The following is a 72,089-nucleotide window of genomic DNA, read 5'->3' as shown; positions in this document are numbered from 1 at the left end:
ATTAATGTATGAAGCCACGCTGCACTCGTTAATTTTTTCCTGCTACACGTGTTATTAGAAGACAGACGGTACTGCGCCGGGTTTCAGTCGAGCTGACTTTGTTGACATGCGCAATGAACACATCATCGATAGGCTCTCGTGATAGGCTGTGCGCTAAAAAGACGTTCACAGGAAAAAGGATAGAGACGACAGAAAAGAAGCGAAAGTGCGCTTCTTTCCTGTCGTCTCTATCCTTTTACTTGTGAACGTCTTTTTAGAGCACAGCCTTTCAAATAGGAATATGTACCAGCTAGCCCGTCAAAAAGCCTTACTTATGCTCTCGTGATAGTCTTCCTCACGAAAGTGGTCAGAGCATAGCACTGTTGTCTTTGGCGGCTTGAAATCCCTTCGCTTCACAGCAGCGACCCACTTCGCGGAAAGTTTCTTATATTGCGGGAAATAATGAAGTACCACATCGTCGGGGCCATGGTGTTCGTGCAGCCGAAGGCTCCGCAGAACACCGGCATGATGGGTCCACCGCTTCACTCGATGCTGCACACGTTTCTGTACCCCATCCCAAACATAAAAAACGCACAAATACAGGAACACGCGGCAGCTCGAAGCAGCTTGTGATAGCAAGAATGCAGAAACAAGCACGGTCGCGGAGGCTGCGAAGCGTCGGATCACCAGTGTTTACGTCACCACTCCGCGGTTTCCGGTTTCGGCTCGCATCGTCAGGGTCATCAGCAGCGCTCGGCGGAGCTACCGCGCAATTTTAAACGGCGATTAATTCGCTCCTAAGAAATGAATCTGTAAACAAATTTCACCCGCATGATTCATAAGATTCCCTCATCCATACGTGAGCGTCTTAATGAATTCGAAAGCTTCCCTTTAAGCGCAATCTCGACTTAACCCTGAAATTGTCCTACCCAGGGTTGTCCGGGTCTGCGCAAGTAGTGGCCTGCCGATCAGCAGTGTTGTGTGAATTATTACTATTAACAGTTATTTATTTTATGAGCAGTAGAAGTAATCGAGTTCACATGCAACGTTCTGTTAGTTCAAGACCTTGATTCATTCATAAACAACAGAAATAAAGCACTTACTAAGCGCCCTTTTTTATCAGCGCATATACGAATCCTCCGAAGCAGTTATGCCTGGTAGAGCATATTGCACTAGTAGCACTTCTTTCTGTACAAGAAAATGACTTTGAGCGGATTACGAGAATTTTAACAGTCTCTGCATGCGTTCTTAAAATGTATAATGTGATAAAGTAAAATCGCCACTCGTGGCGCTGCTACTGTCGTGTATGTTTCTCCTTTGTCCCCGTATTTCGCGCCATTTTCTTTGTGCATGAATCAAGAGTAGCAGCGGATTTCTAGCATAGACTTACATTTTCCTGTCAGAACAGCTCATAAAGTCGCTCACAGTGCCACGGATGGTTGCAAAGCACTTACTGTTCATTTTTCTGGTGGGTGCTCAAAGAAAAACAACAGAAATTCAGCTGAAATTATGCATCATATTTGTGTTGGATTTTTGGGCGCAGAAATTCTGTTGAGTGAGTGTTGCGCAAACTCAACACAAGTTGAATTTCCATTGAATTTCTGTTGGCTCAACACATGCTCAACATTGCGTCAACAGAAATTCAAAACTCATTTTTTTAAGGGATGCGTCAACGTTTTTGCGCCCATGCGTCCACTTCTTTTTTAAAGCGAAAGCTTTACTAGTTGCACTTTCAGCGTTTGCCGTGGCGCGGCGGTGCCACCACCACCGGCACCTAACGCCTGCGCTCTCCGCTAGGAGCGCAACAGGTGCTTTGTGACTTCACGCCGAAGAGAAGGGCGACCGACTCGCGCCGTCGCAAGCCGCGGCGGTGCCACCACGGCGTGGCCTCCGCGATCGAAGCGCGCTTTTGAGCAATTGCGCGCGCCGCCGCCGGAGCAGATCGCGGCGGCCACGACCACGGGCGCCTAACTCCTGGGCTCTCCGCTAGGAGCGCGATTGTGGCGTTACGCTGAAGAGATTTAGGCTCGACTCACGTCGCTGGAAAGCAGAAGCTGTGCCAACCACCAGCGCCTTAACATTGCTTGGCGGCGATGCCGCCTACCACTAGGGAGGCTCGTCGTAATGCGCGTAAAAGAGAGCGGCGAGCTACAGAGACATAGGAAGAGCGTGAAACAAGACTCGCTAAGCGACGTGCCCAGTATGCGGCTCGGAGAGAACGTGGGAGCTCTTCAGTGGATGATGGGACTGATTCGCTCAGTGTTGTCGACAGTGACCAAGTATATCCTCACAGCCGCAGCGATTATAGTTTCACTACTAGTTGTACATAGAATAGCCAAGTGATCACCACAGCACCACCAAGGTATACAACAAGTTTCACACAAGCACCACAACAGCACGACTATCATGTGAGCGAGGGCGTAGCCATGGGTATTGCTTTCGCGATTTCCCGGCTTAACCAAGTTGAGCCACAGACATTTTTTTTCGAGCTGGCGTTCTGAAAAGCGGCATTTTCTCTATCAAAGTTTTCCTTAAAAGACTACAATTTGCTGGACGATAGAGTCTGAAAGGCTGTGAGCGCTATTGAAGATAGATGGCACCATACGTGACCGTGCGCATCCCAGAGATGATTTTACTTTTGGCAACACATTGACGCAGCGGAGTTTGAACTCGTAATTTTCTCTTTAATGACTAATTTCTTCAACATTTTATCACAGCACGTGAAACAAAGATAAGTTCAAAATGAATCGGCATCTTTCAATAAATTAGGAGAAGTTTTTTCAGGCTAGTGTATTAGTGACGGGCGAACACTCCACCGGCCTCCACGACATTGTGTGCCCGTGCGGGCAGTGAGGCATAGAGGGCGCTCAACAAACCAGGGAGGCCATAGAATCGCCTCCATTCATCTTGCACAGCCTCCCAAAGCAGATCTGGTGACGCTCCGTGTAGTTGCCGTCTTGCAACTTGCAGCTTCATGAGGCCCCACACATTTTTAATAAATTAAAGTTTCTCCTTTCGGGGGCCTTGGATGCCCCTGAATGTAGTGCTCGTCAAGCTTCTGCCGCACTATCCATAAAAAGGGAAGAAAATGTTTGAAATAATAAAGCTTGTTCGTGTAGCCCGAACAAAAGAAGAGAAGGAATGAGTTGTGAGGGTGCAATAAATGAAAGCTAACGCAATTGTGTGTAAGCATCGTGGTGCATTACTTTCTGAAATATCGAACGAAAGCAATCGCTGTTCAAAAATAACAGCCTGGAGGGCGTGAAATTTTAAAAACAAAGAAAAAATGATAACCACAACTTTTTTGAAGGATCAGCCGGAAAAGAACGTTGTAAGCGGGTGAAAGTAAAAAAAAAGAGTGAATTGACAACAATCACATGTTCATTAGCCCACATCATCTAAACCTCAATGCATAATATTATTTAAAAAAGAGGGTTTTAGTCCTGCGTTTCAATGCACTCATATCAATTCATAGGATCCATTTAAACATTGTGAGTAAAAAGTTACCTAGATCTCTGAATTCTCATGCATGGCATTGACTGGCTCGCCATGTGGGAAAGAGAGCTGGAAAGTGGCAGCATTACAAAGGACATGTTCTTCACAAAGAGCACCTGCGAGGGACATCGAGTCACATTGAAGTCTACGACGGATCTTTCTGAGGTGCTCCTTGATTGCTACAATTTCCACATAGGTCCTAACAAACAAAATGAATCAAGACCATATTGAACGGTTCTTTGACAAAATACGGTTGGCAGAAAGCCAGAACGATCACCCTTCGATGCCCACCTTTATGCAACTTTACCAGACGTCGATCTACAGTATCCTTAGACCACCGAAACCACTGTTGGACGCGTAGTTTTTCAGAGCCCTCATCAGAACAGACGACACAGTGGCATAAGGTCTTGGCTTCATCAATCAGGTTAAAGAAAAGCTGGATGACCTCGTTTCAGTGGAAGATTAGGACTGTGAACACATATCATTCGCAAAGACAAATCAGACGGAGGGCAAGTTACGGACTGCATTCTTTACTATGTCACCGGTTTTTTGTGCAGAAAAATGCCAAAAGTAACCAGTTGCTCCACTTGCTTATCGGCCTTCAGCGTAAAAAATAACTCTTTTGCTGAAGCAGCTCTCACAAATGTGAAGAGCAGAGGAGGCCTTACCCATCCTAACATGAACATATTTTATGTTCTGAAGCAAACAGAGGGGCTTTTTGTTGAATATGCAGACTGCCACACAGTGTACTGGGACACCATAGACGTGGTGATTGATACATACGCGGTGACTTTCCCATGTACTGATCACAAGGAAGAAGTAATCGCACACCTTCTCCACTATTACGGTCAGCATGAGCATGAGGCAGCATCGCAAGCACTCGAATGCAAACATGACGAAACAGACTCATGAAAAGAAGAAACAGGCCAAGCTGTGTTCAACCTAGATGGTGGAGGTTGCATCACTCAGTGCATCGTCCAAATAGACGGTTGCAGTGATCAAGATTTCTGTCATGGTTTTGCTTCTAGACTACACAAAAGTAGCCCAGCAAGTTGTGATTAATTGTATTTTGGGCATAATATAATGAAAATACGAAATCATATCTCTAAGAAAGGGCATACTTGTAGAAATAAGTTTGTTTGTTCCAGAGAATGGCAATTCAGGCGTCAACTGAACAAAAATGCCAATTCTGCCGTTTAATGTGTGGAAGCGACACATGGGTATTAATGGATGCCACATTGGAGGGCTCCACATTTAGACCACATCGAATTCATCACACCACACAGCACACGGACACCTTTCGCTTTGTTTCGCGTCCATCGCAGCCGGCATTAAACCCTAGTTTTCCGGCTCAGTAGTTGAGCTTCGTGGTCATTAATGTGTACTCGAGCTTCAAATTCTAGAGGCCACGATGAAGCCAATGAAATGATTGAAGCTACTAATGGCGGTCTGGGCTCTCTGTTTCTGTGCGGCGGAAGCCCCTTTTTGAAGAAGCATGTATGCATAGACACACTAGATGCGACTTGCTGTGGCAGCGGAGCAATTAATTTCCTTCGGCAATCTCGTGGCCAGTTTCCACCCGCTGTGCATTTTGGTGCCACAAAGCATGGTGGCATGAAAGGCAGAAGACATGCCGGTAACGAAGATATGCCGGTAATATTTATAACAAATATGCAGCTGCACATTTGCAGGACCCTAGAATGCTCGATGGAGGATTTCGTGACCCAACATTATTGAGGTCAGCAAGTCGCTGCACTTATTTTCAACTGACATCCGCCAATCCCAGTTTATAGTCGCGTAAGTATTTTACCCCTGCGCGTGCACGCCAGTCTCTCCTTGAGGGAGACAACAGCTCAGCATCATCGGTGTCGGCGTAAAATGATTAGCTTTCGGGAGTAACGCTAGGGGAATTTCCACTAGCTCTTTCCGCGTAGCGTAGCTAAACGTGCGCTGCACTAGCCATTAAAACGTCGTAAATGCATAACTGGTTTCCTTTCGGTACCTGCGCCCATTCGTGTAACAGTGTAAGTGTTCTACAACGGAACGCAAGAGCGCGGGTTATATCCCTTTCTGCGGAGACAATCTATCGGGCGGAATGCGGAAACGCGGTTGAAGTTTCTCTGCACATTAAAGAACCCCAGTTGGGCGAAGCTAAGCATGTTTTCGACACGACGGACATCATGTCACAGCGTCGGTGCATTGGATGGTATCCTTGATTCGGTACATATTAAACATACAGGCCCTGTTTTAATAACAAGAGACTTTAACATGGATACTTATACAGTATTTACTATCTCTGCAGTCTTACAGTGTTGTTAACTTTACGAGGGCGTACCCAAAAGAAACCGGACTAAATTTTTTGGTCGGCAAAGCTTCTGTGGTACGGCGTTTTGCCACTAGGAGCGCATAGAACGAACATTCCAGAGTCATTAAGCCGTGTGCCGTCGTTGAAGGAGGTCAGACTAGTTTAGGCAGAGTTTTAGAGTGACGACTGTTTTGTGTGAATGTCGTTTTTGCAATGGCTGATTTTCGTGAAAAGCGTGCGCCGGTGAAATTCTGATTTTTGCTCGGAAAAAGTTGAATGGAAACTCTTGAAATATTAAGAAAGACGTACAAAGACGATGCTATGGGGACAACTCAAGTGTTTCTGAATCGAAGCCTGAATCAAAGAAACAATCATCCCAACGGAAAACTTCAAATTCACCTCGCCTCAAGAAAGCTCGTCAGGTGAAACCAAACCTCAAAACAATGCTGATTTGTTTTTTCAACGTGAGAGGAGTCGTCCATTGAGAATTTGTTCCGCAGGGTCAGACAGTTAGCCAGGCTTTCTACTTGGATGTTTTGAAAAGATTGGGCAACAGTGTGCGGTGGAAGCGGCAAGATTCGTGGCGGTCGGGTGACTGGTTTTTCCACCATGGCAATGCCCCTGCTCAGACAGCCCTGGCTCTAATACAATTTTGGACCAAAAATGGCATGACCCGTATTCCTCCACCCTCATGCTCTCCCGACCTTGCCCCGTGCTACTTTCTTTGTTTCCTAGAATGAAAAACTAGGTGAATGGAAAGCGTTTCGCTGATGTTGCTGAGGTGAAGAAAAAAAACGACGGAGGCACTGTCAAGCATCACAAAAGATGAATTTAAACAATGTTTTGAAAAATGGAATGAAAGATTCGACAAGCGTATCATTGCAAGTGGGGAATTCTTTGAAGGAGATTGAAGGTCTGTGCTTAAAATGGGAACAAATAAGTTCAAACAAAAATAAGTCCGGTTTCTTTTGGGTACCCCCTCGTATATCTGAACTATCTCGAGTTACGCCTACATCAGCCACAATTTTAGATCATGTTTTGTGCAACATTACCGATATATCTTTGGGAGTCTACAAGTGCCTATATGTGACCATTTACCAGTATTTGCATTCCTTCGCTTCGGAGCCACTGGTGACAACCGTGAAAGGTCTCCACGAAAACCCAGAATCGAGTACAACTTATTATGTAATGAACTCCTACGCATAAGATACAGCTGTGCCTTTAGCGATGGTGCTAATGCGGTATTTTCTAAGTTTATTACAAATTTAACTGATCTAATAACTCAATGTGATACGTGTTCTAACCACAGATATAGTGAGGCAATATGCCTCTGGATGACTACTACACTTATCCTTAATGCTGTTAACGAGAAAGACACGTGGTACCAAAAATGGAAGGCGCAAAAAAAAAACAGCAAAAGTTTCACGCTAGTCGGAACAATGTTGTTGTGATAAGGAAAAGGAAAAAAAAAGACTATAACACTTCACTCATACAAACAGCCCAAGGGAATAAGAGAAAAATATGGGAGGTTGTTAATAAAGTAATTGGGAAACCGGTTGAGAAAACCATAGCTCCTGATTTTGGAGGTGCTAGTTCAGTAGAGAATTTTAACAGCGACTTTGTGAATATCGGAACTCAACTAGCGAGCCCTCTGGTCTTAGATAGGGGCGTCCCATTTACTGATACAGTAGCATACAATTTTGAGCTTGATGCCACAATTGCTTTAGAGATCACCGCAATAGTTTCTAGCTTGGACAATCGTAAAGCTCCATGATCTGCTGGCATAAGCGTAAAGGCTCTCAAGGACAGTGTGGACGTTCTGGCACCGATAATGGCGGAGATGTTCAATTTTGCTATGGAACAGGGTCCGGGTGTTTTAAATTTAACGAATGTTACCGCAGTTTATAAAGATGGAGATTATGGGGACCCATGCAGCTACCGAACCATATCGGTGTTAAGCATTGTAAACACTGTATTTGAGAAAGTAAAATCAGTGCGGTACAAAAGTTCCGGCATGAAAATAACTTAATTACGGTTTTCACAACGGGGTTTCCGAGCTCAAAGTTCAACGGTGACTGCGGTGATGGAACTTACGCAGACTATACATAGCAGTAGTTATATTTTTGGACCTTATGAGGCTTTCGATACCATAGCGCATTAAACTTTTTTAGACAAATTGCAGCAGTACGGGTTTAGAGGAAGAACTCTTGGATTTTTCACTCGCTATATAAAGAACTGTCAACAGTATGTTCGTATAAAAGAACTTTCATCTTCACTGTTAAAGAATGCAGCGCTGCATTCCTTAACCATGATCACTGACCAACAAGGCCAAACAGCCACTTTGTTTCATCTTCACGCCTGACAGTTCCAACAGGAGTACCTCAGGGTTCTATTCGAGGGCCAAGTCTGTTTTCTATTTAAGTTAATGAGTTACCCTCAATTATTAGGGAATCTAAAACAGTCATGTATGCTGACGAAACCACACTCGTTTTTTACGGGAAAGCACTTGGACAGATAGGCAACACCGTAAACAACGAGCTAGTAAACTTGTCAATGTGATTAGGGGTAGATAGCTTAACACCTCTAAAACAAAATACATAATGTTTCGCTCTGCGTACAGGAATACTGGCACGCATTCTCTAGAAATTTATTTCTACAATTTCCTGTTGGAAGAAGTTGACACTATAAAATATCTAGGCGTTGTTTTGGACTACAACCTGAACTGGAAACCGCATATTGCGCATGTGTATTCCTAATTATCATCATCATGTTATGCTCTACTCAGATTTAGAGTGCAATTTGACACAGCTGTCCTGAAAATCATTTACTACTCCATATTTCATTGTCACCTCGCTTATTGTTGCAACTCATCGGCCTCTGCCTTTAAAACCTGCTTGGATCCCGTTATACGCGTTCAAAAACGGGAGATACGCAATATGGCATTCTCCAACCGACACCAACCAAGCCGTCCGCTTCATCAAGAACTCTAAATACTTCAGTTCATGCTTGTGTTTCAGGTCAAAGTGCCAAGTACAGTGCACAACATTGTATCCAACAAATACCCACTCCCAACCCATACTTTTGCTATGCCTACCAGTAACACCAGGAATGCTAGCGATATCAACTTGAATCTTCCTGTAACACACAGCATTTATGGTCAACGACAGCTGCAGTTCTATGGTGCAAAAATTTGGAATGTTATCCCGCTTGAGGAGAAAATATCAATGAACATTGAATACTCAATAAAAAGATTTCTTGTTAGTAGTATGTAGTAATTACCTGTGTAGGGGTGCGTTTATTAGGCGTCCTCAAGAGACCGAACCGCCGGGCAGGATCTGGCAGCGTAGACGGGCGTAGCCAGCACCAAGAGAGCGGGGCAACTTCGTCGTCGTCAGGCGCAGCGTAGTGTCGGCGCATAACTTCGTCGTCGTCAGGCGCAGCGCAGTGTCGGCGCATGGCGGTAGCGGAACCTGTCACAGTTGGCACACTACACCTGCAGTTTTTCCAATTTTCTGTTTGTTTCTTTTTCTTTTTTGTGTTATGTCTGGGATGCATTTGCACTATTTGCATTTATGATGCTAAGTGTGCGTAACTATGGGCCCAAACTAGCTATGGCTATGGGCCCAGCAGATTCTGATGTATGACTTATATGTTTTGTTGAATAAATGAAAAGAAAACGTTTTAGCAGTTTTGAGACAAAAAAGACTTCCCACTGTGAAGGTCAGCTTCCTAAAATCTCATTGGCTCGAGCAATATCACACTCAATCACGTGATATGCAAGCATTATTCGTTGATGTCAAAATGACAGTTCATGACAAAGTGTGCAGTCATTCCCGAAAATGCCAGATTTGGCTTTTGAGATGCGCAGTGCCCTGTACCGGCAACACTTCCTCCTGACGAAGGACTTGGTGAGGTGGCTTTGTGGGGAGCTGCGCGATGATCTGGAGAGGCAGCGCGTGAGCAACGGAATTGTTTTTACTGTGGAGCAGCAGATGCTGTGCGTGCTGTGCTTTAAGGCCACAGGTAGTTTTCAGGGGGTGACTGGAAGCGACGATCATTTGGCAATTACTCAGCCAAGCGTGCATCGCTGCATCCACACAGTCACCGACGTGGTTTTGAACTGACTGGGCACGATATCGTTCCCATGCTCGCCGGCTGCACTGGCGACTGCACGCGTGGGCTTCGAGCCGCTTGGCAGTAGATTTCCGGGATTAGTAGGTGCCATTGATGGAAAATCTGACGTGGGCCACACACCGGCGTTCTTCTGCCGCAAAGGATACTACGCCTTGAACGTCATGGATGTAATAGCGACAACAACTAGCCTTTTATTGGTGCTCTCGGTATATGTCCTCTGGACTCCTGTATCCACAAGCATGCCATCGTTGGCACTCTTTTGCGCCGTGCTTGCTTGTACAATACATTAGACTAAAGAGAAAACGGCCTGCTGGAGGCAACGGGGTATCATTTGGGCCCATAATAGAAACCCCAATAAATGGCGCCTCCATGCCTTAAAAAACAACAAAAAATAAACTGTGCTTGGAGCCTCCAAAGTGACTGGAGTGCAGTCTTTGTGATTTTCTGTTTTGTGTTGCCTCTCAAATAATATTTTCTGGCACCAAGGCACCGACCGAGAGAACAAACACGAGGTAGTAGCTTGGCAATGGTCGTACGCATATATCGATGTTATCCCAAGTATTTTCTCGCGTTACATTGCAGCGCTACGTTACTGGCAGAACAGTGTACAGGTGCCCACAAAAGTTTTCGGAATGCGAAATCACAAAAAGCATCGATTTTATCGCGACGTAGAGGCACAGCCAGGCATTAAGAATTTCATCGTGTTGTGCGCGGAGGAAAGTACAAATTCATCCGTCAGTTCGTGGATGCAAACTGAAATTGCTCCGAAATTAAGTTTTGTTGTAATTTTTGTGTTCCGAAAACTTTGGTGGCCAGCTGTACATTGCTGGAGTAGAAAAAGATCTCGGGCGAGGAATGCACATAAGAGCTTGTTTGCACAGTTTACGTAGATCATTTAATGTGAAATCTATATAGAAAAGTATATTTTTTTTACATTTAAATGAAAGAGTTAAGTTGACCACCTTTACTGCGGTCGATGAATCTGGATTTCGTAAAATTGCCGGTGAGATGCACAACACCTGCTACTCGTCCCGGCATAGAGTCGTCGAGTGCAGGGACAGGGTCAGTTTGCGCTTGCAGTTCCTCCAACTTTGTATTAATTACAGTCCAGAGGAAATCGGTACTCTAGTTTCCCAGGTGGCGAGCCACTAAAGGGCTCTCGATAAGGTCCCAAACGTTTTCTCTGGACTCTGGAATTGTAGCCAGATCGGCACCCACTGGTGGCCATTCCAGAGCTGAGATGCAGAGTTCCTCCAGCAGGGAAGTAACTGAGCGTGCTCTGCGCACAGGGCTCCTATCACGTTGCAACAGAAACCAAACTTCTTGAAATGATCCATCGGTCAAATGAGGCGGTATCGCGGAGCATCGCTCGATACGACTCGGCCAGAAACCTTCCTTCAATGGGCACGAGTGGGCCCAAACCACCTTTATTTATTGCGCCCCATATGCTTACTGCGTAACGTCCACTTGAATGCACGTCGCGTATCCACGAAGGCAGATGCCTCTTAAATAAATAATAAACAAGGGAGGCCACCAAGTTCCATAGAATTTTGTAGTAATATAGCAATACGGAGTTGTGAGGAACATTTTTACTAAGGCCCCGCCGCGGTGGCTCAGTGGTTACGGCGCTCGGCTGCTGACCCGAAAGACGCGGGTTCGATCCCGGTCGCGGCGGCTGAATTTCTTGAAGGCGAAATTCTAGAGGCCCGCGTGCTGTGCGATGTCAGTGCACGTTAAAGAACCCCAGGTGGTCGAAATTTCCGGAGCCCTTCACTACGGCGTCTCTCATAGCCTCAGTCGCTTTGGGACGTTAAACCCAATAAACCAAACCAAACCATTTTACTAAGCCCATGTGGAACCCTGCTGTAAACGTTGTAAAGGTAATGTGTTTCCGTTGAATGATTTTGATTGGCTAAAGCTTTCAGAAGTTTTTCGTAGTGCTTCCGGATAAGAATGCGTAATTTCGGTGTAAGTGATGGCCGTTAAACAAGTTGGCAATTATCCGTTACGTAGCCTCACAATGTCTTCTGCAGTAGCAATGCTGGCAATTGATAAGCATGTCGCGAATCTTGATATTCAGCCGGTGTCGTACGTATTTATTGCGCGAGGCGTTTGCCAACACAACAACATATTATTTGCGATTGATTAAATCTCCTTAACATTCTGCTAATCGCAAACCTGTCTGCGTAAAATATAACGCAAAAATGTGGCTATCATAATTTATCATTTATCAGAAATCTCTCAAATATTGGACTCAGGTACCAATAGAAATCACCTATGCATCTCATCATTACATAAGCTGAAAGATATTAAAATTACAGTCACCTTTGACCATATCTTGTGCCTGCGTGCAGTTGTTAAGATAACACAAAATGTTCGTTGTGTACCTGCAGCGGATGGGGAGCGGCGCACGTTGCTGCTGGTCACATCGGCTTGAAAATGTGCATTCATCCATGAAGACGACTTCTTGCCAATCCTGTGCAGCCCAGGTTTTCACTGTCCGTGCGAACTTGAGTCCTTGATTTATTTTTCTGCCAGTTAAACGAGGCTTCTGTACATCCACGCAGCTACTGAGCCCCGACTCACTCAGCCAACTTCGAATTCTCTGGCACGACATGCCCAAACCTATGGAATCTCTAACATCTTTCACACAGCTCAAACGATCCACCAGCGCAGCACAGAAAATCAGCCAGTCTGTCTCTTCGTCGCTACATCTAGGCCGTCCACACCGCTCCACATCCTCTAGTCGACCTTGTTCGTCCCTGTAGGCCCTTATTATTCGGCCTACTGCGTTTCGACTTCTCTTTGTGAGGTGACAAATCATCCGTTGCGGCATTCCTTGAATGCTCACCTCGGCATTGTGCCTCCGCTCGTTAATTGCCACAACCGGAGCCTTTTTATTTGTGTACAAAAGCGAACGGAGAAGGGAGACTGATGAGTCGTTTTTGTTATTAAATTGCTCCTGCCAAAAGGTTGAGCCCAGATTGTAATCATGCAAGCGATTGCGGTCGACATGAATACCGTTGAAGATATTATCTACTTCCACAAGCAGATTTTGCGTTCGAGCGCATGGAATGCGCCGGCCGGAGCAAATATGTTATCTCGGACGCAGAATGAAAAAATAGAAAAAATGAAATAAAACGAGGTCCCCTGGATCACTACTACTGCTGCTGCGCTCGGCATTTCGGCGCTCTGCAGTTGGTTGCTATCTGACGACTCAAGCGACATGCCTGCATGTTAGAAAGGGTTCACCATCGGCTGTCTAACCCAGACGTCCCCTTTTCTCTTTTCTCGAGTGTCAAGCATTTACTGCGACTTAAGCCGGGAATAACACTGTTTTAGAATAATAAACCGGAATAGCCTCACGAATATCTTGAGGGGGGCCTTTTTTATAAGCATGAAAGTCGGATGCGAAGCTAGTAAGGTTGCTCGTAAGTAAAACGAAAGCAAACAGAGGCAACGAATTTCGCACCTCTGTGCCTTGAACTGGTTACTAGTCGCTTGACGTTCCAATGGCACCTTCGGCTTGAAAGATCACCTTTACAAGCCAGGAACCACGGCCAGCCCTGAAACCTGGCTCACACAAGAAATTATTTACTGTAAAATCTCAGTTTTAAGGGAGAAGGAAAAGGACGGGAGAAGAATTATTTGCTTGAAATCGCATGTCGCAACAGAGATACTAAAACGAAATACTCTATGCTTACGTACTAAATTCTATGAGCGAAAAAAACTGTCGTCAAATTTTTATTGCCTCACGTATTGAGATTTATCTTGATGCCTTTCCTACGAGAGACCAAAGATGTCGGTCTACAGGCTTTTTTACTTAGCAAGTGCTCCTTGCTAAATCATTTCAACCTACTGATTGCTTACTCAGACGAAGACTTTGTAACTGTATTAAAAAAAAACATTGTTTAGTGCCCAGTGGTGCTTGAAAAGCTCTCAAATAGATTTATTTTGAAAAGTAAAGAAATGGTTCCTTCGTATCAAACGTTTTGGACATGAAAGGTTTACGAAGACACTGAGGCCGCGCTTTGTGGCCGGGACGCGATGTGCAAGGGCTGCTCCACGTTTACGACCATGTGAGCGCGCCGTCAGCTTCGACGGCGTCTCGAAGCCGCCTAGGTATGCTAGGTATGGATGCGTACATTCGTGGCACGTGATCGGGAAGCAGTCTCAACCTCTCCCATTCTTCTGCAATGGCTGCCAGGTTTTTTTCTTTTTAATTAGGCCCCAGATGTGTTCAATGATGCTGAAGTAGGCTCCTTTTGAAGCCATGCCAATACCTTGACTCCGAAGTCTTGAAGCCGGATGATTACATTCCTATACAGTAACGAAAAAGATAAATATCAAAGAAAGATGTTTTCGTATTTTAAGAAGGCCAATAGATATGTGCACCCTCATTTTAGATATTAAAGCAACAGAGCCAGCTGCTGGCGGGTTTATTTCTCCACATTGCAGAAGCATTATCTCCAACAATTCGCCTTGATGCTTTCTTGTGATGCTCATAGTAAGACGCAACCCTCCGCTAATCTTCGATGAGTGCCTTTTTTGTAATAGGCATATATGTAAACAGAGTGTTCTTTGACAACATCCTCAAATGTAGGTAAGCTTTCTTTATTTGGTTTGCTGCAGTATTAGGGGCACAATTTATCGACGCTTTGTCCGAAGACATATAAACAGCTCACCAGGCAAATAACAATAATGCTGAAATGATTCTCGGGTGCATTAAATAAGACGTAAATGGAGAACAAAAATTTTATCATCTTTTCAAGTCTCGTGTGCAAGTTCTCCGCATTCTGTGCTGTGGGAGGAAGCCTACATATGCCTTATTCTGAAGTGCGCAATGAAAGCTTTTCTCCTGCCGGTTAGAAAATGCTGTTGTCATGTAAAATGCCTACCGGCATTTTCAGTCAGGCTTTTATAGCATTTTCAGCATTGTGATATACCTTCTGCCCATTCCAAACACACTCTCCTCGTTACTGTCTTAAACTTGACGGGTCATATACCGGATGTTTTTTTCAGAAGGTCAAAAATGTTTAAAGAAAGGTAAATTCCTTTAGATTTATTTTAACCGTAGGGCTATACTGAGGGCTGCGGCGGACGCCAGGTAAGAAGCAAACTACTTCAATTAGTTCACTGATTAACTGAATACGTTAACTAACTTTTATAATTTTTATTTTAGGGGATATGTTGTATTAGCAGAATTGGAGATCGTTTTCCAAACAGTCCAGCCAAGACAAAAAATTTTCATGAGAAAATTTTTTGCGCGCGTTACAAAGCGAGGAAAAGTCACCCTGGTAGGCAGCTTCACACTGCAACACAGCGTCTGTGAGCGCCTGTGACGTAGTTCGCTCCGCCCTGCGCTTTGTGTCACACGGTTGACGTTGCCTGAAGCACAGATGGGCGGCTGGTGGTATCGCTGCCCGTTTCGCTTCGCTCAGTGGCCTCACAGAATGCGGCGTGGGAACACAAAACGCCCTGTCATTGCGCTTGCGATCCGACCTTAGAGGGACAGCGGGCCGTTCCGTTTGCGGAAGCGGCAAAAATAAAGGCTCGAGTCATTTGCGCTTGTGGCGTGTGGCAGCAACGACCTCGAAATGCCGTCGCAGAGTGAGGGAAGGTTATACACGGAATAAAAAATACACATGGTTGTCGCATATGTAATAATGGCCAAGCACAAGCGTCTGCCGGCGAAGTTCTATGCTTCCAAGCACCCGGGGCGCCGCCTTCCAGCGGAGACACCATTTAAGAGGATTTTCAACAAATTTGCTTGTACAGGTTCTGTGTCATCAGCAAGGAGGTCTAAAACGTATGTTCCTGATGAAGAGTTTGAAATCGGTGTGTTGCGTTCGTAAGAGCGATGCTAGAATAAAGCATTCGACAGATTGCCCAGTGCGCAGGTTCAAGCATGACGTCAGTATGGAGAGTTCTTGTCAAGCACTGTATGTATCCTTTTCATGTGAGTCTTCACCAGCAGCTGAGTACGACAGACTCTGAAGGAAGGCAGGATTACTGCAACTGGGCCCTGATTCAGTTAGACAGAGATCCTTACTTTTTACACAAGGTGATCTGGACGGAAGAAGCACAGTTCTGTCGCAATTGGTCTGTGAACCTGCACAATGCCCTTTACTGGGCTGATGTGAACCCTCACTGGCTTCGTGCCCACAAACACCAACTTGGGTGGGCAGTGAACGTTTGGTGCGGCATTTTCAATGGACAAATAATCGGCCCATACTTTTATGAAGAGTCACTGTCTGGGAAAAAGTACTGCGAAGAAATCCTCGAAGGAGAAGTAGAAGATTTCATTGAAGACCTGCCTCTCAAAGTTCTCAAGAAAGCTTGGTATCAGCACGATGGAGCTCCGGCACATTCTTCAGGATGTGCTGTAAAGCTTCTCGATGAAATGTTTGCACTGCAGTAGATAGAATGTAACGGCCCCATTCTATGGTCCCCAAGGTCTCCAGACTTGACCCTTTTAGACTTCTTCCTCTGGGGGTACATAAAAAACCAAGTTTTCATAGATGAGCCTGCCAGTGTAGAAGAGCTTAAGACGAGGATCATAACAGCATGGGCTGCAGTTGAGCCTGCAATGCTGATGCGGGTACTTGATTCTTTACGCGAGCGATACATGATGTGTGTTGCTGGCGAGGGATAGCATTAAGAGCATTTCTTGTAAAGGTTTTGTGTGCTTCTAGCACCGCTTCCCAGTTTACCCGTGAGTCCACAAACTGTAATTTTGCCACTAATACAATACTTCAATAAAGTGTTTCCGTTAAATCTGGACTCGTTGCTTAACTGCTGGAAGGTAACCAATCAATTTCTTGTTTTGTCTGTTCAACTTCAAAGTTCTCTGTTTTCAATGCCAGAAGATTGCTGCCAATCAACCATGATATGGACGTTCGCTTGCGTTAAGTAGGTTTTACAAATAGGCAAGTTCACTGTGGAGACCGATTAGCAAGGCTTATTTCAGTAGTGAAATTTATCAGACACTGAACGTTGCATGTGCTGTCAGCAAGTTAATTGTGAGGCACCAAAGCGTCACTTTGATCACCATCTAGAACGTTAAGATTGGGCGACAGCTCAATTATCGAGAGACATCGTATTCTGCCTAGATCGCAACAAGTGCCTTGAAGAGAAAATGAAATTAAATCCCCCCGGAGATGTGGCCAACCACAGTTTGCAATAGTTCTTCGCAAAGGGGGCTTCACGCGGAAGGTGTTTCCAATCAGGGCGTCAGGGCAGATAATTCATCTAATGCGCTTGGGCAGAGTTAGCGAAAAAAAAGCTTTTCCGCAGCTGTGCACTTCGCGCACACAGCAGTTGCAAGTGTCTCGAACCTTTATTTTTGCCGGTTCCACCAGCGACAACGTTCCCGCAGTCACCCTGAGGTCGGATCCCAAGCGCAATGACAGTGCGTTTTTGTTCCAATGCGGCGTTCCGCGAGGCCGCGGAGCGAAGGGAAACAAGCAGCGATAGCGCAGGCCGCCCGTCTGGGCTTCAGGTGACGTCAGTCGTGTGACGCAACGCGCAGAGCGCAGCGAATAACGCCAGAGGCGCTCACCGCCGCAGAGTTACGCTGTGAAGATGCCTACCAGGGTCACTTTTTCGTGCCTCGTAACGTGCGTGAAAAATTTTTAAGATTGTTTTTTCTCGGTTGGACTGTTTGGAGGACGATCTCCAATTCTGCGAATACAACATACCCACTAAAATAAAAATTACAAAAGTTTATTAACATATTTATTTAATCTGCGAACTAATTAAAGCAGTTTTCCTCTTGCCTGGCGCCCGCCGCAGCCTCCAGTATAGCCCCAGTGCTAAAATAAATCTAAAGCAATTTACCTTTTTTTTAAATCTTGGACCTTCTAAAAAAACCCCCGGCATGCTTCCTTAGTAGAGAAGGCATGTAATGAATCACCAAACATCGTTCCGGTACTGCCACACTGAGATGGATTCCTCTGCACGCTTGGATCTCAGGCAATAAGTTGGTGCACCACCTCGCGCGCTTGTTGCCATAGATAGAAAATCTTACTACTACTACGGGCGACATACATTCGGGGGGGGGGGGGGGGGGGGGGGGGGTCAGTCGACAAGCCATCCGATTGTTGGTTTGAGACTTCGAGAGCATCTTAACCAGACGATTCAAAATGGGAGGAAAAGGCTTGGTTTTCGCCACGATTTTGAGTTGCAGGGAACGGTTGTCCTGTAAAGTCTTGCTGAAGCCTTGGTGCGTCAATGAGCCTCGAAGCGATCAACAGGGTAGTCAGCTAAAAGCGGGCAACACAAAAGCAGGTGTTAGTTCTGACTGCGTGAACTCGGGTTATTCGTCTCTGGGACAAATGTGCTAGCTTTGCGAGACAGTGTTGCCCAGAAATAAAAGGTCGTGCGTCTTGAGAAAATTTATCACGTGTGCCTGATGGCTGAGCGCGTGGAGGGATTCATTATAGTTTGTTAGACAAAAATTTGCCCAGAATCAAATGCAAGAAATTATTACAATCAAACATTGCACTGATTTATACACAACGTTAGCAAGGCGTTAACAAAAACGGTTTGCAAATATAGAATAGAGACAGAGGGTTTAAAGGGCTCACAAGCTTCCTTATATTTTTCTACTGGAACCGCATAAAGTGGCAGTAGGCAAGACAACGCGGAAAAAGCGTATTGAAATTTGGAGCCCCTTTGCGCCGCTTTAACTTACAGACACACCAAACATGCAGAAAGTGCTATTTTGCTGACCCCTTTCAGAAGCGGTGTGCAGAATGTAAGCACGCATAATTACATAGGAGAAAACGCGGCTTCTACCCGCTTCAGGGCAGTTGCCCTAAATGAGCGAACAGCACCGTTCCTATACTGAGCGGCCTAGCTCGGCACAACCGTACTCAGAACACATAAAGGCGCAGCCCGCGCATCATACGCGCCTGGTTTTTATTGTCCAAAGAAGTAGAGTGGGGCTGCAAAGTTACGTCTGCTGCTGTACCCTCGGAGCTCACGAGCGCCTGCAAGCGCCAGCGAAAGCTGCACCGCTGCTTGGCCACGCGCCGGCTCCCGCAGCTTTCACGGAAGCATGGTTGCTTTTGGCAAAGGCGGTACAGCACGATTTCAAGTGTCTGATATGTTAGCTATCCTCTGTGCATTTCAATTTAAAATAATCAGTCGGCCAGGAACAGGGCCGCTGTAAACGATTTGTCAATCTGAAGTCGCAGAAGATGGGAGTAGCTTAACACGTTTCTTTGCTGAGTACTCTGAGACAAATGTTTATTTACTTTCAGTTTGTCATTAAATATTGCTTGATGTCTGTTCGCCCTCCCTTCTGCGGTGGAATCCTAATTCAGTTTTAGCTTTTGCAATGTCTCCTGCGCGTAGTCAAGTTGGATGTAAACATCGGAAGCCTCGAGCTTCGGTACACTGGAAAAGATATATTTCTTTTTATTGAAATTCGAAAACAGAGAATTATGGGCCTCTTCTTGCCATCACTTTTCATTACTTTCTTTGTAAGTCGGTGAATACTAGCTACGAAAGCAACTGACGCCCCAAGACTTTTCTGGAGTACCCCGACAAGGACGTTGTCCCTGAAATCTTTTGCTGTTTCAGAATCAGCTTCTTCTTTGGCATAGACAACAAATTTAGATCGACGGCTGTGATCTTCAAGGTCAGTTAATGTGCAATGCTGTGTGCCAGCGGATTGTTGAAGTAATCGCATGTGCTGTTCGATCGGATCTATTGGATTAAGACTGATGAGAAAGTCCGTGAACACATTTGTGAATATTGTCCAATCTAGTAGACAATGACTCAATAGATGCACTAAGTTTGTGTTGCATAACCATCACGGTAGAAATATCTTGTTGGATTGCTTTTTCGTTTCAATCATACTTTAAAACATGTGCTGGACTGCGAGACCAGGATTACACCCAATGTAGCCACACAAGAGCCGTTTAAATGCGTGGTAACACTCATAGCATTGCCAAAAAACAAAACAAAAAACGCCGTCGGCCCAGCCGGACCAGTAACATAGGATTGTTGCTTCTGGAACAAGTGTGGTCATCAGCCTTGATCAGTGGTCATCAGCACAAAAAGGAGGCTTTTTCAGAGCAAGGCGCTCCCACGGTCCGCCGTTCCCACTGAAGCAATGCCGGGGATCCTGTTCTATAGTTGCAGTGATAGATGGCGCCACAGCCCAACAGCAGTGGCCAATAGGCGGAGGGGTGAACGTTGATGTGTCATTCCCAGAAAGAGATTGCTGTTGCTAGAGGCGTCGAGTGGTTTCCGTTGCACGTGTCGTAGTTCGCTTTGCGAAGTCAAAGAATCACCTGAATCATCACAAAAGGGGGCGGACGCAGAGCCAGGTGCTTCCACGGTCCGCCGTGGACAGTACGAACGCTCCAGAGCAGATGAAAAGCAAGTGCGTACGCTGTGGCAGTGCACCACGGGCAGTGTACTTCATTGAGAAAAAATTGTCAGAGAACATCGACATGTTTTATTCTACATGAGGGCAAAATATGACAAGATTGAAAAACCAAAAGAAAATGAAGAGACGTTCAGAAGTAGGCTTTTATTCAGCCAGGCGTTTAGAAAAAAATATGAACAAAACAGGGCTCAACAGCCTGGACGAAAAAGAACATAGCCATTTATTTCTCAAATATTGAGTGTCGCGCTGCCCGTTCTGTCAACCTGAGCAAACCAACCAGACATAACTTCACCAGCGAAAGAACGAGACACCAGGAGAAGAATAACACAGGACAACGCTGTTGTCCTGTGTTCTTTTTCTGGTGTCTCGTTCTTTCGCTGGTGAAGTTATGTCTGATGTACACCAGCTAGCCCACATGGGTACCTTGTTACAAACCAACCAGTCTTGCTCTGCTCCTTGAACATTAGAATGCGTGAGAAGAAAAGGCAGAAAGAAATCACTGCGCGAAACTGCCAGTAAAAGTAATCAACGCTGCTCTGACAACGCAAGAGCGATGTCCTAAGTCCGACTATGGATAGCCTGGAAGCTGGTGGCATCACCGCCAGCTTCAATCCCGGCTCTTATCCTATCCCGAAGAGATGCGTAAAGTCCGTCGCACAACTGAACGTTCGCTCCGAGTATCTCCAAGCGTTCTTGCACTGAAGATCACAGGATGTATGCCGACAAGCCGTGTAGGCTACAGGAGAACAGCGCTTCTTTGATATGGCCTCACAAGTTCTCTACAATATTAAAGTCTGGGGACTGCGGTGGCCATCGCAGCACGGCGACTCCGCGCTATTGCATGACAGAGGAAGCCAGCTTCGACGTGTGTATAGGTGAGCGGTCTCCCTACAGGATGAAATCCTGTTGTGGGAAAACTTCACCCTTATTAAATAGCGACTGCATATCGTCAAGGATGGAGCGATGCTGTCGGCCGGGAATTGGGTTTGTATCCTGACCAGAGGCGTGAGGCCATTCTTTGTTTCTGCTCCCCAGACAGTCACCGAACTTCCCCCACTTTAGGTTACTCTTTCAATGTATTGCGGACATACCTGCGGAAAAGGATGAAGTACAGAAGATTTCTTTGTTTAGCTTGGTCACATTATGACTATGCACTCATTGTGACTCATTATGACTATGCATTGCACTGAGCCACCCCGCCGCGGTGGCTCAGTGGTTACGGCGCTCGGCTGCTGACCCGAAAGTCGCGGGTTCGATCCCGGCCGCGGCGGCTGAATTTCGATGAAGGAGAAATTTTAGAGGCCCGTGTACTGTGCGATGTCAGTGCACGTTTAAGAACCCCGGGTGGTCGAAATTTCCGGAGCCCTTCACTACGGCGTCCCTCATAGCCTCTGTCGCTTTGGGACGTTAAACCCCAATAAACCAAACCAATAAACCAAGCACTCATTGTAACTAATCAGTATTTCCATTGCGTCATAGGTATCGTGGTTTGTTAGAGGGACACTAGGGTCAAAATGTAGGGTGTTTTTATTGAGAAAAATGCGTTCTCTTCGAAAAGACAATACCCTCCGCGAAAACAGAGCTGTTCTATTCTTGAGAGCACCTAGCAACGAAATACAGGCGCTGCCATCACTGGCCAGTCGGTAGTTAGGCAGCGTGTTGTCGACAACACGAATTAAAGAAGGGAAATTTTTGGCAATATTTATGCCACAAATTTACGATGGCCGAAGCATATTGATTTTATTTGGAGCAGGGCACTCATGAATTATGATTAAGACCAACTTCAACTTAAGCCCCAAGAGATGATAAGTTATTAATATACGAGCTCGTATGTCAGCAACTCGTCCCATGGTTGAATGTGTTTGCGTTATATGGAACCCCTATAAATTAACAGATGTTAGGAGCATAAGGAATCAATGAATGAATAACTCCTTTATTGCAAAGGAGGGGTGGCTTTCGGCCGTTGTTTGGGAATTAGCAGGGATGGCGGCGTAGGCGCACAGGCAACAAATAGTCGGTGTTTTTTATAGCGTTCAAAGCTGCGCGCTGTAAGTCATTCAACCTCTCTTACCCTAATCGAAACATGCCACTCTCATTACCGTATGCCGCGATGTCGTGTTGTGCTGTGGATCTTGGTCTTCTCTGGTCTGCTAGAGGGTGGCCGTACCGTCATGTGTTATGTGCTAAATTTTGGGTCTCCCTGGCCAGAAATACATACAATTGCGTATAAGATGTTGTAGATATGCTCTACAGCGTTCTTGACAGTCGGTGCATCCGTTGTGTGTAGGAGTGTTATATCTGGTAAAAGACCACTTGTGGAGTATGTGCGGGGTGTACGTCGCGTTTGCAATATCTTTGGTTGAGAAGATCTCTTGTGGCCGAATGAGCTCTCCCTTAGTGTGGACAACCGGCGCTCGCGCTCTTCCCGATAACCGAGTCCCCATGTGTGGTTTTATTTTGGTGCGAACGTTGTGCATAAGTGCTCTGCCTCGGAAGCTACCATTGCACAGTACCGGCTTCAGCAGGAAGTTGAGGTGTTGTCGATTGTAGGTTTGATCAAGCCCACCACCTTGCGCAGCTGCCTTACCACCGTCCGTGCCAGTGGGACCGTGTGTCCATATAATTTGTTTTTTTACCGCATCTCACTCCCGTTTCATTCTCTCCGTGATGTCGTTGACCAGTGCGTAATCTGTCGTTCGTGAGAGTTCAGAAGAAATCCATTCGTGTAATTTGTCACCACTATGGACGAAATCTTTCGCCAACTTCCGCCTTTCCATCTCTGCGGCTAGCAACAGAGTTACATCACCCCGACTCCACCCTCGACTAGAAAACACTACCATGCACTTGAAAGCATAATCAAAGGTAACTGGTGCTGCGGAATGTAGCGACTAAACTTCATGCAGAGACAACTATTTTACACAGGCTTACGGCTATTGATACATACCGCGTGTTGATCGGGCGCCAAACCCATGTTCTTTCATCCCACCGTTTCGTGAACGTGGACTAATAGGAGAAGACCACATGCTTCCAATCAGCTACAGACTAGTCAGCGTCATCTTGAGTGGATTCGAGCCGCTTCTCCTTGCCTGCGCTCAGGAGTGGTTACGTAGCAGCCGTTCTGCTTTTCAGTCCTGCTTCGTAGAGGGGGCGATTGATGATTGTAAACGACACATGGCTAAGGCCAAGCTCAGCCTCCGCCTCCATATCAGAGATCGTAGATATATAGTTCCATCACGGCCGCCACAATAGCCGTATCTTGATCTGCTGTAGACACTCTGTGACGGGGCTGCCGAGGTGAGTATTCAATGAGTTCTTCATTCCTGTACGCTTGAATAATGTGGTTTATACTTAGCAGAAGACAATTAGTCATGACAGAAATTTCCGCTGAGGTTATTCTATTGCACATAAATCTATAATGCGTCTTATTTCGTTCTCCAGCATTCTCGGCATTCTACAGGAGCGATTGAAAGAAACGCGAACGGAGCGGAGCCCAGGCGCTCTCCTGTTCGCATTTCATTTCATCACGCTTTTACTTGGGTGGTAGCAAAAAGACGCTAGAGTTGTCAATGATGCATTCTAGGACGACTCTAACGTCTTTTACTTACCACCCAAGTAAAAGCGCGATAAAAAGAAATTAGAACAGTGGAGCGCGTAGGAACGCGTTGTTCACGTTTCTTTCCACCACGATAGTACGAGGGTCGTTTGATAAGTGTGGTAAAAATACAAGAACTGTTGCTACAATTGTGTTTTCTTATAGATGGCGCGCGAGAAGCACATTTTGCATGACGTCAGAACGTGTTTAGACTTGTACCGGCAGTTAGTAAGTTTTCAGCTGCCATTGGCGCCGAGCTGTGTGCTTATTCTCACCAAAATGGAAAATATTGAATTTTGAGCAGTGATCAAACATTTTTATTTAAAACAGAACACATCTGCCGAAATTAAAGTCGAATTGAGCTAAGTTCATGGGCACTGTGTAACATCACTGAAGACAGTTCACCACCGGATAAATGAATTGAAACCTGGCCGAACTTCAACGCAAGATGAAGCGCGTCCTGGCCGTCCAGCGGAGGCCACCATGCTGGAAATGGTGTCGAAAATTCATGGAATTGTCATGGAAGATCGCCGAGGAAAGATATGCGAGATAGCTGAAATTGTAGATATCTCAGCAGAGAGAGTTCACAATGTTAGTCTTGAAAAATTGGAGATGAAAGAGATCTGTGCACGTCGGCTGCCGCGGCTGCTGACGATCAACCAAAGGCGCATGAGGACACACATCTCCAAGGATTGTTTATCGATGCTTGATCGCAATCCTCAGGACTTTTGGTGTAAATTTGTGACATCTGACGAGACGTGAGTGCATAATTACACTCCATAGTATAAAAAGCAGTCAAAGCAATGGACTGGACCTAATGAAGGTGCGCCAAAAAAGGCAAAGACTTTGTTCAGCCGGAAAGGTGATGACAACCGTCTTTTGGGATTCGCGTGAAATAATCTTTGTAGACTACTTACAAAACAGTCAAGCGATAACAGGAACATAATATGCGACACTCCCAGAGCAAGTCAAGAAATAATTGCACACTAAACGACCTGGGTTAGAGCGGAAAAATGTCCTCTTTCACCAAGACAATTGCACCAGCCTACAGATCCCTTGTTGCGGTGGCCAAATTCCAGGAGTTAGGCTTCGAGGTTGTGCCTCATCCACCCTATTCACCGGATTCGGCCCTGTGCGAATTTTCCTTTTTTCAAACGTAAAGAATTGGCTGGGTGGAAAGATATTTTCTTTAAATGAAGAGGCCATTTCAGTCTTGAATGACTACTTCAAGGGCCTCGCATCATCCTTTTTTTTTTCACACGAAATGAAAAAATTGAAGAAGCACTCGAAGAAGTGCGTGGAACTGGAAGGGCACTATGTTAAAAAATAAAATATTGTTTTCAGCAAACATGCTATATTTAATTGCTTTTTACCACACTTATCAAACGACCCCCGTACTTGATATGCGAGCAAAAAAAAAAGAATGGTCTACAGGGGTGATGGACAGAAACGCAAACATAGAGAAGCCTGGGCGTTTCTTTTCCTTTTTGTAGAAACCATATTCCTTGCACCGAATACTCCTATTACCTTTACCAGAATTACAGTTGAAAAATTCAAAGCAGCGGTGTTTCAGCGATAATCTCCGACTCTGCATTGTATCTGCAGAAAATTACTGGCGAATTTAACGAGTCATGCCGAGATTTGGTCGCGGTGCCCATAAGAGACATTTGTCATCGTTTGAACATTGTTGTGACAGAGTCTAGGAAGATGCCATCTTTCAGTGATTTGAGAGAATTGGTTGTTCATGTACCAGCAATGCTTACAGGCTCCAGGGAGGCACGCAGCGAATTTCACGTTGCCTGCACGTCCCTTAGATTGCCGACTCGGCAACTGGCCACTGTGGTTCTCATGCGCAGGTACTATTTTTTTCAAGCACTCACTGATGTTCTTGGTCGCTGGAGGGAGAAAAATCGAACAGCTCGTGGAGAGCACACCTAAAGGTGAAAAGCTCGAGAAGGTGCGGACACTACTAGCTAACCCTGAGGACATGACTGTACTTTTAGAAAAGTGTGACTACTCGGCCAAGATCATCCTGACAATAATCACAATACAAAAAGCCTTAAAGTCTGAGAAGGTGCTTGTCTGCTACGCGCACTCAAGCATGGTTTGTCTAGAGTCTCCCTCGTCAGTCAATGCCTTCCTAACAGCAAGAGTTTGTTGCGAACACCGACACACTCTTACACCGGATGAGCTTTGATATCCGAGAGAAATTCGTGCTCAGCTTTCATGAAAACTCGCTTTGCATACACTTACCACCTCCAACATGCAAAGCATATATGCCTCAATTGCCCTGATGCAGACATTTTGCAAAGGCAAGAAAAAAGGACTGCAGTTATGGCACTGACAGATGAGAGCATGAAATGTATCGTTTTCCGGTAGTGCACGCTTCTAGTGTCTACCAGACAAACGAACCTAGCAGGGCCATGACGACCAATCTCCCTTGCGTGTTTTCTGGAAAAGATAGTTAACAATGATTGGCTCCTTTTTCAGCAGTAGTACAGAGCAGTAGTGGCTTTGTCTAGACAGAGTAGATAGGTTTGAGTCATCTGTGGACACACTCTTAATTTGTTCAACCCATGACCACAGGATGTTAGCGACATCTTGCATGATGCCGATTCATGTGGGGACACCATGCACACATGTGCCGGCTTAAAGATGCTCAGGCTGCATCTAATTATTCACCTGCAGGTCACCATGTCGTTCAAACAGCAAACCCCAGTCGTGGAAGAACAAATGCAGAAAAACCACAGAGAATATTTACTACATTCGAATCGGAGCGAAAGCATGGATTTGTGCTATTTAGAAGACGACGGTGAGCAGGCAGTGCCACGGGACGGAGCAGATGGAAGTTGATGAAGACGACGCTCTCCAGTTCACAGCGCGATAGTGTGGGACAGTTTAGCACAAAGCATGTTGACTGTGTCTCGCTGAGCGGCCCTTAAAGGAGATCTGTTCGCGCAGCCGAGGGTTCGACTCTCAGTGAGGGATACTGAATTAATTGTTTTTCTCATTTTCATGCTCTGACCTCTTACTCAGCTGAAGGTCAAAACTAGGCACCGAGCGATCGAACCACGAGGTCCCATAGTGAAGCTTTTGCTTCAAAACTCTTCCCCGTTTACGGCGGGCATGGCCGACGAAAATTGTGGAATGGAGGAGAGGTGTGCCACCAGCACAGGCCATCAGTCAAAAAAGGTCCACTCAAGAAAAGCACGCTGTTTGCTTTTAAAGACAAAAATTATTTCCATACCTCTGCTGATGACTCTGCAGGGAGGTGACATTTCCTGCAAAACTTCACAAGGTCCAGGAGGCTTTCTTAGAACACAGTGATCTTGCGAGGACATGGTTCAACAAGAAAACTGTAAAGCAAATGTGTGTTCCATTTAACACAATTGCTTTGTTTGTGTGCAGCATTATTTACACCTTTCCTTCAGATTCCAAGGCATTTAAGAGGCACTACTTGAAAATTAACTTTTTAAAGTGAATATCTCGAAAAAATTTTATAGTTCGAGTACCTATTTTGAACAAAATTTTGCATATCTGCAAGCCATGCATGGAAACAAAAATCAGCTTCGAGCCATGAGGCACACATACGCTGCCGAGTTCTCCAAAGATGGTTTATATGTAGTGCCCATTGGGTCATCCTAAATGTCAGTGACAACTCCGGTGGCTCTGGTGTTGGTGGTTGTGGTGTTGATCACCTCGGCTGTTGGTCGTCCGAGAGCACAATGTCCGCAAAATCACACAATATCACACAGGATATGGGGCTATAGATGTGCACATGTTGGCACTGAAAAATGTAGGAGCACAACAGCTCTGTGAAAAGCGTGCATTTTGCAACAAGTACCGACATGAAATTTATGAGCGTGAACACGGGAGTGCGTGGCAGATAGCCTCGAGCCCTACTCGTGGCGATATGTGGCAGCCGCGTTCATAAACAGAGTGGAAAGGGAGGTGTGTCCTACAGCTCGCAGGAAGCAGGCAAGGTGGCATAACCCTTTCCATCACGTTCCAGAAAGCAGCCACCGCGTATCGCCACAAGTAGGTCTCAAGGCTTCCTGCCACATACGCTTGAGTTCACGGTGATAATTTTTTTTACTGTACAGTTGTGGTGCTACTTCTTTAACACTTTATTATAAAAAAAAAGTTTTTCATAGCGAAAAAAAAAGAAACATCTGCACTAAGCCTATTGCTTGAAAGAACTGCACTCGAAAACAGTACTCTCTATGGCCGCATTACCACAAAAAAGAAAACCTACCATCAAAGTAATCAGTTCAAAGATTGGTAAAAAAAAATCGGCTGAATCACACTCCCAGACCAAAGCTACTCACAAGTAAATTGTCCACATCACTTGATACTTCTCTTGAACACATTATGGAATTAAAGTGGAAAAAAGAAGACGTGTACCGTTGGGAGCTAACTAGCATACAACACGCCGCCACCGGCAGATTTTCGCGGAGAGATTTCATACTCACCCACAGTCCGGTTTGCACTGACTGTCTGCACATCAATGCTTTTCATTTTTGGACGCACTGCAGCTTGTGCCGCCTTTAGTGACACATGCAGAGTGTACTGCACTGGGGCTCCACATGAGGGTGATAATGTGTCCGAATAATGACCAAGTGCTGGACCAAAACATGATTATCAGAGAAGTCTTGACGGCAAGTTTTACACACTAAACACGCACCGTATGTGACATGCCGGCAACTATCACGCTAGTGATTGGTCCATCAGGCGCACTGTTCAACCATTTCCATGAATACAAATAGATAATTTCGTACATATTTCCTATCAAATCGCACATGTGCCATATTGAACATGCCAAGAGGTTTTAAGATTAATCACGCAGCACTATTAATTTTGTAAGTGGTCTAGCCGACGTAGGTGTATCGGCAAGCGTAGTTGTTAACCAACGACCGTCTTTATGATTTTGAATTCCATTTTTCGGCACTCCACATAAAAGTGCAATCGAGGCTTACAACGAAACCGATCAGCGGAAAAGTAATACCTGTGCTTGAAGATTGCTCTCCCATGGCCGCTTCCTCGCAAAGATCAACATCATTGCTGCCAACCTCAGCCACACACTGGGCAAAACATCAAATACGCCAGCCTCACCACCACTCTCAATAAACATGCCCGCAGACAATCGGATGTAATACAAACCTGACGCTTCGGTTCTGTTGCTCCGCTTACAGGTGGTAGGAGACGTTGTGCAGCAGCAGCGGGATACACCGTCGGCACGGCACCGGGTATGAGCCAACGCTTCTTCGGAATCCCGAAACTGGCTGCATACTGGTAATCGTACGAGTCCGAGCAGAAGTGCAGAGAGCAAAGCATTCTCGACTTCCCCGGTGTTAAATAGCGCCGCTCAGTAGCCCGAACAAAGTCTGTTCAGGCGTTCCTTTGTGCATTGTCCCGCGGGAATTTATGGAAACTCACAGGGTCTCCGTATTTGCTGAGGCAGAAGTCCACCACACAGTAGTGCAAAGGCATGATGGTCGCTGCGCGAGCAACCGCCCAGATGTCTTCAACACGAGCACGATCTCACGCTAATATCGCCTTCGCGGGTTCGCTTGAGGATGCAGAGCACTTTGCAAAATTCCAGTGTGCATGGCTTGTTCGGCAATACGTTGAAAAAAACTAACCGAGCGAGTGGTGGTTCGCAGCAAATGAAGCTCGCTGGTGCGTCAACTGCGCTCACGTGGTTCGTCACTCGTGCCTCATGGCTGCGGCTGTGGCTGTGCCCCGCTCATCGTACGTAACTGTATTTTGGTATGACGTCACTATTTACGTTGGTTATTCTACTACTGTAGTGATGACAGCGTTGATTGTGCTAGCGATGAGTCTAGATCGTGAGAGTGAGCATTTAGGTAATCTTTGGAACCGAACTGAAATATTTTTTAAGCGTTTGCAGCTTCCAACACCTGGCTGTGAGTTCCCTTGCGTACAGAGGAATCCGATAGCCGCCTTTTTATAGCCTCAAAGTTTGGTGTCTCCACCCCTTTAACATTGACCTCATAGTTGCTGTGGCAAGGAGCGATGCACAGGCAAGGCTTTTGCTCCGCTCTGACGATCGGTTGATTGCTTTCGCACTCAGACAACGTCGCATGATTGCGTTTAGCGTTCACCATCTACCTCCGACACCCGTAGTGCTGCTAAACCGCATCTAGTTTAGCTAAAACTAAAAGAAGTGCCCAGGTTTTGACCATGCATAAGCTCTTACATTTTTGCGTCATTACCTTCTCTGGGAAATATGGCCACTGTTACCTCTGAACGCTCTTTCGCGCCTGGATAAGTTCCTGCCTCTTCTTTGTTATAGCTGTGGATGTGTTGTGAACGAGGTTGGTAACGCCTTAAAACAATCACACAGCGCTTAGCAGCAGACAGCATTCCGTGAGAAACACTTAGATGCACACTCACCTTCACATAGTAAAGTACTGTACTGCATTAATTTCCCAAAGGTTAGGAGAAAATGAGAGCGAGTGTGAACAGACAAACACAGTGCTCTCTTGAAACTGTAGTGATAAAAAAATAGAAAATATTGTCAAGGGCTACCAATGGAGGCTGAAGAAGCAGCGAAGAAGTGAGGACGTGAGAGGAGAAGCTCGGCATCTACGCCCTGAAGCAACCCGCTTTGGTCGGCACGCCTATGTAAATAGCGTTGTAAATAGAACCTGCAACTATGTCGTACCGGTGCTGGGTCGATCATCTTCGACGCCTGTCGACACCGCTGGAGCCGAAGATTTTCCGGACTGCCCCTGTTGCCGTGAAAATTACCAAGGAAGGCGATGCACATCAGCCAGAACCAGCTGCGCCTGCTTGGCAGCTGAGACGCAAATTATAAATTTCTCCATATAAAGTTTTACTGAAGCGTGTAACAAAAATGTAAAAAATAGCAAATAAGCATGTAGCTAGCACATGTTCTTTGGCGAGTTTTTAAAGGCAACCAAACTTGGCAAGTCTTTCCTCAAATACGTAAGATTCAGCCCGTTTCAAGTCATACTCTCTTTTAAAAAAAAGAGAGTATGACAAAAAGAGATCGTTGCCGTTTATGGCACAGCTGAGCAAACTGCGAAGTTATGTGCTGCGAAAGTAAACTGAATTGAGCCAGTGTAAAAAATTACACTAGCTGAATTCAATTTAATTTCGCCAGTGTAAAAAATTACACTGGCTCAATTCAGTTTACTTTCGCAGCACATAACTTCGCAGCTTGCTCAGCTGTGCCATAAACGGCAACGATCTCTTTTATTTCATTGTATTCATTGTATTTCATTATTGTATTCATTGGTGCTAACTGCAAAATAATGGCGCACATTTTTGGCCCGTTTTAAAATGATTACAAAAATATTACAGGCCTAGCCACCCACAAACGACCAGTTCTCCACACAACATTAACATGAAATCGATCTCAACTAAGTGTCCCTACATTCCTCACCAGTCCTTCGGTCGTCAGGAGTATCACCTCACCTGGTCAAGGTTCGCAGGGGAAGAGCCTGAATTTAAAGGATTTCCACCGTATTTCAAATGAGAACATATCAGCCTATGTACATGATTACACATGCTTTTCTGCGCTCATTGCTCAGATGTGTGCTTACCGTGATCCATACCGATGAAAGGCCGCATATCAGCGTGGGTAGTACATGGTAGAAAAAAACGTACTGCAACAGGTCAAGGTCCGCAAAACAACACCTTCTACTTTCACACGCTCTGAAGGACTATGAATACTGGTCACATCGCGCAGAATCTGAAATGATTTTGTAATAGAGATTACACTTGTGTAATCCTTAATGAGAGCGTACAAAATGCGATGTACCTAAATGAACCAAGGCCCTGGGTAGACGGTCACGCACTTGCACTGAAAGGACTGCTCTCTGAGGAGCCCAGAGCTAGCAGACTTTGCTGGTGAGGATTCCTTTGCTAAGTGCTCTGAACACAGCGTTTATAACCCTTGTACTCACTGTCTGGGGATTTCAAGCAAATATGGTTGATTCGCATACTTCAGCAAAGATTCAAATCATAAATACCAGCCAAGCATCACGAAGATTCCGAGGCTCGCAGTACACTGAAACATATTTCACACTATATATTGTCTCATTGCGGGAGCGTGAAGCCATAGCTGAACAAGTCCAAGAGATGCTGCATGATGGTGTTATTCAGCCATCGAGGAGCCCGTGGGCTTCGCCTGTGGTTTTGGTTAAGAAGAAGGATGGTAGTCTGCGATTTTGCGTTGACCACCGGAAGCTTAACCAGGTTACAAAGAAAGACGTCCACCCGTTACCACGCATTGACGACTCTCTTGACCGGCTGCGGCACGCGCGCTACTTTTCTTCCCTAGACTTAAAAAGTGGTTACTGGCAGATCGAAGTTGACGAGCGGGATCGCGAGAAGACAGCGTTCGTGACGCCGGATGGCCTTTATGACTTCAAGGTCCTTCCTTTCGGTTTGTGTCCGGCTACTGCAACATTTCAGAGAATGATGGACGCTGTTTTGTCGGGCCTGAAATGGCAGACGTGCTCGGTATACCTGGACGACGTTGTTGTAGTTTCGCCAACGTTCGAAGAACACCTCCAGCGCCTCTTGACCGTGCTACAGGCTATAATATCTGCCGGCCTGACGTTCAAGCCCGAGAAATGCCACTTTGGTTATGAGGAGCGCCTTTTCCTGGCCCATGTCGTCAGCCATCGTGGAGTCCGGCCGGATCCTGCTAAAACGGCTGCCGTCGCCAACTTTCCCACTCCTTCGAAGAAGAAAACGGTCCGGCGTTTTTAGGGCCTTTGCGCGTATTGCTGGCGGTTCATTGCCAACTTTTCCCGACTTGCTGCGCCGTTGACGCATCTTACAAGAGAGGACGTCCCATTCGCGTGGACAGAACAGCAGCAGCAGGCGTTTGATGAATTACGGTGACGCTTGCAAACCACGCCTGTTCTTGGTCATTTCAATTCTCGTGCGGAGACTGGTCCACACAGATGCCAGCAACGTGGGTCTCGGTGCTGTACTCGTCCAGTGGCAGGACGGCGCTGAGCGCGTGATATTATACGCCAGCCGCACTCTGTCTCGTGCTGAATCTAATTATTCCATGACCGAAAAAGAATGCCTTGCCATGGTATGGGCTGTAGCGAAATTTCGACCTTACCTGTACGGCCGTCATTTTCAAGTCGTAACCGACCACCACTCTCTTTGGTGGTTGACGAACTTACGGGATCCCTCTGGCCGTCTTGCGCGTTGGAGCTTACGTCTTCAGGTGTTCGACATGTCCATCGTATATAAATCAGGGCGCCAGCACAACGATGCCGACTGCTTGTCCAGATATCCAGTCGAGGCTGCGCGCGACGACAACGAACCGGACTTTCCTCTCATCGCAGCCGTAGACGCAGCGACTATTTCCAGTCAGCAACGTGAGGACCCGGCTCTGAAACCTCTCATCGACTTCCTGGAAGCACGTACCACGGAGGTTCCCCATCCCTTCGCAAGAACCCAGTCCTCCTTTTGTATGCGCAACAACGTGCTGTACAAAGCTAACTTTTCTCCAACCGGAAGCGACTACCTCCTCGTCGTTCCAGCGAATCTCCGTGAAGAAATCTTCCAGGCGTGTCATGACGAGCCCACCGCTGGTCACCTCGGCTACGCCCGCACTCTGGCTCGGATCAAAAAGAGCTATTACTGGCCTAAGCTTGCGGGGACTGTACGACACTATTTGCACAAGTGCCGCAATTGTAAAAGACGAAAAACACCCCCTGTCAAGCCAGCTGGACTTTTACATCCCGTTCAAGTGCCCAGACTCCCGTTTGAGCAAGTTGGCATGGATCTTCTCGGCCCTTTTCCAGCTTCATCTTTAGGAAACCGGTGGATTATTGTCGCCATTGATTACCTTAGACGCTACGCTGAAACCAAGGCCCTCCAGCGCGGCACAGCAGCCGAGGCTGCGAAATTTTTCGTGGAACACATCGTCCTCAGGCACAGCGCTCCAGCACTAATTATCACGGATAGAGGCACCGCTTTCACTGCCAGACTCTTGGAATCCCTCATGCGGCTGAGTGGCACTACTCACAGGAAAACAACCGCCTACCATCCTGAGACGAATGGCTTGAGCGAGCGCTTCAACAAAACTCTCGTCAACATGCTGTTCATGTATGTTGACGTTGAGCATCGATCTTGGCACGATATCCTGCCATATATTACTTTCGTGTATAACAAGGCTCAACAGGAAACCACACGCAGGACGCCCTTCTGTCTATTGTACGGCCGCGAAGTGTCGACAATGTTGGAAGCAATGCTGCCCCATGACGGCCGCGACCCCGAAGTTGGCGCCGAGGAGCTCACGCTTCGTGCAGAAGAAGCTCGACAACTTGCAACAGTGTGCATCCTGGACCAACAAGACAGCGACAGCGGACGTTACAACCACCGCCACAGACTGATGACGTTCGCCCTGGACGACAAAGTGTGGGTATGGACCCCCATTCGACGCCGTGGTCTTTCCGAAAAACTGCTCAAGCAGTATTTCGGCCCCTACAGAGTTCTCCGTCAGCTAAGCGACGTAACCTATGAAGTTCTCCCGGATGGGGCTTCCCGGACTACTCGCCGTCAGCAGAGACCAGAGATTGTTCATGTAGTGTGGATGAAGGCATATTTTTCTCGAGACATTTAGTGACTAAGTGCTGCGCGCTACTCTGTTTTTTTTTTTATTTCTCCGTATTTTCTTGTTAAAGCATCAGGCCGATGCTCTTTCCGAGAGGGAGCGTAATGCCGCGTCTACAACAATAGCCGCTCAGCGCTATTGTTGATTACGCAGCTCGTGTGCCACGCTGTTCTCTTCAGAAGAAGAAGAAACTGGACGTTCCACCCTGGCCGTCGCGGTGTGCTGTCGCATCTTCTCGGTGTTGGCGTTCCACTGCCGTCTAGACGCGGCGCTACCTGTACCAACTGCTACGTGACAATATATTTCCGTATTTACACCTCCTTCCAAACGAAAGGAGCACAGCTTGGGGAATTAACTGAATTCTTCATGTCAAGCACTGCAACCAGTGCAATAGCGATTATTCTTCTGGTGGACAAAAAGCTTGGCGAGTTCGTTTGAATATTCCATACTGCGGAGACGCCTTTCCTTGCCGGAGTTTTATTGCTGACTTAATGGGGGGCTATGATAGCTGTGCAGTCGTAATAAATATTTTACAATATTTTCACATAACACTCTTCTACACCCTGATTCCGCAATGCCTGCATGACGGCTGAGTTTTCCACTCAGTCAAATGCTTTCTCGTAGTCAGTAAAGGCTATATATAGGGGCTGGCTATATTCTGCGCATTTTTCTATCACATGAGTGATAGTATGCATCATATATTGTGGAGTATCCTTTACGAAAGCCTGCCTGACCATTTGGTTGAATGAAGTCGAATATTTCCCCGATTCTACTAGCGATTACCTTAGTAAATACGTTGTAAGCAACGGACAGTAAGCTGATAGGACTGTTATTTTTGAAATCCTTGGCGTCCATTCCTTATGAATTAGGATAATGTTGGCGTTCTTCGAAGCTTCTGATACGCTCGAGGTTGCATATGCAGGGTCCATGGCTAGTTTTTCTAGCACAATCTCCCTTCCGTCCTTCAACAGATCTGCTGTTACCTTATCCTCACCGGCTGGTTTTCCCCTTTGCATTGCTCCTAAGGCTTTTTTTACTTCCTCTTTCGTTACTGACGGGATAACGCATTATTGTGCGCTACTGTCTTTCTCAATAACGTTCTGTCTGCAATGGCTACTGTAGTTATTTGTGTAGAACCCTTATGATACTTTATCTATCTTAACTATCTTATCCAATGATATTGCCCTCGTCTCGTAAGGCGTACATCTGGTTTTTACATATGCCTAGTTTCTTTTTCACTGCTTCTAGGCTACCCCCGTTCTGTAGAGCATGCTCGAGTTTGTCCACGTAAAGCTTCCTTATGTCAGCTACCTTGCGCTAAGTTATCAGCTTCGACAGCTCTGCTAGTTCTATTCTGTCTGTAGGTTTAGACGTTCTCATGCTTTCGCGTTTGCTAATCACATTTTTCGTCTCCTCAGATATCTTGCCGGTATCGTGTCGAACCATCCTACCGCCTACTTCTACGATGCACTCTGTAATGATAACCATGAGATTATCCTTCATTGTTTGAACATTAAGATCGCCTGCCTCACTTAAAACCGATTATCTGTTCTGTAGCGAAATGCTGAGTTCCTTTATTGTCCCTCTTACCGCTAACTCCTTAATGCGCCTCTGCTTCACCAGTTCCTTCCGTTCCCTCTTCAAGTCTAGGCTAATTCGATACCTTACCATTCTATGGTCGCTACAGTGCACATTTCCGAGGACCTTCACATCCTGCACGATGCCAGGCTTAGCGGATATTATGAAGTCTATTTCGTTTTTAGCCTCACTTCTGGGGCTCTTCCACGTCCACATCCTGTTCTCTGGTTTGCGGAAGAGGGTATTCGTGATCCGTAAATTATTTATATCTACGAACTCTGCTAATAATTCTCCCCTGCTATGCCTAGCACCCATCTCATATTCGCCGACCGCCTGGTCGCCAGCCTCACCCAGCCTGCTTCTTGCCTACCTTCGCATTGAAGCCGGCCATCAGTGCCCATCAGTGGCATGAGATGGCCGGCATTGAAGCCAGCATTGAAGCCGGCCATCTCACTAAGCCCTATGACATCCCATTTAACACCCCCTAATTCCTCGAACAGCACTGCTAAGCTAGTCTCACTGGATAAGGTTCTAGCGTTAAATGCAGCCAGGTTAAGTTTCGAATGGCGGCCTTGCCGGAGCCGGAGATTCTTAGCCCCCTCCGCTGCGTCACAGGTCTGACCGCCGCCTTGATCAGTTGCTCCGCAACCGCTGGGGCTGAGAGCCGAATCTTAATAGGTTTGTTCATAGAAGGTTGTGGCCAGGTACTACTCCAGGGGGCCAAATCCTGTTTTGCTGAGGCAGTGCATTGTCGGTGTTGGTCACAGAGATCAGGCCGCACCCCAGGCCTGTTACGCAATTCCACTGACACGAGGAATTAATTTTTTTTTTAGATATGCGGCTACCTGTGATTTGAATCATCGGTATAGGCGCATATCTAAAAGTAGCTTTGTTAATTGGTTTTCTGTAAAGAAAATTATCTTTAAATTTAATTACCATTCGAACCCACGATCCTTTTATTTACCAGACAATCGTGCTACCGCCTAGGAAAAACCAGCACGCTTGCAGGGTTATGGTACAAGCGGTATTGAGCATGAATTGCTTTTAGCTCCCGTTGTCGGCAGTGTGGTGACGTCACGCCGAGACCGAGAGCCAACATCCGGGTATTGAATTCCACTCATCCGGGCACTGAAACGCGAGCATCCGGGCACTGTACGAGATTTAACAAGACTCTCTAATCCCTCCTACAGGACCGGCATACAAGTGCCGGTAACTTTGCGCCGAACGGGTGGTGGCGTTCCTCCCTTCCTGTACGGTGCGGTTCGGGTGTCCACCGAGATGACAGAGAATTACTGCGTAATTTCCTTTCGTCAAAAAGCGTCGCGTTCAAAGGGCAAGGAATCGCGCCGAACGGGTGGTGCCGTTCCGTAGACAGCCTGGTAGCGCTACAACACGCTGTCGCGTTCCACTCCTAAAGGCGAAGCTTAAGCGTCATTAATTAGCAGTTAATTAGTATTTAGTCATAGTTCAGTAATTAGCCATTAATTAGTAATCTGTCATTACTTCGTCATCAATTATGTGTGACGTAATCCAGTGGTGACGTCACCAGTGGCACATAGGCAAAGTGATGCGGAAAACGATTTCGCCTCTACGCACTTTAGACAGTTTCGAACGCGCTGCATATACATTTTGTCAGGCCTGCGTCTCGTCGTGTCCGCGTACGCTTCGTGTTATGCCCGTAAACATTTCATGCTTACTCTACTCGCGGTTACGGGAGAGGCAGAGATTTTTTTGTATGCATGCGTTGTGGCCTTTCATGTAATATGGTATCTTACCAGCGTGTGCTAATAAATATGTACGTAAATAAACTTTTTATTTCGGAAATATTAACTAAGCGAGTAGCAAAGTGCATGTTGGCGTTTTATTTCCAGTTTGCTTTAAGTGCCCAGTCGGAAAAGACACCATATATGGCACAGCGGCGCCTGCATTCGGCGACCACCTCAAAAATCCTGCAATCTGATACACGCCTTTCCTTCAGCAGATGGCGCTAGCCGTACATTGTTTTCTCAGGGCGGAACCTCCGACCGGTTAGAAAGCTCCTTTGTGGACTTGAGATCGCTAGTGTGGTGCAGTAAGCGCTTACCTGCGTGTGTATATAGAAGTAAAATCATGCGCGTAAGCTGCAGTGTGGAATTCGTTCTGTGATAAATATGTGAACGTGAATAATGAACCGATACTGTGTGTTAAAAGGTAAAGAGGAGCTCTTTAACGATAAAAGAAAGAATTTAGCCGGCGTCTAAAAATCGCTGGCATGCTGCTCTGCGTGTGGAATTTGGGAGATAAAGGCGGAAGGAGAGCGATGCGGAAAAAGGTAAAATAAAATAAAGAGGAGACAAGATAAAACGCGCCCATTAAATGTGTACTAGGTGCATCGACGAGTAATGATGTTACATATGAAATTATGAAATGCATAGTCCGACATATGAGCTAACAAACTCCCCTGCATGAAGAATGGTGAGGATAACATGCAGGTGATATTTGAGCTTGCCAATATGCCCAGTGCCCTTTAAATATGCACATAAAAAGCTCATTGCATGTCTCTAGTGCTTTGGTCAGGCTAGAGGACCTAAAACAATGTGCATTCTTAGAGGCGCTGCGACAAGCTTCTCCATGCACTGTCCATAGCAAGCACGCTCGTCTGCATATGCAGGGCACCCAAACAGGATATGTTTCGCGGTTTTGACCGAGCCGCAGTTGTCACAAAGGAGACTGTTCATTTCACCGAAACAGTATCGCAAGCCGTTTGTGAATGCAGCGTTGAGGCGACGCCGGTGATAATGTGTTTCCAGATGGCTAGAAATTCCGGGTGAAAGTCTTGATCTGAGGTGTGAGTCGACTGAGCAGGGAAATTGGTAGTGATGTGTCGGAAAGCTCCAGGGCCGACACGCTTCTTCGGAAGCAAATCTTGTAGACATTTGGGACGCATCAAATTTAGTGAAGAGAGTCCGCACAAAAATTAGCGAAGACATTTTGGAAATTCTAAAGTGTGCTTGGCGAAAGCCTTGTGGTCCACCCACTGCCGCTTCACCGAACCGCTTGGCGCGTGGCGGGCTTCCCGCATGTGCGGCTTTTATTGTCTTTGGCGACTGCGGTCGCTTTTTTAATTGTAGTGTTTGAGAGCGCAGCCCTTTGGCGCCCGTTTCGCGGCGTCGCCCTTGCCGTTCGGCGTTTGTTATGTTCATTGGCGTTAGCGTTGACGTTTTACACTCCGATCATTTAAAGGGCCCGTGCCCACCCCAGCGCAGCAGACACTCTCTACCTCACTTTGAGCGAGCCTCCTCTCCTTCCATTCCCTCCTCGAAATTTTTCTCTCCCGCTCCTCGTCGAGTAGGCTCGGCAAGGCAAAATCACCCCTTCCTTCTCCGGTGTAAGCCGGAGGCGTGGTGTCTGTGGAGTGCGTCACAGGGCGACGTCATGGCCCCGCCTTCAAAAGAATTCTTTTCTTGGTTTTTGCATTTTCTCCGCACACTGAACGATCGAGAGGCGCGATCGGCTCGACCCCCTAGACTTGTTAGCGAGCGCATCCTTTCATACATCTGTTTGTCATTCCCAGTTAACGAGCCACCTTTTCATTTTCTTTTAGGCCTCCCCACCGTTTCACGAGCGGAGGGGCGGAAGTCGGTTGTGTTCGAAACACACGGCGAAGCGCGGACCCGGCAACCGCCCGTTTGCTTTTCTCCATGCGTGTTTGTGTTCTGTGTGTTTGTGTCTTTTCTCCGCTCCAAAGCATATGTCATTCATTGGAGTCAAGGCGTACGCAAGATGCACGAAAGATAAGCGGTGTGTGTGTGCGGAGCGGTCAAGTGGGCGAGCGAGGGAAAGGCTCTGCTGCACTACTAATTAAAACCTTGTTTTGGGGGGCTCGCATAGAAGAAAAGAAACTGAGAAGGGAGCGCGCACGCAGAGCGTCTCGTGACGTGATCACGGCGGGGGGGGAGGGGGGGGGGCGAACCAACTCCCTCAGTTTTACTATTTTTTACTTTTTATGGCTAGGGTTCAAGGCTGTCGCCGCACGCTCCGTCCGCAGTTTTTTTTTTTGTTCCTTCATGCGGGTTTGTAGGCATGAGCCAGAACAGAAGGCGCTGCGGAAAGCCTTGTGCAGACGACGCGACGCCAAGGCTACGCCCAACCTTCTCCCGTCAGTCAGAACGATGCACCAATGGAGTGCCTTTAGCGAAAGTAGCCCCCCTTGACGTCAGCGGGGTGCAGAGTAGTGGGCCGGGCCCGTTTTTGAAGGAAGGAAAGAACGAACGGGCTTTGATTTGAATTTTCGCAGCTTTTCGGGGCGCGCATGGCTCTAGTATTTTGCAGAGGTTATCTTCGATGCCTCATCTATGCAGTGGGCTTGTTTTTCAAAAATGTCCGGACCCTGGGCAGTGGCCCTTTAAGGAAAGCAAGTGCGCAAACTGGCTCTTTGGGTCAGTGGACCCCTGGATTGCGCTGTTGTGTTGTTGATGCGGCCGTATGAGCTGTTGCCTAGCAGCCATCGCGGTGGACACCTGAACCGCATCGTACAGGAAGGGAGGAAGTGGGAGGGAAAGAAGAAAGACAGAGAGGTGCTGTAGTGAAGAAAATAAACATTGTATTTGAGGAAAGAAAATTACGCAGTAACTGTCTCGCATATCTCGCTGAATACCCGTCATCCGTTTGTAGACGAAGGGAGGAAGTGGTAGCGAAAGAAGAAACAGAAGAGGGGCCGTAATGAAGAAAATGAATTTGAGGAAAGCAAATTACGGAGGAGGTTGCGCCGCTGCGCGGAGGAGAGGTCAGAGTTGGCGCGATGGACACGGATGGACACGCACGGATGGACACGCACGGATGGACACCGCGAGCATGGACGGACACTGCGAGCATGAACCATTAAAGGAATGATATTGAGTAAAGCAGAAATTTGGGCAAGTTGGTACGTATTCATTTTTGAAACAGCGCAACAAAGACGGGACGTGGCAACTGAGGGGTAAAGACAAACGGGCGCTGTTTGTCTTTACCCCTCAGTTTCCACGTCCCGTCTTTGTTGCGCTGTTTCAAAAATAAAGCCATTAAAGGCTTCCGCCTGTAAAGATCGTAGTACACGGGCCTGGAAAGAATTACTACCAGACGTGGGTCGTCGTTAAGCAAGGTACGGCGAAGGCTAAGCAGCTGCGGAAGCAGCCAACACACATATATCTCCTGGGTGGCTGAGAATACCTGCTTTCTACTCGGCGACCGTTGCCCCAAGCCTGCCGTCATGGACCACACAGGGGACCCAGGTGACAGCTGATTCCATTTACCGAGCCCTTCCCGGTCGGAGTACAGAACGATAAAGAAGGGGTTGAAGTTTTAGCAAAAACAGACCGCCTTTCCGAAGTCTCTTCAAGTGTCGCCGCCGCCGCCGCCGCGGGGAGACCGACGTTATCTTCCCCAATTGCTGTGAGCGTGCCGGGGGAATAAAGGGCTTCGTTTGCTGTGGCTCTTTGGCGTGCCAAGCACCGCGACGAGCTGGCGGGCATCGTCCGAACACCTCCAAGGACAAGGGACCACTTTCTGGCCTTTTCGTGACCTCTTTGTTCCGGCCTCGAGCGGCGGGTATCATTTGAGGAACAACAGATGTCGGGACCCACGGAACCTTCGGCTAGCCAGAAACCATCACCTACCACAGTCGACGCTTCCTCGACGGCAACCTTCTTTCCCTCGGATTCAACATGTGATGGGGGCGTGACCCTAAGTGCAGGGTTGTGTTTGTGCGCCCAAGTGAAAGCTCTAGGCCCCTCCCACTCCGGCGTGGGCGTCCTCAACCTAGGGAATTTGGGGAACCAGAAGTGTATAAAAGTCGACAACGAATGCCGCAGAATCGTCTCTCACTTCTCTTCACTCTTCCTGTAAAAAAAATGTAAATAAACCTATTCTCCTCTCGCCACCCTTCGAGCCTCTTCGCCCAGCGGCACTCCTGTCCTGAACCCTCGACTTCAACACGCCTTAATATCTTCAATGTTGGTAGCTTTAATGGGCTGCGTCATCCGCTTTTTGATTAGCCAGAATGTCACAGTGCGCTGGTATCTACTGAAATGTTATGCAGTGGCCTGCAACAATAGCCATATGATGTAGATACCCGATGTCAAGGAAAAGGGGCTGATGATTGGTGTTCTTCAACAGGTTCGACAAGATCTGCAGAGATGCTTTAGAGTCGGGAAAGATAACCCATCAGCCGGGGGTTCGGCGCAGTACATAGGAAACAGCTCACTTAATGCCGCGAAGCTCAGCTGTCGCAGGAGATACCTTCCTCTCCAATCGGTAAAAACGGACATGACATGTTGAGGGCGCATAAAGGCTACAGCAAGAGGTTTGTTGAGTAGTTCAACCGTCGGTGAAGATGTGGTTACGCTGCACACTTTCCTCGATTAATTAGGCTAACGTATCTTGCAGAAGAGCTGCCTGTGTCATGCGACTCTATGCATTCACACCTGGAATAAACTGCTTCACCTTAGAGTCAAGAGAGTCCAGGGGGGAAAGGACAGAGGCAGCAGTTTCCGTGGCTGATTAATAGTAGGGAGAGTAGAAGCTGCACAGCTTGGCCAAAGCTGGAGTTGCAGTGAGTTAGGTGGACACGGTGCACGAAGTGCTTCTTCCCTTGGATGATATGCCGGAGGTGGGTACGCATAATTTCCTGGGCGACAATCACATCTAGCAGGAGACCGCCTGCTTCCACTACTGTTCCTGATGCAGAGGAGCCCTTTGGGAGGTCAAGGCATATGCCCAGGCAGTTGTTCCGCTCGGCCTCGAGAATCTTCTTGCTTGTTGGACTTTGAAGCACCGGTAGGCAGTAGCGCAAGGTTCCTTCAACGTAGGCTTTTCCAAGCAGAACCATTGAACGGCAAGTACTGCCCCCGTGTTGCGCCATGAACCTTAAAACTTGTGAGGCTGGAATGATCCTCTCGCGAAGTGTTATGATCTGAGGTGACCACGAGAGATTACTGTCCACCGCAACACCTGGGAATCGCTGTGATCGTACATAAGGTACTGACCGCCCACCAAGGAGGAGCGGATATTGAGCCATTGTTTTTTATGTAAAAGCCACGGAAAAACTCTTTTCTGGCGAGGGACGAAGACCTAGGGGTGTCCAGGTACATTGCGATGTGCAGTAGTGCTCTCTGAAGACGTTGCTGGGTAACAAAGCGCGAACGTGACACGTTTCAGATGCAGATGTTACCGGCATAAATCATTATACGTACTCCTCGCGTAAGTTTTCTTGTTATGTGTATAAGGATAATATTGAACTAGAGAGGGCTGAGCACCACTCCCTAAGGTATGCCCCTCACCACGGCGTGAAAGAGCGTTGGACCATTTGGAGTGGGGATAAAAGTTTGTTGTTGGTTTAAATAGTGTGAAATCCATTTGCACAGCTTTCCTCCGAGGCCAAGACTCGCCAAGGCTGTGAGAATGGCATGGTGAAAAACCGAATCAAAAGCGTCCTTGATGTCAAGGAAAATGGCTATCTGGATGTGCCCAGCATGAAGGTATTCTTCAAGTGATGAGACGAGGGTGATGACATTATCAGTCGCAGACCTATTTTGACGAAACCCGTTCTTTTCTTGGGACAAATAATTTCGACTCTCGAGATACCAACTTATGTGTTTGAAGAACATTCGCTCCATAAGCTTACCTACGCCACTCAGTAGGGCGATGGGCCGAAATGATGCGTAGCTTGTTGGCTGCTTAAAATGTTTCAAAGCAGGCACAATTTTCGGCACGTTCCATTCTGTGGGGACCTCAAACGTCATCCAATACAGGAAGAATTGTAATATTCCAGGAGTCGAAGGCGGGACTTGTGAGGTAGCATTGCGATGGCCTCATAGGTCACTTCATCATGACTAGGAGACGTGTGCCTGCTTGATTCCGCAATAGCTGTGGATGGCTATTCAGTTGTGAAAGGCCGGTCCAACTCTCGTACAGCCGCCTGTGAGATGCCTAACTGACCATCGGCGGAAAGCGTCGAAGGTCCTGACCCCGCTGACAGTAGCCTGCAGTATTTTTCTGGTTTAAATTTGGTTTAGGATGATTTAACGTCCCAAAGCGACGCAGGCTATGACGGACGCCGTACTGAAGGGCTCCGGTAATTTCGACCACCTGGCGTTATTTAACGTGTAGTGACATCGCACAGTACACGGGCTTCTAGAATTTTGCCTCCATCGAAAGTCGACCGCCGCGGCCGGGATCGAACCCGCGTCTTTCGCGTCAGCATCCGAGAGCCATAACCACTGTGCAGCATTCTTCTGAGACTTCTTTTAAGGATTTTCGTTCGTGCAGAGAGAGTGCAGCTAAGGGGCGAAACTGTTGGAGTGGTGTACGCATACCTCGAACGATATGCCAAATTTTTGTTTCTGGTTGGCTTACATCCAGCGTAAAACAAAATTCACGCCTTTACCTACTGACTTTATCCAGGCACCGCCGAATGTGACGTTGCGCCCGACGGCAGGCAAGAAGGTCTTCAATATTTTCTGTGCGCATAGCTTTCCTTTCAGCTAGCCTGCAAATAGCCCACAGCCTTTGAAATGTCTCATCATTTGAAGGTTGCCTGTCATTTTTAGCTGTTATTCGTGTACACTCTCTCAGGCAGTGAGTCACTGTCAAAACTAATTCCTCGTTTCGGACTGCGGCAGAAAGTCCTTTTCTTGTAGTGTCCTTGCATGTATCCCAGTTTCTAGAGTTTACAAGGAATTTTCTTTGGCGCCGTCTCCGCGCGGACAGCTGACATGAGGACTGGGTAATGGTCACTCCGCGTGTTTCCGAATCGGTGCACCAGGCAAAGTTGTGGGCAAATGAACTAGTCGCAAAGGTCACGTGGATGCTGCTGGCAGTCGGCAGGCCTCAGAGGTAGGTTGTGCTGCTATCATTTAGGGGCTCAGGTGGATGCGTTGAGAGAAGCTCTGCAAGCTTGGCACCTCGGCACATGTGTTAGCTGCCCCAAATTCCATTAGAAGCGCTGAAGTCTCCAAAATTAATATGCGAAGAGGGCGTCCTTGCTATAAGGTACCCAAGCCTCGGAGTGTCGAATGGTTTCCCTGGCAAGGTATACTCCAATGAGAGTGTACACTTGTCTGCCAATTAGCCTTACGGCCCACACGTATTCTTTGTCGCAGTGAGGTGGGACATCAACCAAAGAGGCCGGGATATCCTTGTGGAAGCCTATTAGCAATCTGCTGGCGTCATCTAGTCGTTCTGACTGGGGTAAGTGGTATCTGTGCAGCCGAAAATTCAGCTCGACGTCCGATTCAGATATGACTATAAAAGGGAAGTGGTACGCTCGCACGAGCTGCCATAAATCGGAGTTTTGAGCGTAATCCGCGACCGTTCCACTGGATAATTGTGCATGTCGAAAGATGTTGTGGATGGTCAGCTGTGGTGATGCTGTCGCTGTTGAAACTATGGTTATTGATGTCTGATGTTACGCCCCTGAGAAGGTCGACATCAACATCGAGAGTCGACATCAAGGGGATGCTCATGCCGTGACCAATGAACTGCTACCAGTACGAGCAATTAGAAGCTATTCAACAATAAAATTATTTTTGTTGCGTTGGGATGGTATCTTCCTTTTACACATACTTCATCAAACTGTTAAAAACTATATTCAGATCACGCCTTACAATATAAGATTTCTGCCTGTGATGCAAGACTCCGGAATTGCATGTGAACTTTTCGTGTTAATTGGACTGTTTAGCATGTGGGAAAGCCGCATGACGGATATGCACAACCGCGGCATTCAGCGTGGTCACTGTTCATAGAGTAGTGCATTATAGCGAAGGTGGTATATGCTGCGAAAGTTCAACCTCCTGATTAATTGCCCTTTTCTCACGTATGCGCATTAGGGAATTTTTATCTTTGGCCGGAGTAAGGGAGTTATGGTGGTGTGAGGTGTTATGCAGAGTTCGCTGAATTCGACCCGGTCAAGTAAGGCACGAAGAAGGTCAGGGAGGTTCCTGATCTTACACGCGACAGAGACAATAGAAAATGCATCGGAGATGGCACGTCAAAGAACCCCATGTGGTCGAAATTTCCGGAGCCCTTCACTACGGCGTCCCTCATAGCCTGCGTCGCTTTGGGACAATAAACCCCATAAACCAAACCAAACAAAAGCATCGGAGATGGCGAGTAGCTTAAGTCGTGAGTAATTGAAGTTTCTATGCTGCGCCACCACTCACTTGAACCCCAGTCTGGGTTAGATCATGGTAGTTTTCTGTACTGCGTTGCCAGAATATCGTCCTTTCCCAAAAAGTACCGTAGTGTATGCGTGTGCATGTGTGTGTGCGTGCTTTATGGTTTATGAGGATTTAACGTCCCAAAGCGACTCAGGCTATGAGAGACGCCGTAGTGAAGGGCTCCGGAAATTTCGACCGCCTGGGGTACTTTAACGTGCACCGATATCGCACAGTACACGGGCCTCTAGCATTTCGCCTCAGTCGAAATGCGACCGCCACGGCCGGGATCGAGCCCGCGTCTTTCGGGTCAGCAGCCGAGTGACGTGACCACTCAACCACCGCGGCGGCTAATGTGTGCGTGTATGTGTATATGTGCGTCAGTGCGTGTGCGTGCGTGCGCGCGCGCCCACGTGCAGGCTGTAGTCGAGGTACTATAGATTAACGAGACCAGCTGGGGTTCCTCATCGTGCGCTCACGTCGCACAGCACATGTGCGTTTTTGCATTTCGCCCCATCGAAATTTGGCCCCGCGGCCGGGACGAACCCGCGACCTTGGGATCAGGAGCTGAGCGCCACAGCCACTGAGCCATCGTGAGGGTTGTTTTTTAGTATCCGTTGTCTGAGGCAACGAATCCCTCCGAAAGTGAATGTTGCGGTTGGGTCGTCAATCGAGTGTATGTTCCACATATTTATGATACCGAACACAGAGAAAGGGAAGCCATTCTCACTCGGTATTTTACCAGTTACAGCAGTACCAACAATTCGATTAAAACTGCACGCAAAAATACGAAACGGAGATACTATTAAACTCAAGAATTCACATCAATATGGCATACAATGCGTTATAATAGGCGAGAGCACATTAGAGAAGAGTAAATTCGGTTTCTTGCTAGACACGAGACTTCCTTAAATTTGGTCCTCACATGGACTGGATGATGTATGACTCTATCCCCCCTACCCCCCCTACCCCCCCTACCCCCCCTACCCCCCTACCCCCTACCCCCCCCCCCCCCCAACCCTTTCTTTTTGTTACCTCGAAGGCAGGGCGGGCTTTTGGTTCAATGGGATGTCTCCTACTCTGCGCTGCGATGCGTGCGACCACCGGAAAGAACAGCGGCGCCCGCCGCAACGCCGCGAAGACATCGCGACTAGCCGACTCCATTCTTCCACGCGCCTCCACTGCGGCGTAACTGCCACCATATTTATTCCCGACCTGAGTGGTTCCTATTACGCAGCGCCCAGAGGAGCAGAAATGACCCTATAACATCCTACCGCCGCCAGGGAGGCATCACTCAACGCCTGCCGCCACGCACGGAGACCAGTTGCTGTCATTCATACGCGTGTCGCTCTTCCGTTGGCAGCGCACATGCCCCAGGTGTTCACCTTCGGGCGGCCCTTGGAGGAAGGCACGGTACCACCCTGGCTGGCTTCCTATAGAGCCATCTGCTCCTGATTAACTGAAAGCAAGCTTCGTTTGGTTAACTGCTTGCCCACTTGTCGGTGAGGAGGTGAGCTGAGGAAAGAATACTTTCGGTAGATTTATCCCTGTTACTCAGCCGAGGAAGAAGATGGAGAGCAGAGCACCGTCAATGAATGCTTCGGCAAGCTGGAAAAGCCATCCAGTGAATATGGCTGACTCCTTCCAAAGGCGGCACCCAAGACGAAGTCCCTGTGATTGGACGAAAATGGTTGGGAGACGACGGGAGAGGCTATTAAAAGCGGCGCAATATATTCATCGGGCAACGATTTCCTGAGCATCTTCTTAGATTCTAATTCTTTTGTCTATGTATGTAACCCATGTTGCAAATATGTGAATAAGGTTTTCCCTTGCTTCTCCTACTCCCCATCTCCGGGTCACGTTCCTTCCTCCGTCGGCACAGCGGTGGGGTTCCTGTACCCGATACCTGATGAAACATGCTGCTAGTAATGCGAGCCATAACAACTGGCGGACAGCGGTAGGATGGAAGTCGAGTCGTAACAATGCCATTTGCACACTGCCTAGCGCATACAGCCATCGATGTGGTAAATCTGTGCGCTGGCACATGCCATTCTGTCGAAAAAAAAGTACGCCGGGCTGCAAAAGAAATTGGACTGAACCGACTCTCGAACCGGTTCGAAACGATTCTTTTCAATCGTTCCGGTTGGGTTCAGTTCTAAGGTGGCGAAAAAAAAAGATATAAGTTGGGTTCGACTCCGGATCCGAGAAAAAATACGAGTTCGGTTCTGATTTAGGGTTCAGGATCGGTTCCGGTTCGACACCCTGCTTGCAGCCAGAGTGAAAAAGCAACACAGCAGCTGTGTGCGTTTGGAACATCCGCATGCGTGAAGATCAAGAGGAGAGCAAGCACGGATTTCGGCTAAAGTTTCCCGCAGTACGAGACAGTTCAGTTTCCTCGTGTATATGTGGTAGTAGACACTGACAAAGCAGTGGCTTGGATGGCCGGGGCATGAGATACTGCGGCAAATAGGACGCTCAGGGCAGACCAGAGGGGTGTGGAAGCGGTGCTCTGAGCGGCAGTAGCTGGTGCACAACGGAGAGCGGCAGTGCTACGATGCACGCTGTGCCTCTTTAAAAAACCCGGCCTGACGGCCGTCATGGGTCCCACTCGTGCTTTAAACGCCGATAACGTGAAGCCCATACCGATTTTTGGGTTTTCCGGGTTAACTAAGCACGTGATGTGCCATTTGGCGTCGGCAGCATAAACAGATCGCCTCTGAAAATACAGTTCGAACATATACGGCGCGAAAACGAAACTTCCCACAGAGCCAGACAGCACTGCGGGCATTCGATTCACTTACGACGTTCAGTACTATGGAATAACCGTATCTCCGGACTGAAAGAACAGCCTGATGAGGCTACCTTCAGGAAAAAAAAACACGCAGGAAAGAAACTTCCGAGCGCATACGTACGCATTGTTGAACAGCGAATATATGAACAGAGACCTAAAGTTGACAGCGTGCCTTTGTTAATAAAGGTGTAAGCTGCGAAGTCGTTTGCGACCTCGCTAATCTGCAAAGTCTCCACAATTCCTTGACTAATTTTCTCCAACTTATTTTCGTTCGCCAAGGAAATCTCATGCAAGAGATGCCAGTGCATACAACCACTCGATAAACACTGCAGCCAAGCGTATAGACAAAGGTTTCTTTAGTCAAAAAACAGGCATATACGGCACAAATACCTGTGATCAGTAGGAATTCTGAAGAACTCTCCGTCGCCTTTGTATCTAGATCTGTTGCACCATTTCGCACAACAGTAGACGGCCGACCTGCTGCCGGCGTAGCTTGTACTCGTGCCCTTCTATTTAAAAAAAAAAATAAATCTGCCTACTGGTTCAAGGGGTGCAGTACTGGCGGCGTGCAGTCGCGGCCGTCTGCAGCACTGGCTACCAGGCTATACTTTCACTCCTCTCTCGCCCTCCCAGCGATTCAAATGAGTGAGAGGAGAAATCTTTGACATGCGCAGAACTTTTTTTTAACGCCTTTCCTTCCAGAAGCTTATGGTTCGTTTCAACATAACCTGACAACATATTTTTATTATGCACTGTGCTTCAGTTGGTTTAAAATTATGTAGTTGTATTAGGCCTAGCTGGAGCTGTGTTTTTCGGTGGTACCAGGTGCGGTGCCATTGTTTCGACCGTGGCGGTACCAATAGCGCGGGCGCGCAACTCACAACGTTCCAGATCCTGCACAGATCTTCAACTTGTTTGTTTTTGCCTGCGCCTGCAACCCTCATGCCGTCTGTAAGCGCTAGTGTTTCTGCGGCGCGGGCGCCCTCTCTTGATGCTTACGGCAACTGAGGAGGGCATGACATTGCGGAGAAGCAAACAAAACAGGATGGAGCGCGGCGCGTCCCCACAAGCTAACACGCATTCTGCCGGCTCAGCACCGTAGATGGCAAGCACGGCAACCGTACCAACGGCAACGCGTAAGTGAGTAGCCGTAGGGCTGTCCTAAAACTCTCCCATACCTTTGTTCCAGATGCGAAACCGATGAGAACTTTAGCTTCCACAACAGGTTTGCGGTCGTTACAGGGATGGAAGTCCCCGTCACGGTAGCGTCTCTAAACATGTAAAACTTCCAGCCGTACGATTATGTACTGTTGAGGCCGTGGTAATGTGAAGAGATTGCGAACATCGAAGGAGGTAGATGGGAGAGAGCGTGCTCATACGTGAAATTTCGTGTGTGATGTCGGCCAAATAGATAGGCACACTAGTGAACAACGATGTGATGTGGAATAACACCGTAATATTATCTGCTTGTAATTTCAGCTTGCCGAGCTTTTCAACAAAGCCCGCAGAAGCTAAAACCCTCATTGCTGTGTATACTAACCTTGAAAGTCTTCGCAACGGAGAGTTTGGTGAAATCCACTGAGAAATCGCTTTTCTTTCGCTTTTTAGTGTTTTTCTCCTTGCCTTTCTTAAGAGCCAAATGTAGTTTGGTGTTAACTATGTTTGCCATTACTGCCAAAGTTTTTGGAGGAGCTGTCTGTTATTTTTTCAGAGTAAATTGGGTGCGGATTGCGACACGGCTGTTGTCAGTTGGCGGCGTTTTATGGCATGCTACTGTTTCATGTGAAGTCCCTCTCACCCTCCCACTTCAGGTCCTTCCTTTGAAATTCTTTATATTTCGCTATGCGAACATTTGCGCAATAAAATACGTTTATTGATTGATTAACTGATTGGTTATTTGTTTGGAACACTGGGATTCAGGCCTTTGGTAGACCGCAATACGTTTATTGATTGATTAACTGATTGGTTATTTGTTTGGAACCCTGGGATTCAGGCCTTTGGTAGACCGCAATTTATGCGAGCTGAGCGTAGTATGCAGTTGCACTGATTCTTTTGTGCAGGTACAGGCTTGAAACATCCTGAACAGAAATTCTTGGAGCTTTATTTTGTAGCTGAAAGGAAGACCAATCAAAGTGATGAAGGGCGTGAAGCACGTTAATCGTGAAACTTACTGGTTTTGCTTTTAGGAATGTACTAAGTGGACCAGATTTCGACTTTTCTGCAATTTCTTTGTAGCCTATGTGTAGGATACCATGACAAATAAGGACAGGTTTTCTGTCGTAGTCGCTTCTGTAAAGCAGCACAACTGCGTAACCTTTCTAGGCTGGTAGAACTACAATGTGATCGTTGCCACTCTGGTTGCTTATGGCTTGCCTTTGGAATAGCGGTATTCCTATTTTCTTTGCCACCTTCGTAGCATACCTGGGAAAGAAGTCACCTTTCTATTGTGCGGTACACGATGAGATCGCAGCACTGAGAACACAGGCCGCTGAGTTGTAGTGTGCGGAACCAACAACACGCTGCAGTGGGTGAAGTGTACTTTCCCGCCACGCAATCTCAGTGCGCTTTTTTACTGGCACTTCCCAGCAAAATAAGCGTGCGTTCCTGCACTGTAGCAGACGACACGAAGCGGCGCCTTCAGTCTCCTGTGCGCCTGCGCCGCATAGCTTCTATGCCACGCCGGATGCGCTGACGCTCCGCGGATCGCGGCCACGCTTCGCCACGTTCGCACATATTTTGGACGCCCTGTACATGCGAGGAGGATGCGACTTCATCGAAGGTGGATTCGGAAAAAAATAATGTGACAAGACAATGTGACAAGATTTAGGGAATCAGTGGCGAGTTTGCTTGACTCTAACGAAGACACCTAGTTGAAAAGGTCACGTGACCCATATATTGCATCACGTGTACCAACCATCTATCAGTAGCTCGCAGGAAGCCATAATGCGACATTGCTATCTAGTGACGTCATTTCATGCACACAGCAACCATTACAGTACGGAGCGTTTGCTTAAGTAGCTGAAGATGTAAAAATACATAGCGCATGGGTTTGAACTTCGGGATGCTCCTCGGGTTGTTTAGGATTGTTGGCAGTTTAGAGCAAAGCAGTAACAACTTTATGAAAACGGACGTGGTTTTATTTACAAACACGTTGACAAACACCACCAAAAATTCTCCTATAATGGAAAAGCCATGCATATCGTCCGCTAACTTTCTTCAGTGTATGACTCGTCCTTGGAAGCCTCCTCCGGCGCCTGCATGAAGGAACAGCAGAATTTATTAGCCTCAGTCACTGTTGAGTAGCGATTAAACATGTGCTCTCTCCTGATAACGAGAACCACCTTAATTTCAGCTGGGCTACATTTGAGCGCGGCGGCACGGATGATTTTCAATGCGTTAGCATTAGATCTCCTTAGCGGAAAAGTACCCGGCGTTGGCGTCCCCCCTGTTAAAAGTAGGGGGTGAGGAGGCAAAGTAAATAGAAAGAAAGAGCAAGAAAGGGAGAGCGAAGGAGATAAGTGAGAGGGAGAGGGAAGGGGGAGAATGGAGGGTTAGTCTGTGAAAGACAACGGATGGAAAGAGGAAACCCCGATCTCCAAGCAGAGCCGAGGGGAGGGAGAGTGGCGAGGGGGTACCGCGTGGCGCAGTGTGATTGCCGGATTTCATTGGGCGAGTCGAGATAGCGTCGCCATCTCACACAGCGACAGGTGACAGGACACGCCACCTGCCACTGTCAGAGGGGAATACTAATGCTTACGCATACTCTCCCGCACGAGGTGCATTCATCGTCTGTGACTTTTTTCTCACCGCTCTACACGAGAGGGTTAACTTCTACCATGGCAATTTACCTCAACTATTATGTCTAATTATTTTTATGCAGACTAGTGCTTTCGAGGCTCATGTCTGCTTGACAAGTCCACCGTTCAATTGCTGTTGCGAACAGCAGACCTACTCGCGCTTATGCTTGTATCTTGAGACGCGGTGATGGCGGCGGCGACTGTTGGCGCTGGCATTGTACTGGCGTATCTTGTACGACCGCAAGCGCATTAAAATGATGTTGTAGCAAACGAAGAAGAGTTACCTTTTCTATCCTGCTATATGCTCTTGTCGTCGTGTAAAACTGATTACCTTCATTGTTTCGCTTTACTTTCAGACATACTTTAAACTCGGAATGTAATATTCCATACACTGAAGGACTGACCGAGCTCACGAGACAGATTTGTCAAATGATCATCGCACGCTGGTTGCTGCCCATTGTTAGTCCGTGGCAAGGCACAGTCGTATTATAGCATGTACACCATTACGGGTCCAAGCGAATCGAGGACAGCGAAAAATTTATACGACAATCAGGGATGAATAAAGCATAAAAATTTCTTAGCCCTTGATATTGTACAATGAAGACATGAACTCCAACAATGGCTGGTTTGAATACACGGCGAGGTGTTCCAGTGTGTGGTTTTTAATTCGTTTTGCAAAGGAGTGGACAGATTTACTCCAAGGTGTCGACAGATGTAAAGGCAGCACACGAGTGGCAGCAGGGCTAGATTATTGAGGCACAACTAGGCTCCAGAGCCACTTAGCCACCCGAGGAAAAAGAAAGCGCTGAGCGCAGTGATATGCCAATTCCAAACTGTCCGCGAGTGCAACTTGTTCTGCATTACCAGCAGGGCTTTATTTAGTTCGTGGTGGAAATGCAGGTCTGTTTGCAAAGGCCTGGCCCTGTTGTTTTAAATGCTGGAGCTATTATTGCCGACTGAGAGGAAACCAGGGATCGAATTACGAAGCACTCTAACTACGGAGACATTCTGAAGAAAGTCTCAAAGCTCCGCTCCTATTGAGCTGCCCTCCCACAAGGTCAGGGCTGACGAATGACGAAAAGAAACGGGGTTTTTAGATTGCTCTGAGAATGACTGCTTATTGAGAGAATTCCTTTATTCGGCCCGCGCTATTCAGATTGTGCCAAATGCTACGCGCTACGTCGCTACTACAGTTTTTTAGCGGTCGCTGACAGCTACTGCGCACCGTGTTGCGCGACCAAACATGTGTGGAATCAATAAGATACCGTTGCCTAAGCAGACTTTCCTAAGCAGTGGCCTAAGCAGTCTGCCTGAGCAGACTTTCTGCTTCGTGCTTTTTTTTTCAGAAAACCTCTCCCTGCCATAATCTCCGTCTCACCTGCGGTGATCTATGCCTAAGAGGACTGCTCCTGCAGTCATCTTTGGTGCAGGCATCCCTGTTCAGCAAAGTGTGATTGACTCGAGCTTCATTTCGTAATCGGTGGGCGAAGCCATGGTATACTGCTGAGTGTTAATAACCCCTCGCAGAATGCTGTAATTTTATTTACCTACTGTATTGTGTTAGTGATGGAGAGTGGTCGATGTATTCTACTCAGGTGGCAGTGCTCGGCAACCCTCAAGGTGCGCAGGCTACAGCTGTGGCAGCCTGCGACTTTCAGCGCGTGCGTCCTTGCTTGTCGTCCACATTTCTCTACTTCCTATTATATTTTTACGCCACCCTTATCCCTATCTCTCAGTGCAGAGTAGCTCACCAGACCATTCTTCTGGCTAACCTCTCTGCATTTCCTCTATATATAGTATAGCATTCGCTAGAGCTACTAAATGTTCGAGACTTGAAGAGGTTAGAGAGGAAGGAGAAGTTTCATCAGCGATGAAAAATTTGGTAAACGACGGCTCGGGATAGTTACGAACGAGCAGTGGTTCCCTTCGTGTCATATAGACGAAGACTTCGTTGTTGGGTATGGTGTTGTTCTTTGACTTTATTTATTAGTTATATCGCATGAATTGCAGCACATGCAAAATTATACCACCCACCGAATATTGTAGTATACATCAATAGAAATAACTGATTGAATGACCCATTCATTTATTACCAGCATCTCAACATGTTAACAAAATGGTGCTAAAAGTGCTCGAAACAGAAAACGCTATCGTGCCCACGTGGAGTAAGGTGCAACAAAAACGCATTGAGCCAAAACATGAGGACCACTGGCCTCAGTATGGACAAAAGAACTGCGACCATATTTTACCATATCTAGTGTGGGAATACAATATGCTGAAGGAAAGGCAAAAACATGCAGTGTGAACTGGTTTGTTTTTTATTGTGTTCAGTTCACTAGTGATTTATCGAGTGCCTGTGGTACGTGCATACACTGTCGTACCTTCAAAAATGCATATTTACTCGGTCTTGCATACCGTGCAGCAGAAAGGAAGAAACATGCCCTTCTCTCGGACTTTTCTGCCCTTAGTGCTGAGTGGCGCCTACCCCTCTTTCTTTGGAGAGTTAGCAGCCTCCCGCACACCACGTCAAGAGATTAAAGTGGTACATGGCGGAAGGCTACCATAGAAACCGAGGAACTTTTCGCCGCCCATAAAGTCAAGACCTCAAAACGAGCCAGTATCATTGATTGAGCCCAGGCACAACCGCGGCTTATGTGCATTATGTTTAAATGCCCTATGCCCCCAAAATGAGGGGGCCCTGTTCACGCCCACTGTCATCAGTGTCCCCGAGCTGAGCGTCCCCCAATATCTCACAAAGGCACTCTTACTAAAGCTCCATCTACTAAAATAAATGCTTCTTTTGAGCAGTAGTTTCTTATGCAAAATGTCCATCAAATCAAACTAAACCGCTTATGAACCCCGCGCACGAAGCAACTTCCAAATGAGCAGCATCGAACATTCTGATTTGACTTCCAAATGTTCTCTGCCGACAGCCGACGGTACTTACCACAGCCATGTTAATAGCATTTTCATTGAACATTCCGATTACCGGAACGTACCTCAACGGCTTCGTGCTCGCAGCCGGCCACTCTGGCTGCCCACGCGCAGCCGCCAACACTGGGATCGAAGGCGAGTCCCTTCTGACAGGAAAGCGTCGATGCGATGCCATTGTTGCAGCTGTAGAACTCCTTGCAGACCCGAGGATAGTCCACATGTGGGAAGAAGCCGTTTGCACGGGGGCACTTGCGGGTAGATTTGGCCTCCTCTGCGTAAGATAAGAGCATTCGTTTCTTTTCCTGCGCGTATTTGCACTGACCACATCCTACCAAATTAGGCATGGTATATCTGTGATTATGTGCAACAGACAGCTGAAGAAACTTAAAGGACGAATTGTTACAGTAGCGATTGTCCTTAAGGAAGCTATTACTAATTCGTGTTTCTCCTCGCAGTGCCTAACCACTTCAGAAGGAACATGGCTGTCGGGAAGTCAAAACTAGACAACGAATGTCTCTGTCATTGCATATACTGGCCTTATTTGCTCCTCAGAGGGAATATAGCACTTTGGACGACTAATGTTTCGGTAGGCTGAAAATACACTGGAGGGTTAACGAACTTTTCATCAGGCAGAAACAGGTTGCAGGGCTTAGCACAAACAAAGATGGGTAATTCTTTACTAACAATCATGTTATTTGTGAATGGGTTCGTCTGGTGCAGAGAAGTAAAAAGCCGTCATGATCAATCAGGTCTAAACGAGGACTTTGGCACGATAGCTCAATGGTGCACCAGTTGACAAATGGCCATAACTTTGACAGAACATTTTTAATGACGGTAACAAAAACAGAAAAAAATAAAGTAAGTTTTCGTCATCTCTGCGAAACCATCATTCTTAATTGTAGTTTGCCTATTAGATAAATAAAGTATGATTGTGATAGTAAATACACATGAATCTTCACCATCACCCTAACTGTGCCTACTGCAGAGCAACCGCCTCTAAATTTTTTTCTTCTAATTACCCCTGTCATGGGGCTGCTGCGGCCCCATGTCCCCGAAAAGTCTAATGTCTTCCGTGTCCCGGAGCTTCTGCCGTCCTCCGCTACGCTTGCCTTCTCTTGGAGTCTACTCCTGCCCTAGCCCATTTGTTCTTGATTTCGACAACAATATGAGAACTCGCATTTACTCTCTGGCCCACTCTGCTCTCTTCCTATCCCTTAATGTCGCAGCTAGCACTTTTATTGCCATAGCTCTCTGCGTTGTCCTGAATACCAGTTCAAACATTTTAGTGAGCCTCCGCGTTTCTTCCCATATGTGGCAACCGGTGAGATACAGCTGTTATATACTTCTCTTTTGACGCACAATCGTGAACTGTAATTTACGATGTCAGAGTATGTGCCAAAAGGCCTCCACCCTGTTCTTATTTTCTTACGTATCTCACTCCTGTGACGTCCCGCTATCAACTATTGTGGTGTAGATTGCACAGATAGAATAGGTGGCAAACAAAGTAAAGCGAAGGCGCTGTTTCAGAAACGAGCCCTGAGGTATAGTACGAAAAAAGCCAAGTTTTTGGTGTATAAGTCTAGCATCCGTCCAATCTTAGAATACAAACTGTTACACTCGAGGTGGCCTAGTCAAAGACCGTACGCTTATTTTTAGCCGATGTCGGGCAACCGGCTCGCCGACGCAGACATTATTACAAATCTGTCTTCATAGGTTAGATAGCCGTGCGACACTCCCGCTCTTTAAGCCTTTCGATCTTCTCTCGCTCTACCTCAACGTAAATTATGTAACCTATATATCAGTTTCAACTACACCATCGAAACCCGTCAAAACCATTAGCTCAGCCTTGAGGAATGTTTTTGTGCATATATTACTTGTTTTTTTTTTCTTCTCGCGACCTGTGCGGGAGTGGAACAGTCAGATCACTTGGTGCTGGCAGAGCCTACTACTGAGAAGCCTTTAGAACAAGCACCTGAATATTGCCTAGTGCAAATCGCCGTGTTTTTTGCGTGTTTTAAATGACTTTTACCCTTCTGTAAACTGTGCAAATGGGATGCGGGATTCTGCATTTTGTTTCCTTTCATTGTTCAATGCATTTTAATATTTGGCCAATATTCTGCTTTGTTCTCTTTGTACACATTAAACTCAACAACCAACTCGCTCCTGCAAAAATCTCCAAACGTAATGATAGCATCGTGATGCAAAAGAAAAAACTGAGGTTATGTTCAAGCCGGAGTCCTCTCTGTAGCCATCCCCATCAGCCTAACTACACCCATTGCTGGACAATGGCCTGCCCCATATCTCTCCAACTAGCCGGGACGAGTGCCCACTGCGGCCATCTTATCCTCGGAAACTTCCTAAATTCCCCCGCCCGCTTAGCAATTTGCCGCCCATTCCTACAATTACCCGCCTTCTCTTGGAATCCAGTCCGTCACCCTTAACAACCACCGGTTATCTTGCCTACGCATTACATGCGTTGCATATGATGAGAGGTCTCCAGTGATCAGAGCACATGTGGAGAGAGAAATAGAAAGGTAGAGAGAGAAAGCGGCTGGCGGCCTGTTTTACAAATCGTTTTGGAGAATGGGGTTTAGTTACCGTGTAGAAAGAACTATGCATAAAAAAATGAAAATAAACAAAAAATAGTGTAAACCAGAAGCATCACTAATCTTTTACGGGAGGCTGGAAAGGGAATGAAAGAAAAAGATTCCAAACGAATCAGAACCTTTTCAGATTTGGGAAGGCTTTAAGCTTTCTTTACTCGTGGTGGTTGCCGGAGCACACTGCCGGAGCACTGTTTCTAACTCTTACTAATGCGAAAGCATTATATTCGTCACGGGACAGAAAAGCCGTCGCCTGAAGTTGTCGCCGGAAAATGTCGCCTCAAGGCGTCACCGGAAGTGGTCCGCAGACCGCGGTACCAAACGTCATGTGACCTAATACGACAAAGATTAATCGTGATAATGAGGTACAAAGTGGATGAAGGTGTAGTATGTCGTAAGCAGAGCTAAAATACTGTATGTAGCGAAGTGTCGTCGTATGTCGTAGCTGGAAACCAGATATACCAAACAGATCGGCTATAACGAAGTAAGGAGAGTGTAGTACGTCTAGCAGAGCTAATACAGGATATAAGAACGTAACCGGAAATTCTCGAAAGTAGTGTGGTATGCGTAAACGGGAAAGAAGTGGTGCAGTATGTCGTAACAGGAAATGGCGAAGTGGTTTAGTATGTCTTAACCCGAAATTGTCGACAGTGGTGCAGTATCTCGTACGCGGAAATTGTTCAAAGTGGTGCAGTATGTCGTAACCGGAACTTGTCGCAGAAAAGAAGCAAATCGCCGCAAAAAAGAAGCAGTCAAACGCAGCAGCAACAACAAATGATATTGTTTCGCAATTCTCCACTGAAGCAGACTTGAGTGCCCTCGTAATTTAAGGTATATGCAGTTGTGCTCCACGCGGCATGGGCTGGACAATATTATTTTTATTTCGTTTTTCTGCCCACACTAATTTATGACATTGGGTAGCCTTGCATCTTAGTAGAAACCTCTGGACTAAGTCGGGGTGTGAAGTCGCATGATTTTCTTTATCTTCCAGGCTTTGTCGGTGCTGCTTACTACACATCAAATGATGCTTACTAAAAATCACGGTGAAACTTCCTAAACGATACAGAAGAAATGTTTTGACTACCATTGGCAAGAAGGATATGGTTGCCACCTTCGGATTGATGCAGTCCCAACATTCTTGTCACATTCCTTGCAATACCTGATTGGGGGGGGGGAGCATGTCCGAGACCCCTGACATTACGCACTGCTTTTTCTGCTGTGCCCCACCATCTTGGCTTCCTGCAGAGTCGTCGAGTGGTTCAAACCAGGGAAAGACATGCTATTCGTGGCTTCCACTCTTTTCCAGTCTTTTTTATATTTTTGTCAGGAACATTCCAAGTGCTCATGGGAATAGTTGCCGCCTCGACACCGGGTCATCGCAGCCAAGCCATCGTGGCGCCAGCAAATTCTGAGCTGCCTATTGGACATAGGGTACTAGTGACTGGGCAGTAAGTGCATACGTGTCCAGCAGACATAATACTAGTTAAGTGGGCTCGTGGCACAATTCGCGCTCCTCTACCTGTCACACGACCACAAGTGTTATGTCTTCACACCCTGTGTGAACAGCTCCTCAGGCATGTCGTCGCAAATAAAGCGTAGCTTGTGTGGTATTGACTTTCGAATATTTGCTTCAGCACTGAATGTTAGCGGTGTTAAGCACCCGAATTAGCATTCACGTTTTTTTTTGTTCGCACCAAGCCTACGGCAAAATAAAGACGACAAAATGAAGACATGAGTACTAATCTGTGCGAACTTAACATAAAGCAAAGCGTGAAATTCGGCCCTGTTTTTTCAGCCCCGGACATTCAAGGCAACGTATGAGAGCTGTTTGAACGCACCGAATTTCTCTAAAAGGTATTGCCGTGAAACACTGTTCTGTTCGTTTTTCTGCGTTCTTTGTAGGTATACCGGCGCCGGCATGCGGCCACCATCATGGATATGACTTTGTTGCCTACGCGAGGCGCATACAGACCGCCCTAGAACTTTCACGCTCAGGCGTGGCAGTCTCCCCAATGCTCGAGATCCTTGTCAATGTTGTAGGCGTCTTATTTCGAGAGTTCATTGTCGTCGGCCGAGTGCATAGAGAGCAATCGGAAGTCGTACCCGAGGTCCTCCGATGAGCAGTAGCTGTTACCGCCGCTGCCAATTTGTTTTCAGTTCGCTGACATAATTTCCCCTAAATAATTATTCCACTCCCCCGCCAACATAATTTTCTGTCCTCTACAACCAAGCCCGTCATCATGACCACGTGACAGTGTCGAAACAGGGATCCCAAATCTGCAGGAACTTTCTCTTTTTTGCCGCAAGAATCGTGCTGGCTAACAGTAGCTCTGTAAATGATTGACTGCAGAAGAGCGATCAAAAAGTTACGCGGAGACATAACGGCTGCACATCAGCTGACTAGTACAAGTTTAGTTATTTTCTTTAACAAACTTGCACCGTTACAACAATACATGAAGATCGTGTGACAGTAAATAATCAAGGCAAAGAAGACTCTTTTAGCAAGGCTGAGACGTAGCCGCGTCGACATATACCGGTTTCCCGGACGCCGGCTGCGCACGTACATTGACCGGGTGGAGCCAGATGGAGCCGGTACGCGTGCTGCAGCCGGTGTCTGGTAAACCACTATACGCTTAAGCTAGTGCTAAATGACTCTTATACACTAATAATACGCTAATAATAATACACTAATAATGACTCTGATGCGTACATTGTGATAAATGGCTCTTATGCCGACTATAGCCATGCATATTCAGCGCAAGAGATGAAAACCCACACAGGAAGAAATGGCACAACCACTGACTGTTGTCTTCAAGTTCTAATGGAAAAGAGAATCCCAGGCACAAAAATTCTTTTCCTCGAATTTTGAGCCTGTAAAGACACTTTAATCCACCGATGACATTAATTCCGTTAGTTCTTTTTTGCGTCCGGTTGTTTATCAACGTTTTTTTTTCGATTAAAAGGACACTCCTTCACGCTATTTGGCTTTGCATTGCCCACAGTGGGACATACGTCTATTTATAATCGTAAAACTGTGGTGTTGAGAAGCAGCAAGCAAATCGGTGGAGATTGTGGTGTCGTACTGTACCGCTAAACTACCGAGAAATTTGCAGTATCAATCATTATGTAGCAGAAAGAAGTGACCTTTTTATGTGGGAGATCACCAGTCGAGTAGTGTAATCAATCTTTGTCATTTCACGCGCTCACTTATGTGTGCGCGCGTCTTTAATTGTGTGTATATAAGTGATGCTTCATACATAGTGCTTTTGCTTCGTTGTCACTTCTTTACTGTTCTAATATGGCAATGCAAACATATTTAACTTTATAATTGTAACAATCGCGTTGTATCATTCGCGTTAACACTCGAGAAAAGTCAGCCAGGCCCTTGATGATTTTCCTCGTCTGTTAATAAACTCCTTCTTATACCTCGCGATCCTCGTGAGGTGTGAAAGGAGCTGCGACGCATTCTGCGTTTGTAAGTTCCGGATAAAAATAACTTTGTCATGTGAGGTTTATTCCCCATCGTCAACCAGTCCACCAGAAGAGCAGGCTTTTTGCTATTAGCTGGCACCTCACAATATATAAATAAGTTCAAAGTTTGGCAGTTTGCAGCGCCAATTGCTCTGATTATAATAAGACGACAGACAAGTTTGCTTTGGCACTCTATGGTGATGCGCCATTGCACGACATGCTCCCCAGGCCAATGCTGCTTTATGTTCCGTACATTTGAATTTTACACCTACTTGTAATGGTGAAACAGGGCTTTATGCTCCGTGAAACTAAAGGTTTGCATCGTTGTCGAAACGCTTAAGTGAACAAATTACTATGCGTGGGATTTATCTTTTTAGAACTTTAAAATTGTAAAAGGAAGTCCACAATCGCATATCACAGCGTTCGTGTGCCTTCAGTAGACGAATACGCGTTGCGCAAACAATCTGAGCGCTACTGCAGAACCGGTACTCACGCAGGTAAGGTCTTCGAGAACAATCCACGTTGCTGATGTAGTCGCAACGCCCGTACAGCGGGTTGCCCTCGTGGAAGGCCATACCGTCAGCACACAGCTTTGGCTTGGCAACGCCCCGGCGGCACTCGTAGTACATGTCGCACTGCTCAGGGTCAGGGAAGTAGCCATTCCCGCTTGGGCAGCGGAACTCCACGGCGCTGACGATCCACGCTGTGCGCGTAGACGAGAAAGCAGTCATCGTCATAAAGCTAGGGAATAGCTTGTCTGCATAAAAGGGAAGCCCACTAAGCGGAGTGCGACAACCACAAATGAAAAAAAGAGGTTCTTGCGTAATTCTGAGAGGGATATAGTAATAAAAGTCGGCCACTAGGTTTGTAGTCATCAAACTATGTAAATGGGTGGCCAGAAACGTCTGTTTCTCATGTCATGAGGTTAAATTGACATATGAGCAGCACTGACATAGCACGTGCCTGCGGTGAGTGTAGCATATGTGGCCTTTGTGTTCGACGATTATTTGGCAGTTTTTGACATGCACCCGGTCACGGCTGGTGATCCTGTGGATATGGTCAGAAGCGCACTGAGATCCACCTGAGCCGGAAGCTTGTCGGTGCCAAGGAACGGACTCCAGACAACTTGTTTGCATTAAAGTGTCTCAAAAACAGGACAGGGTAGAAAGACTACAAAATGTGGCCTGTCATAGAACTTCTGCTAGATGTCAGTGATGCTGGAAAGAAAAGTTAAGTGAAATTACTCTACTCTTCCCGAGGAGCTACGTGCAGGAGTTCTAACTTTGACGGAGGTGTTCGGCATTAGTTTTTCGTGCGACATTGCTATTGTGAAGCGAGCCAAAGCGTGTACCACAACATCAGAAAGTAGCCATTAATGTTGGACAACTTCCTGCGGGTTGTGCTCTATAATGGGTCGCCAACTGTGGTGCACTGGGTAGCACAACTATGCTAAAGATTGTTAGGAACAGCGCGTTTCTGGTACTAGCAGGAATTTGACGGCACTTCTCACAAGACACACGCGGAATAATTGGCGACTGAAGGCATGTAAGGTTAATCGCTGGAGTAAACAAGGCACACTGGTGAGTGATGACGGATCCTTTGGAGAAGTAGATGTATTCTGAAGTTAGAAACCGTAGCAAAACACACAGGACAAGTGAAATGGACGACACACAGCATCGAGCATAATCTGCTTCAGTTCTCCTCTGTGGAGTTATGTTATTTCTAAATCGCACACGACCACCACTTTAAGACGTTACGGCTGATATAGCATCACTTGAAGAAGCAGCACAGAGCAATCATTCCTTATCGCAGGTTTTGAAGTACTTTCCTTGGTCGGCTCAAAAAGCCTCGACTTGAAGGAATGGAAATCTTTTTGAATAGCTCACTTTCATTCACTACTCAGCTGAGAGAGGCATTTTTGTCACGAAGTGAAGAAGTTCGTGCATCAGCCGTACATCCGTTTCGTTGCTAGCTGGCGAAAATTGCTCAAATGTACACAATAGGCAATCATCTTATTTTTTTCTGCTGATCCCCGACATGGTTTTTTTTCCGCCGCAGTGAGGGCGCTGTCGAATACCACCGCCAGCACGCTTAACACGAAGGCTCGAGCGCGTGTCCTCCTCTGACATTACCGTCGCTGGGTGTCGGCCACTGCGTCTGAGACAATATTAGGGTGGAAGCAGGGCACGATCTGTCTGCAACCTCCGCAAACACACCTTGCCGCATGGTCTAGGACTCAGCGCCCAGCGCTCAGGTGCTGTAACTTCAGTGCAGTACGTGCAATCGAGCGTTCGTGTTAAGCGTGCAGGTGGCGGTACCTGTACTTGGCATGCGGTAGTTTTTGCAGAAAGGGATGCATTTGAAGCTAAGTTTAGTTCGAATCAGTGCCCGTACCTTTTGTGTGCCTGTTATCTTTCATAGCGCTCCGTTTGCTTGCTTTCCACAATAGTGAACCAACTAGCCTTAGAGCACGTATGTGAGCAATGAGCGACAAGTAACAATGGCAGGCTGTGCGAATAACACAAAAACGATGATGCAAGCTGTCTCCCTGTGGAAGTAGGAGTACTGTTATATCCTGCAAAGCGAAAAAAAAATTTCAAAATTAATTGTTAGGTTTTAGCCCGGTGGAAATTCCTGTGCTCCTCATTGCAGAATTCGCCGCCGCGGTGGCTCAGCGGTTATGGTGCTTGGCTGCTGACCCAAAAGACGCGGGTTCGATCCCGGCCGCGGCGGCTAGAATTTCTTTGGAGGAGAAATTCTAGAGGCCCGTGTACTGTGCGATGTCAGTGCACGTTAAAGAACCCCAGGTGGTCGAAATTTCCGGAGCCCTCCACTACGGCGTCCCTCATAGCCTCAGTCGCTTTGGGACGTTAAACCCCATAAACCAAACCAAACCATCATTGCAGAATTCAACGGAACATACTACACCTGAGAGCACAGCTGTTCTCCTTGACGTTTTGACCAACTGCAACTTACGAGCATGTCGTCGTGAACAACTGCAGTTTCAGTGAAGCAAACTGCACAAAAAATTCAGGAGGCGGTTCCCAATCAGTAACGGAAGAATCAGCGAAAGCTCTTTGCGGTGGTGAATGTTATCTTGCTTATTCATTCTTATTTGTCTTCTCTAGTAAACTGAGCCCAATGTCAGTACGTTGTCACTCGCTTCGTCAATGTGTTGGGAATGTTGAGCGCCGCGGCGTATTACAGTGACGTCATGTGTGGCATCGCTACGATGTCACTCGTGGCGTCACTGCGTTGGGACCGCAAAGCGCGCTGCCTTGCCATTGCGCGTCACAATGACGTCATATCTGACGTACCTGCGTGCTGACGAATTATCGTGGCGTTACGGCTACGCTGAAAAATCGAGAAACATGGTCCCCACAGATGTCGCTGTAAAAATTCGATGATTGGGTGCAAGCACACACCGTTCTCCCGTTGAAATAAGCCTAGAGGCCAGCGACTCTGCAGGTGGTAGCGGTGCGTGCGACATTGGGCGCGGAGAGCAGTATTCGGTCAAAATATGCGACAAAAAAGAACTATTTTGCTGAAGTACTAACTAAACAGAAATGGCTTGTAGATAATATCCTTCCAGCGCACCTATAAGATTTTTCAGAGTCCCTCGGCTGCACCCTACCACAAGCTGCACACAGTCAATTTAAAATTAACGCGAGTAAACTAGGTTCCGCGTTCTCGCTTGCCTCTGCCAATAACCGATGCGGTGCACGACACTGCGAGAATAATAGTAGGCTTGAAAACATGTGGACCACTCATAAAAACTTGTGCTTGTTTTCCCTACACACTGTCAGTTTCAGTTTCAGTTTATTTCCCACAACAAGTACAGGGCATGTACGAGGTGTGGCGGGGGTGACGGGATAAAAGCTGCATCAAGGGCAGCTTGACTGGCCCCGTCTCCCCAAACAACATGGCAGCAAGCACGACAGTTCAGAAGGACATAAAATATATATGATGGGGAGAATAACAAGGAACAAATGGAAAAAAATATACGAACAAGATAAGTGCAAAAACAGTGAATGAGTGCATTAGTTAAAAAATACAATCAAATCTTACAGTATAGATTAGTTAATAATGTCGAATAATTTTTTCTTGGTTAGAACCCGCAGCTGCTCTTCCGTTAGCTTATATTTGTTAAGTGTACTAGGCAGCCTGTTTCGAAGCATCTGGAGACCGTAGTTAGTACGTGATCGCGGAACGTGCCAGTGTTCATGGTGGCGGGTGGAGCGAGATGATATGTTAATCTGCAAGTTTGCAACAGCTCGTAATGTTGTTATATTTTTATGGATTTCAGATTTCAAAGATGACAGCAACCGGCGCTCATAAAGCGTGGAAATTTTAGTAATCTTGTATTTAAGGAATAGGTCGGAAGTGTGGGCATTATATGGAGAGTTTGAAATGGCTCTAACTGCATTTTTTTGTAATGTAACCAATCTATTTAGTGATTTCTTGGTGCCAGTACCCCAAACAAGATGACAATATAAGAGATGAGGTGCAAAAAGCGTGTTATAGAGCATTAGTTTTTGGGGGACAGGTAAAAAATGTACTTTTCTCAATATACCTAATGCTTTGCACAGTTTAGTTTGTATGTTTTCGGCGTGAAAATACCATAGCATGTTTTCATCAAAAACGACACCCAGGGATTTTGCTGATGAAGAAAATTCTATTTCAGTGTTATCGAACTTCAGTGGATTAATGCGAACATTTGTTTGTTTAGCTTGAAAGAGAACTGCTTTTGTTTTGGTACAGTTTATTTTTAGGCTATTAGCGCTTGACCATTTACATAGTTTGTCCAAGAATAGGTTGGCGGATTTGACAAGGTCATTTGGATTGCTTCCTGTAAAAAATGTACTGGTGTCGTCGGCGTATATAACATAATTTATGGTGCTATCTAGAGATACAAGGTCATTGATGTAAGCATTGAAAAACAGTGGGCCGAGAATACTCCCCTGAGGTACGCCATGCTTATTTTTTTGTAATGAGGACATTTCATTTCCTATACATATTGCTTGATGTCGATTTGTCAAGTAACTTTGAACCAAATTAAAAGAAATACCACGAACACCATAGCAAGACAGTTTGTCTAGTAGGATATTATGATTGATTCTGTCAAAAGCCTTGGAGAAATCCACAAATAGTCCTAGTGTTAGTAGCTTCCTTTCAATATTATCTAAAATTAATTCTTTTTGCTGAAGTATAGCTGTCTCAGTAGATCTACCTGTCCGGAAGCCATATTGCGATGATGTAATAACAGAGTTAGCATCAAAGAAACCAGTGAGTCTTATAAAGATGATTTTCTCGAGTGGTTTCGAAAATATTGGTAATATTGATATTGGCCTATAATTTCCTAAGTTATCTTTTTCTCCACTTTTGTACACTACTGTCACTTTAGCAGTCTTTAGTTGCTCTGGAAATACACCGGTATACAAAACTAGGTTGTAAATATGGGTTAGGTATGGGGCAATAAGGTCAATGACAAAGCTAACCGGCTGCATTTTTATTCCATCTATATCCTCGCATTTGCTTCTCTTCAAAGCATGGAATAAATTCAGGACTTCACTCTCGTCAGTAGGATTCAAAAAAACGGAATGTTCTAATGGGGCAGATAGATATCGCTGGGCGTCGGTGTTGTAAGGACTTTCAACTAATGAGAGAAAATAATCATTGAATTTTTCTGCTAGTGCTTTTCCCTCGTACTGTTGGCCATCGATTTTTAATTCGAAAGTTCTTGTCTGATGCCTGGAAGGCAGAATTGAACTGAGTTTCTTCCATGCTTGTCTAGAATCCGGATGTATAACGCAAAATTTTGTGTGTCGTGGCTTTTCGACCTTGGAGCAAATCGTCTTCCTTTCCTTTCCTCCGACCTAAGAAGTCTAATTCTGCAATTTTCGAGTCAAAGTAGCTAGCAGAAGAGCTGCTTTCTCCATCCGTCCACTTCTGCGTTAATCTTTCCGCACGAAGCAAGTCGTGAAAAAAGCTAATGTCTTTTTACACACTCCGATAACGCTTTTTTTTCCTTTGGTGATCTATGCGCTTAGATTGGCACGACGCTTCTTAACGAGCCTCCGACCGCTTTAGCGGCACAAAAGTGGCCGTTCAAGCTCCCCAAGACTGCTTAGAGAAAAAGCGGCCGCGCTGCATTACGTAGTCAAATGGAGCACCAGGCCGCTGGGATTCATATGATTTTCCTTCCCCACCGCTGCAGAAATCGGACAGCGGTCCGACGCGGGAACAGCCTGCAAGCTCCAAGCAGCTAGCAGGTAAACATCATCGAAGCTGGCGGCGAAATTTTAAGGGTACAAGGCATGAATGGGTTTAAACGCACTTAAGGCTGCGTCTTTGTCCTGGTATACGTTATATCGCCCGCATGTGCGGTCGTTTTTGTGCGGCGCCACTTACCGCATCCCAGGAGGACGGCGAACGAGCGGACGGCTGGCCCCATGTCAAGTCTGTGTGCTGGCAAGTAGTACGTGGGACGTGCGCGATGAGCAGATTTGTGGCAAGATTTCCCTTGCCCCGGCTCAAAACCGGACGGTCGGAATGCGGTTCTCTGGCGCGGGCTTTCGCGGCAGACGAGTCACTGGCGCCTACCCTAACGGGCACGGCTGAGAGACGGGTTTTTATTTGGTCATTCTTCGTGTTCCGAAGAAGCTCATGTTTAATGGAGGCTTACGGCGAAGGCAATATGGTGAAGAGCGTGAGCCGAGCAGTGGCGCTTTTTCTTCTTGCCTGGGTGTCCGGCGCTTTAAAATGCACGAACTTTGTTTAGAGCCATTTAGTATTTATTCAGGAGGAGCAAAAGGGTTGAGTCAACAACAATGGTGCCATATGTGTCTACTGTCCTGGGCGTCCCAACATGCGCCAATGATAAGAAGAAACCAGCCGTTCTACATAAATAGAACCAGCTTAAAGCTGTTTGGCTTGAAGTGTTCAAGTGTCGTACATTGTTTCAGTAAGCCTAATAAACATCGTGCAAAATTATTGCCTATATTTTAGACACATGTTTTAGGCAATCAATTCACAATCGGAAAGCTATCGAGCGCAGTCCAAAACTTCGAAGTCCAGTGTTTCGAAGTAGAAAATATATCTGACGAGTTTTAAACTCATCCCACGTGACAATACTCACTGTGTCTCCTAGCGCGCCGAGATGACAGCGCTGTAAGCAATGACCTCGTTTAAAGAGACGTGCTTTATTTTTTCTTTACTGCCCACGATAAGTCCTTGGGTTGGTTTCGACTCGAAAATGAGTGCCATCGATTGCAGTACGCACGCAAAAAGAAACTTCTCTCCCGTCATCAGCCGCTCTTTCTATGGTCACAGAGAGCGCAGTGTTAACTCGATTGTACTTTGTGCTGGCTTAAATTTCACTCGCTTGTACTGCTTGGAAGTCATTGCACCGGAAGGGACTATCCAACATAGCGCTAGCCAGGCGAAGATGACACAGAATACACAGTACAGCGCGCCCACTGTTTTCCGCACTGAACGCGGCCAGGTCGCGGGTGTTACTTTTGATTTTGCCACCAGCGCCCACTTCATCCTATTTGCCCCGTCCCATTAGCGACGCCACCAAGCGCAGCTGTGTTGCCGAATTCTATGTTTCAGAGCTCTGCTGTCGGGGCGCGCGGATTCACAGCTAAAAGTTTCAGACTTTTGAAAGTTTTAGTTATTGAGCAACGAGTATCAACCACATACAATTTGGAGGACCAAACTAAATTGTTTAATGGTCCCTCCGATGTAAACTAAGACATTCCAAGGAGACGACAGCAAGAATGTCGCAGCTATCTCAAAAAGATGACATTAGAGTCTACTAGTAGACATTGTACTACAGTGGGGAAAACCAGGTAAACACGTGTTGTTTCTTGAGTAAAAGCGCACAAACCAAAGCACTAAAAAATACGGATTACTGTGAATTTACCAGAAAAATTTTGTTTTTGAAAGTCGTAAAACGTAATATTTGAGAGGTATAGCCTAGACTAGTTCTTAAACGAGTTCCCATATTCTCTAGTGTATGTAAACAATTATCAGTGTGTATTGAACAAAGCAACAGCTGATATCATGCAGTGGGCCTGTTGGTGTGTGGTGAGTCACAAGGAGATACGGTTGTGGAATTTAATGTGTTGTGAATGACTTATTATATTAAAGAAGCCGTATTAAAGCGTCTATATGCATATTTGCATATACAAGACTGTAAATAATTAGTCCAAAAGTTTATTCAAAGTTTTGTGCTGCAGCACGAACGGCTCTTCTTTGAAAAGCATATGAGGGCGCCACAGCCATAAATACGTGCATCCCCAAACACGCTATGTAGTAATTAATAACGGAATGAAAAAATGTGCGATCAATTTAAAGAACGGCATCCACTGGGGAAAAGAGTTCGGCATTTTGAAAGTGCATGTATACCGTGTGACGCATTTCCGGTTTCTGAGGGAACGAATGAACAAAACTTAGCTAATTATCTCTCACAGTACACAAGAATTCTGTAGTAGAAGCACGCTGAAGTCACGTGGTGTTTTCACTAATGCGCGGGCTCTTTTTCAGGGTGGAAAAAGTTATCAATAGAAAAGATGGCACTAAAAATTGCGATTTTTAAAGTTTTACGGTTGCTCTACAATTCGATCCTAGAATTTTCATCCGAAACGCCATAGCTAAAAGTTGGCGTCCTTTATTTATTTATTTATTATTTACTTGAAGAACATACATGTAATGGCCGTCAAGTACAGTGGACCAAAATGTGATTGATGTCTCGATATATCGTGCCTCGGTATATTTTAAGTTCCTTAAAGCTAGCTAGTACGCCTCTCATATTTCATATCTGGATGACGGAGTCGTATTTCACGACTGGCGTTTTGGTTTTCTGGGTGTTTTCATGTTACCTGTTTAGTTCGTACTGAATCTTTGCCTTGTTCTGAAATTTCATTCGTCGTCAGTCCTTTTTTCAGGCTTTTCGTTCATGAAAATGCTTTGTTCCAATTCCCCATACTTGGTTGCAGATTTCAATTCTTGCTGTTTCACACATATCCTGCCTGAATATTTTTTCCGCAGATTACCAACCAGAACTTCTAATGGTCCTGATGGCAAGGCTCAAGGAGCTGCTTAAGGCAGTCTTAAAAGACTGTAGACACCAAATTTTTGCTTTTCCTTTTGAACGACGTGCTAGAGCGTTCGTGTCTGTCTTGCCTTCCTCCTGTGGTCGTCTTTTTTTTGAGCTACCTTTTTATTGAAGTATGTGTCGCAAACTAGCCCCAGCAAGAAGTTTTATTGTACTACACGAAGCAGCCTGCGGTGTTCGCGGACGACCGCTAAGTAATTTATAATTGAATTTCTTCTTGACGCTGTTTCGGTTTCGATTTCATCTACCGAATGATGGCTGTGACGTGTAGTTGATGTTTATGTCTCGAGAGGCACAAACAAAAGCGTCCATATGACTGCTGATAAGTCCTTTGCTGTAATTGCATCTATCGAACAGGTTGGTATTTGTGCTGTAGTGATTTAAAACTGTGTATCAGCATTTATATTGTCAGTTTTTTTGTGCGTCACGTAATCTAAACATCAAGTAAACGTCATAGCAATCGTTCGGTTACGACACAAAAACCGAAGCAGCATGAAAGAAGAAATTCAGTTATAGATTATTTAGCAGTCATACGCGCAAACCACGAAGTGGTCCATGTATTCTAAAGTCTAAAGTATGATTTGAAAGAAGAAAACATGCTGTAAAATTTGGTGTGTATAGTCTTTGAAGTAAAGTATTTCATGAAATACTTTCTGTCATGCAAGTACCAAAGGAGTATGCCAATGCAGTCTAATGTCGTGGTAGCAGCGACTGCACCACGGACGCACCACCTAGTCTGCCTCCACTGCGATCACCTTAAAGGGCAACTCCGGCGATTTTTCAGCCATTTTAAGTTAATGGCTGTTTTGTGTTCCTAAGAACCTCCTGTAATGTGTGCTATAGAAGGTTTTCAAAAGCAACCGTAAAATAATTTTTAAACAGCAAAAAACGCAAAACTCGAAACCGAAACCGCGAAACCGAAACCGCGGAGGTGCCTTCGTGCGGTATTGACTGTGACGTCACGAGCGGGTTCGCCGCGCTGTGAAGTCCCCGAAGATATCACAACTACCCTGAGCCGCGCTGTCGACATGACTGAAAGCGCGGAGGACAGCTTTTCCGAGACCAGCGAGTCTTTAGAAGACGAC

At 46.5% G+C, this 72,089-nt stretch overlaps 1 protein-coding gene across 1 annotated transcript; it reads right to left on the bottom strand.

Annotated features, from left to right (window-relative positions):
- Positions 1-52,199: 52,199 nt before the first annotated feature.
- Positions 52,200-68,407, bottom strand: LOC149355857 (protein obstructor-E-like). Its single transcript, XM_089577705.1, has 4 exons — positions 68,295-68,407; positions 62,377-62,586; positions 55,875-56,080; positions 52,200-52,332 (listed from the first exon to the last, which is right to left on the bottom strand). The coding sequence occupies exons 1-4, from the start codon at positions 68,335-68,337 to the stop codon at positions 52,285-52,287; spliced, it is 507 nt and encodes a 168-aa protein (XP_089433831.1). The 5' UTR covers positions 68,338-68,407; the 3' UTR covers positions 52,200-52,284.
- Between the last annotated feature and the right edge of the window lie 3,682 nt (positions 68,408-72,089).

Source organism: Amblyomma mixtum, chromosome 3 (assembly GCF_055824585.1).
Source record: "Amblyomma mixtum isolate Tamu chromosome 3, ASM5582458v1, whole genome shotgun sequence".
Taxonomy (NCBI): domain Eukaryota; kingdom Metazoa; phylum Arthropoda; class Arachnida; order Ixodida; family Ixodidae; genus Amblyomma; species Amblyomma mixtum.
Note: the sequence above shows the minus strand (reverse complement) of the source record. Positions and strands in the feature narration are given on the sequence as shown.

Coding starts and splice junctions, on each gene's coding strand:
- LOC149355857 (XM_089577705.1), bottom strand. CDS start 68,337: ATGGGGCCAGCCGTCCGCTCGTTCGCCGTCCTCCTGGGATGCG. Junction 56,081..62,376: donor TTCTCGAAGACCTTACCTGC/GTGAGTACCGGT, acceptor TATCTTACGCAG/AGGAGGCCAAATCTACCCGC. Junction 52,333..55,874: donor GCGAGCACGAAGCCGTTGAG/GTACGTTCCGGT, acceptor TCCTTCATGCAG/GCGCCGGAGGAGGCTTCCAA.